Raw genomic sequence first — 72,089 nt, 5'->3', positions numbered from 1 at the left:
TTAAGGAGGAGTGAATGCTGCTTGTCAAGACTCAATACAATCGACTGGCTTTCCTTAGATAGGAAACTTTTTGACCAGTATGTCTGTATGATTTGATTGAATTTGACTTTGTAAAGTACCTTGAGATGACGTGTTGTGAATTGCCGCTATATAAATGAAATTGAATTGAACAGAAACACTTTACCTGCTATTTCCACAAGCTCAGTGAGCGCTCCATCGGCTCTTGGACAACTCTTTTCATTATTATTTTAGATTTTATGAATTATTCATAAAACCAGACTGTATCTCCGGACAAAATCTCTAGACTCCAATGGTGTTCACTGGAACATTCAGAAGTTTACAATGCAGCTGTAAGCATTGTAAGTGTTTTGCACTTTTTTAAAAGTCTATTTGCTTTTACCAATTGTATCATTCTGTTCATATTAAAACAGCAGGTATTAATTTGCATTCAGCAGCAGGAATGCTTTTTTATTTTAGCTGGCTTCATGGCTTTCTATGCCACATCCTTTTTCCATACATTTTCCTGTGTAAATATTTTTACCCATAACTTCATATGTTGCCTGATACGTTTAACTTTTTTAGGCGTGTACTACATCTGCTGTTAATTTTATGTCAATGGCCCGATTAGAAATTTTTTAACTAAAAATGCTCAATACTTTTTTTTTTTTACTCACTGTATATATTATTTATTTATTGCTGTGGATCAAATGCAATTGTTTAGAACATTTAATAATAAGCAATTTCGACTCAGATATTTGTTGCCTGCAAGATAAATAACTGGATTGAAACACACACCCACACAGAGCGAAATCAGTGGAGCCAAGACAGACATCTCACTCCTGCTGACATCACCACACAAGACTGAGGACGTCTCTGCACCGTTATCACGCTGTCAAGCTGTCAAGAAGAGACAGAGGAAGACAGACAGGCAAGAGAGGAGAGATCAAGGGTGCTCAACGGACTGGGAGAGAAAAGCTATGACTTCTTCCTGAGATAAAAATGGCAACAGCATGTGATCTTCAGAAGGCAGTCATATTATACTGGCTGTTTGATGTTTTTGACAATGAACAAGGATGCGCTGATCACCAACTGGCTTCACAGAGCCAACAAAAGCTTACCTAATTAACCAGTACTGCTGCTTCAGGACAAATATTTTTTTTTTTTTTGTATTTTTCAACTTTTTTCTATTTCTATCTGAATTAGCAACCTCCCCTGATCCACTTCCTCTCTACCGTTTTTCATTAGAGCCACCTGTCTAATAACTCAGTCTATTATGGTCCTCAAAAATCATGATCTTAGTCTGTGTTCCTCAGTGATTTTTGTCTATACTAATGAGGGTTTCTTTGGTGTCCATAGCATTATTGCTACAACCCAACAATAGGAGCACAGTGGTTAACATGCCAGATTTACTGTAAGGAAAAGTCAAGCTACACTCACAGCAGTATGCCAAGGATTTAAGCTTTCCAGAGGCTTAGGCTTTAAAATGATCAATATCAAGATTTCATGGCTCATGTTTCAGAACTTGTTAAGATTTTTGACATGTTCACAGTGATCTCTTCATCGTAGACATTTTAAAGCTTTACAAATACAGATCTATTTGATTAATCGGGATGTTGTTGAAAACACTGCATGCTATCTTTAAAGCAATAGAAGTTTTTTTTAATGAGATATTAAAGCTCACAGAGCGAGGTGGGGACGTTTTTATGATGAAAAATAACAACAACAGCGAGGAAAATATGAGTTAATCACAACCAATACTATATTTGCAAAATTCTACAATAATATTGCAGTTGCAAAATAGAAAGGAAACATTTTTTTATTTATTTTTTTATGGTACTACCTATTTATTACTGAATCCTTCTGGACACACCTCAAAAGAGCACTGTATGCATGACAGTTTCATTCAAAGTTTTTAAATGGTTAAAAAGGATAATGAAGAACCATAAAAATCTAATTATTATTGACAAACAGTCACGGGTACTCCTGAGGAATGTGTTAGACACACTTATACAAAAAAAAAAAAAAAACACGTCAGTCATATCTGAATTGAATATGATGTTCAGGGTTTACTCCGTCTCTTGACCATTGGCCACTGGTGATGGGCCCCAACATCCACTCGACTACACTGAAAAAAAAGACGGACGGATGGACTCAAATAAACGCTTCCTTTGAAGCTAATGAGAGCCAAATTTATATTCTCGGAGCCTTTACACCCAAAATGTGCAGTCAGTTATTCACAGCATTTTAGAGGTGAGGTTAAGGCCTCAAGCAGCGTCTCTGCAACCTGCAAGGACAATCTTAATGAATAGTGAGATAGATGATAAATGTGGCCATATGGTGGAGCCGGCTGGTCAAGACAGGGGTGCTAGCAAGCTCAGTCAAACACACGCACACACACACACACACACACACACACACACACACACACCATTGTTGTTTCACTCTTCTGCTGGGGACGAGCAGTCATCAAACTCTGCATAGCCAGAGACAGCAGCAGGTAGAGGTTAATGGCCCCCGGGTCATTTAGATGGAGCGTTATGGACAACTGTGAAATCACCGCTGCACTTCCTGTCAGAAAGTTTCCATGGAAATTTAAATGAGGGCTCAAACCGATTCGACGTCGGCCAGACTGTCACTTAACAGCAGCGACTTTTAATTTCAAGGCACTGCATATGCCTTGCTCATAAATGCAAAAAAGTCTTCCTAATTTATATTTGTCTCCCTGTTATCTCGCAGCAGATGAAGCCATATGTTGTCTGTCGTCTTCCTGCCTCCTCATCCTCTCCTGCGTGCGAGGCTCCTATCTATTATTGCTATTCAACACACACACACACACACACACTCCATATGCTGCGGCGACAGAAACACGCAGAGTATCACTAACTAGCCGGGGGGACACACCCACGCAAACTTTATGCGCATTTACACGCTGATAGCTGTGACTAAAACACACAGCGAGCGAGCCATTGTTCTCCTTTCGCAGCAGATGCTATCTCTCTCTAATTGGCTCTGGAAAAACAAAGGAAGGGCCTTGGATGCACCGCCGCAGCCGCGTTCTTTTGGTCTACAGGGATGCCCTCTGTTGTGGTGCTGAACATAAAGGGGTCCTTGGATATAGCTGACCTTTCTGCTGTATGAAGAAGGCCAGTCCTTGATTACATGGCACAGTTTCAGGGTCTGCAATGAATCAGTAAGCAGAAAGCGGACTTCAGTTCGGAGCAGTGCTCAAGCGCGATATGAAAAAAAAAAAAAAAAAAAGAAGAGAAGAGAGCGACCTGCAAACCTCTATGTGTAAATAATGTTTTCAGGCTAGTGCGATACAGTGTTTGGTTTAGCCGCGTATGAAACTCCTTGAAAATCAGCCTCGAACAGAAGCCTGTGACACCGCTCCTCCCTTTGCACCTTCACACTGCAGTTGGTGGGCAATAAGCCTTCGCAGCCTGCGATTCGCAGCTGTCAAACATCCCCGGTGCCTGGAAACCAAGAGTGAGAAATCCGAGTGTAGGTGTAATTTGTGCTGGCGCAGTTTAGTTCAGCAGTGTGAAACAACTCTGAGACAGCGGTGTGATATACGATCCTTCCACAGGCATCATTGATCTTAACTTTAACTGCAGTGGCGCGGTGGTACTTGATGGGGTGTTATATTGCGGAGAAAGGGACTGGAGAGGGTACGCGCTGACCTCGCCGTCCATACGTGTCCCAATGGTGATTAATAACAGGCGAATGCGTTCTGGACAGAATTGAGTTAGCTGTCAGCTTAGTGGGTCTCGTAATTTCATAATGTTCTAAAGTTTAAGAAGGCATGTGTCTTTGAGTCCAACTTTGAGTTATAATAGCTCTAAGCGATAATTCCGAAGTGCCCTGCAGTATCTAAATGTCATCCTTTGGCGTTTCCTCAACGCCTGCTTTGTGCCGTTTGAATGATTCAAACGACACAAAACAGCACCCTCTCCTGTCACAAAATGCTCAAAACAGCCTCCCTGTGATAACCCAATTTTGGTTCCACGAGTCTAAACTCACTGGCAAAGCAGACATTTACCGACAGCAAAAAAAAAAAAACACTCAGTGCTGGAAATAGGTGACTGCTGCATCCAAGCCCGCATCCCTCCCCGCCGGAAGTTTTCTAAGATGATAAGGGCCAACTCGCCGAATAGTGCTCGAGTTTTCCAGGTCCGCCAACATGTAATTACAGGGGCGCAAACATAAATAATTCATGCCACGCTTTTGCACAAAAACATGACAATCAACAGTCGATCTGCACCTTCAGTCATCTTTAATTCAGCACCCGCTGATTGCTTTACAACCACTCTTTCTGCCACTCAGGCTGATTGCACGATGCTTATTATGCACCTACTAAGAAGGTGTCTGACTCTGAACGCTACGTGTCCAAACAATTAATTTTTAAATCCTTTCCCCTTATTCTCGTAAAGAAGAAGCCAATTCATCTCCATGCCTTTGAATGCTGGCTAATTCCGATTCAGCCCGTTCCAGTGACTATAGCTTGCGGCTTAATGTAAAAACTAATTGGATTTTTTCAAGTGACCATTATTTCTGTAATATATTGTCACAGAGCTCACTCTTGAAAACATATCCCAAGTGCTCCTAACAAGCACTTAATTTGGGCTCTGGATAAGCACATGCATTAAAACAGATTTATTTGCATACATCATGTCAGTCTGTTTAGTATGTTAATGCTCAGTAAGTTCTGGCCTTAATTGTTCATCCAACGTTTTAATTGGGACTTTGTTAATTGGTTACACTGATGCTTTGACACTTGATTAGCCCTCTGGCAGTTCTCATTTGTTGCTGGCAGAACCAGTCTACGGGAATTCTTGACTGACGACAAGCGGAGAGGCAGTGTGGCAGAACTGATTCATTGACGTAAAATGGGCTGCGTGTTTTAACAGCAACAGAACTGTTTTATTCCCCGTCAACAAAATGATGCAATTCATGCATGAAGACGTTCAATGTGTGGTTGCAATAGCACTGCAATACTGTAAAACCCATGGTTCTCAATCTGTGGAACAAGTACAGATGGTGGTACTAGGGCAGGCTTTTTATGGAAGAAATTCTGCCAGCATTTATTTTTTTGTAAGGTAAATATGAACAAATGAATTGCAAAAAGCCAATGAGCAACAGCAATCATATTGTGATATATTGGACCTGTTTGGTTCTTGTGTTTTATTTTAGAGCACACTTGTGATTTGTGCTTGGTTATATTCTGTGTATAACTCTGTTTATCTCCTTCAGTAATTTCCTCTGTCCTTTAAAGTGATCACTTGTTTGTGTGTCATCTCTAGCTAGGTCATGCTCTGCCTCAGCTGAAAAACATTCTCTCATTTAGAGTCACCTGTTCCTTGTTCCACTAATCACGCCTCCCAGAACAGACACGTGAAATGATCAGGACATAACAACACGTATTTAGCTCCGTTATCAATAAATGTGCCGTATTGATCTTCTTTCACTGGAACAAAAAATGACTTCATTGCACTCAAATATTAATCTTGTTTTAAGAAATGATATAAACACAAAATAATGTGAGAATTTGCACAGGCAAAAAATAATGTGTTTTCTCGCTGAAACACATTTAGAACAACGCTTTGTGTAGCCGTCTACTATTCTCTCACATCAGTCTGAGGCACATTTGGGCCACTCCTCACTTTCAGCTGAGATGTTTTTAAGGCTATTTTAAGTCACCCCAGAGCCTAAATGTTAAACTAAATGGATGGCATTTGTATGCAAAATGTAAAGTTTTTCCACAGATTTTCAGTTGAATTTAGCTCTGGACTTTGACTGGGCCATTCTGACTCAGGAATGTGTGTCAAACTTATACCTTGGTAGGTCTTGCTAAATGTTTAAGGTTAACATCATGCAGCCAGAGGGTAGACCTATATATATATATATATCTGAAATGTCTGATGTTTCTCCAGGTAGCTGTTGGAGCCACTTCTCCAGAGTAGCTGGTTATTCATCATTTATATGCATATTTTCCAACTCCAAGCTGTATAAACTTGAATGCATATTGGATTTAAGCAAATCAGCTCATGTGTATTTGTGTAATGGGAGATGGTTGGGCCTAAGGAGATCAACACCCTATATCAAGGTGTGCATAATTATTAGGCAGCCTCTTTTGCTCGTGCAAAATGGGCCAGAAAAAAGATTTAATTGACTCTGAAAAGTCCAAAATTGTAAAAACACTTTCAGAGGGATGCAGCACTCTTCAAATTGCCAGGATATTGGGGCGTGATCACAGAAGCATCAAACGTTTTGCTGCTAATACTCAACAGGGTCATACGAAATGCGTTGAGGAAAAAAGACACAAGTTAACTGCCAAAGATTTGAGAAGAATCAAACGTGAAGCTACCAGGAACCCATTATCCTCCAGTGCTGTCAGATTCCAGAACTGCAACCTACCTGGAGTTCATTGCTCAGAGACATGGCCAAGGTAAGGAAGGCTGAAAGCCGACCACCACTGAACAAGACACATAAGTTGAAACGTCAAGACTGGGCCAGGAAATATCTGAAGACAGACTTTTCAAAAGTTTCATGGCCTGATGAGATGAGAGTGGCTCTTGACCGGCCAGATGGATGGGGCGTGGCTGGGTAGGTAATGGGCACAGAGCTCCACTTCGCATTAGATGCCAGCAAGGTGGAGGCGGCGTATTGGTATGGGCTGGTATCATTAAAGATGAGCTAGTTGTACCTTTTCGGGTTGAAGATGGACTCAAACTCAACTCCCAAGCCTACTGCCAGTTTTTAGAAGACACTTTCTTCAAGCAGCGGTACAGGAAAAAGTCTGCCTCTTTCAAGAAGAACATGCTATTTATGCAGGAAAATGCTCCATCACATGTATTGAAGTCATCCACTGTGTGGCTAGCCAGTAAAGGCCTTAAAGATGGATGAATGATAACGTAGACCCTTCCTGACCTGACCTTAAACCCTATTGAGAACTTGTGGTGAAGGGAAACAGTCCACCTCTCTGAACAGTGTCTGGGAGGCCTTGATCGTCAACAGATCAAGAAACTGACTCCATGAATGGAAGGCTACTGTTATTGAAAAGAGGGTCATTATTTTGGTCACTTTTTTTCTTTTCTTTTGAAAATGTCAGAAATGCTTATTTGTAAATTTGGAGTTGTTTATTATTCTCATTTTAACAGATGAAAATAAACAAGTGAGATGGGAAAATTGTTGCATAATAATTCTGCGCACTAATAGTTGCCAAATAATTGGGCACACATAGATATTCTCCTATAAAAAAGACAAAATTTCACTTTTTCCTTGTTAAATATTCTGGTTTGAGGTTCATTGATATTTTGGATTGACCAAGACCACTGTAGTTGATCAAAAATAAAGTTGATCCTTAAAACTGCAACTTGCCTAAAAATTGTGCACACAGTGTCTACGTATATAACTATATATAGCAATAAAAAGAATGGAGAATGGACATGAACAAACTAGGCCACTATTTTATGAATGTTTTTAATTCCTTCCACACAAAAAGGAGGTAAAATTGTTATTTATTTTTTTACTTTTTTTATCTGAACCATAAGAACTACTGGGGTAAAGTAACAGTAACTAACAGTAAATCCATCTCTGAAACAAGGGACTGAGAAAAGAAAAGCAAAAGATCACTGACCAAGATACTGTAGAACAAATTTAACATTTCATTTCAATGCAATAAGACTGTGGTTAAGAATTAAATACGTTTTAATTCCAGGTGTATTATGGTGTCAATGTCTCCTGGACTAGCAAACACACTAGGCTCTATAATAGTAGTGTGCTACATGAATGCAATTTCCAATCAAAATGAATGCAACGTCCGCTGTTCCGCTTAGTGATGAACAGTATTTGCCCCTTAGCAAACATTGCTAAGGGGCAAATACTGTTCATCACTAACATTATGTTAGGCGGTAAATACAAACTCACAGTGGTTTTTCCACAATGGTGTCACCAAACCAAAAAACACAAGTCTGAGTTGGATGATTTAAAGAATTAACGCAAAGACTAAATAATGAAATACCTAACTCTCAGATGACATAACCCATCCTGAATAAAGGAGGGTTAAACATATAACAATACAGAGCGAAATATAAATTCAAGTTCTGACTTACAAGCTCAAACATTTAGAATAAGACAAATTCAGCTCTACAATAAACAAGCAGGAAGTCTAATAGTATCTAAAAATCTCAAAAGCAGTTGAACCAATCCTGTAGCTGAAATCAGCCTTCACTCCTTAACCTTATGTTACATAGAGATATACATGGCAGTGGGTAACCTTATTTCTAGCCTCGTGTCCCTTTTTGCATCATCTGAGCCTGATGATCCTGTGGATCTAGTGTTTATTCATTTCAGCCTGTGAACTCAGCCTCTTCAGTTCCTCTTTGCTTGCTGCATCTTCAAACCTGAAGCCCTCTATGACCAAGGCGTCTCCGTCCTCCTGTATGTCCGCCGGACCCTCCTGCAGAAAGCATCAGAAAAACAACATGGGCACGGCTTGCTCATTGTGCCTCAGCACATAAAATAATGAGGTCATTTCTGTAGCCATCGCGCTGGTCTGCAAACCATCTGCAGTGTCGAACTATTTGCATACAGGTCTCTGAATGTCTGAGCGCCTGTACTGTATTAATTCAGGTCTTTGGATTAGTACCGGTATGATCAAAGTTTTGAGGCTTACAAAAAAATTTTCATGAACTTTATTGCTTTACTGTTCTGTGGTCACAGATGATTCTTTAGTACACTGAAGTTCAAAAATACTGAGGTTTCAAAGATTTTAACTGAGAGATGCATTAAGTTTAAGGAAAGCATTGATGGGTTCGCGTGATTAAGGTCTGCAGAGCTTTCGGGGGACTGATAACCTGACCCTAGCCAGATTGATATCGCTCTGCCTAGCTTCACTCACATCCATCTGGGACCTCTCCCATAGAGAGTGATTTCTCCAACCAATTTTATTGTCCAGCCAATCAGGACTCAGGGCTGGAGTTTCATAGATGTGACGTAGTGGAGAAGTGACCGTGAGACTGATTCAGACAACAATGGCGGCTCGCATCGAGGAAGCAAGCATTAACATTGATGCTGCTATTTCTTCCGTGTTGTCCAATCTACCTAATATTGTTTCATTAAAAGAACATCAGAGAACGCCTCTGAAGGCTTTTGTTGGTGGAAACGATGTTTTCGCCCTTCTCCCGACTGGATTTGGCAAGTCTTGTTTTCCGGGGCGCGCCCGTGGCAGCGCCCGTGGCGGAGTGATTAGGAGGCCTTTAGTCCTCAACGTGGTCGGCCCGGGATCGACTCCGACCCGCGGTGCTTTGCCGCCTGTCTTCCCCCCTCTTCCTGTCAGCTCACTGTCAATAAAACGCGTGCCACTAGAGCCGCAAACACATTTAAAAAAAAAAAAGTTTAGTTTTTTCCTGCGTCGCTCTCACAGCGTCACGGGTTAGCTTCGGTGTGAGTGGTTGAAATAGCACGTCGATAAAGATGACAGACAAGTGGCTTATCCAGTCATATGCAAGGATTTTTGATAAGGCCCAGCCTTCAAAAAAGGCAATTCCTATGGAGAGGTCCCAGATGTATGTGAGTGGAGCTAGGCGGAGCGAAATCCATCTGGCTAGGGTCAGGTTAGGGCACTGACCCATCATATGAAAAAGTTCCAATTCTGAGTGAAAGAAAAGCACAAACAGCATTCTTCGTCATCATACTGCTGCTGGACCGTTGGTCAAAGCGGATTTTTGATCCCCTTCTTTATTTATGGCCACGTTTTTAGGCAAACTCTGTGAGCGGGCCTACTATCTACTCCCTTGGACAAACAGGAGAAGCCCCTACATGCCACAACACCCATGATTCACCTAATCTCCTCTAGACATTCCCTTTCCAGACTGTCCCAGATAAGTTTGTGGGAGGCTTCCCGGCCCCAGGTACTTTCTGCAGTATTTCAGTCTGTGTCCAGTGTTGTTCTCGAAAAGAACAGAATTATTTGGATGCCTTGCTTTTACAGTAAAACGGCTAAGCTGCTCACGTGACAACCAAGTATTCTGTTGACGCAATTGAGTTTCAACGAACACGGTGTTCTCTAGCTAAAAGTGTAAGTGATCAGCGTTGCTTTGAAGTTATGAGAACTTGTCTAACCTGAATAGTCCTGGCCTCGCTAGAGGGTGAACTTAATAATCAAACATTGTGAAAGAAACATGGAATTCAGTAGCATGAACCTCTCTTTGTGACCCACAGTGTGAAAGCAGCTAGATGAGCAGATAAAAAAATGAATAGAAACACACAGAAAGATGACAACTTCAAGTTCACAGAAGATTGTATGATTGCGCAAAATGACTGGATCGGGATTGGACGCGTAATTATCTGCATCGCAGTCAAGTCCTTCTGCAAGGTTCGCCTCTGCATATGTGATCCCGGAATTGAGCGTACCACTGCACGGCATCTGGGCCTGGAGGGGCTGATGTCTGCCAACCCGTCAAGCGTCTCCTCTATGTCTTTGAGAAGCGACGTGGCCTCCGACAACACTGCAGTGACAATGAAGTAGAAACCTTACAGTAGTCCCTCTACAGCTCGCCCTTTTCAACGGTCCCACTTAAATCTTTCAGCGGTGTGAAAGGCGTGCATCCACTCAGCTGCAAAGCACGACACTCAGAACTTTCCAGGTTCTTTTGAAGATGTCAATAACATTAGCATATGGGAAGAAAAGCACTTTAAACTGTGATGTAATGCCTTTTGCGTTGTATAATGTATGATGAAAACATCCAGCATTAATCCACTTTTGAAATCAGTGCATAACAATGTACATAGCTACATGTCAGCTTCATTCCTTCCTCACCACTGATGTTAGAAAACAGGTTTGAATGCAGGGAACAGCGTCAGGGATCAAGAATGTCAATCACGGGGAAATGAGTAAAAACATCTGCCTTTGTGCCAAAGTTCAACTTACATTGTTGTGTCTTTAAGACGCACATCTCCAGTTCCTCTTCACCTGATGTGTCATGGATGTCCGCAGCTTCTTTCAGAGCAAAACAATATTGGATCTCTCTCAGTTTATTTAAGAAGCACATGTTCTAATGCTAGCAATCATGAGCCCCAACCTCTCAAACAAAGAGGTGCAGGGAAATCATGAAATCGTGAAAACAACCCAGCAATTCGTAGGCAACATATTATCATTTAAAATGTCGGTACATTGAGAGCGAAGTAGAACCGAAGTGTGTGCAAAAAAAAATGATGAGTAGATCTGATTCTTAAATAGATCAACAAACAATGAGTTGCAGAAGTATTCAAATCCCTCAGACATTTTACACATCATGTCACGTTGCAAGCCTATTTTAATGGGATTTTAACTAGCCCTAAATTGGAAGGAAAGTCATAAATCGTTTTCAACCAAACAAATCTGAAAAGTGTGCATGCATTTGCCTTCAGTCTACTTTACTGATACCTCTGCGAAACATTCAGCGCCACCAGTTTCTTTCAGACGTTACCTCTAGTTAACAGAATCCACCTGTGTGTCATTTATTCTCAGTATAAATTGGGGTTTATTTAAAATTGACTTTAAATAAATATCAAAAGTTATAATAATCATAATCTGCTGTTTTTAATGTTTCAGGTTCTAACATATTGAGGGCCAAATGTGGCACAGTTTAACACACAAGTGTATAAATAAATATTTGATTTCATGTGATAATGTACATAGAAATGTACACATGGATTATTTAAATTTACCAATAATAATGTTATTGTAATTTAAAAAAAATCAACTAAATACCTAGTAAATGCTGAATTAATCTAATAAAAATGTAATTGTAAATGAACTACATTTTTATAGCCCTTTTATAATCATACTGACTCAAAGCACTTTACACTATAGCCACATTCACCCAATCCCTCTCACATTCACTGATACACAGCAGGCAACTTGGGGTCGAGTGCCTTGCTCAGGTGCACATCGACATGTAATAGGGGGAGCTGGACATGAACTCGCAACCTCCCGACTGCAAGAAAACTACTCTATACACTGAGCCGATTAAAATGGAGACGTATATAAGCTAGGCTAAAGGCAGCGCCACACAAGTTCCTCGGACTCCATATTTCAGAAGGCCTGTCTGGAGTACAACCACCACCAACATCATCAAAAAGAACCAGGAGCACCTCTTCTTCCACAACATCGAGGAGGAACAAGCTTCCTTCCACTCTGTTGAAGAACGCTGCATCACTTGAGAGCGTCCTGACATACGGATGCATGCTGCAGCACGCCAGCCATGCCACAGCAGAAAGGAAAGAGCTGCAGTGGCTCATTAAGACGGCTCAGTGGATCACCAGCTGCCCACTTCAGCTCCTGGGTGTAATCTACTCATATCGGCGTCTTCGATGGGCCAAAAACATCCGGAGTGACCCCAGTCATCCAGGACACTCTCTATGCACAACCCTCCCCTCTGGTAGATGGAGAGTAATACCAGCCTGCACCAACAGACTTAAACACCTTCATCCCCAGAGCTGTGAAGAGATTGCTGCAGGAAACACAATCTAGTCTCCCCGATCCTTCCTTATCCTTCCCCACACACATACCCATCTACATGAATGACACACAAAATCAAACCGAGCACACAAGAAACACACACAAAAAAAACACAGACACACTACCGTTTTCTATCTCCAGTCACTTCTGCGCAGTACTAAGGTCTAATAGTCGAATAATGGCACGTCTGCACTGAAGTAGATATATAGTTTTAATATGCAGTATGTTTAATTGGTTATTTATCTGTCCATATTTCGGGAGGATACAAGACATGTACTGATCTACGGTCGAAAGAATAATAGATAATTTTGTTGCTGTTGTTACCCGTTGGCTATGCCGCTGCAAGCCTGTGATCAGCTCTAATATCCGTGTTGTAAATGTTATATGCAGTAGTGGAAAATTGAAAATATAACAACCAGCTAGGCTAACCACAAAAATCATTCAGTCATATAGAAGTGTTAAAAGTTAAAAGAATTAGTTATAAATACCAACACTGGCAATACCGGTTCTGTATGTAACTGGAATTGGTATTGATAGCCAAATTTGTAGTAACACCCAGACCTATTTGGTGTGTGGGTGGATGGATGAATGGACAGACGGACAGATGGATGTCAAACCCCTTTGCAGCAGCACATTGTGATTTTACATATAAATCAGCCTCATCAAGATAAATGGGTAGAGCTAACATTGCGAGATAAGGTGATTGGTACTCTACACTTAGCTGTTGTGCAGGATAACCAATCAGATGTTGGGGGTCTTTTGTCAAAATCCATGGTGATAGTTGAAATTATTTAATGATGGGCTACAGCGTAGAAAGTACAAAATAATTAAATAAAAATTTTAATTATGATTCATTGTTTTACCACGAAACATAATAAAAATTTAAATTCATGATTTTTTTTTACCTTTAGTTATTTGTGTGTACAAAACTCAGTGATACTTAAATATGTATGCTTTTTCAATGTTATACTTTTTCTATGTATTTAATTACAATTTAATCTAGACCAACAGGTGTATAAATATGAATTTGACACATCTATTTAGACCGGATTGTATCACTATTGGCTTTCCATTCTCACGCGCTGATAACGCACTACTCTCATACAAAATTCGGCTTTTATCAGAGCATCTCCAATGTCAATGCTACAAACAATAATTCCCTAAATAATAAACGACACACTTTAAAACTAAATGCTTTATGGTTCATGCTAGCAGCTAGCCGCTTTAATGTGGCTTTTAAGCTGTTTAGAAACCGGAAACATATATTAATATATTAACACAGCTTAATTTGTGTGCGTCGTTTGTGTGTGAATTTAAATTCAACTCACCGTCAGTCATACTGAACTGCTGGCATTAGACGTCACTGCAACGTAGCGGCCAAAACAAAGTCCCCAGCCTCGGACGCCGACGTTAATTTCGCGCTTTTATTTTGAAAGGACCCGATCAGGCAAAGTGACTCCCGGAAGTTTATGTTCCTTCACCTGTCAGTTCGGACCAGGCACTTGCGAGTGTCTAACCAGCCTCGTCTCTTTGTTTTTGTTTTTTTTTTTCCTCTCCCAAACCCAGGCTCTCCTGCTTTTGAGCGTAAATAGTAGCTCTATGTGGCCAGCTGGTATTAAACTGAGGACAGCTTCAAAACACGGTTAGTGCGAGTCGGCAGTGCGAAGAAAAGAAAAAAAATATTGGGCTCGTTTTTCAATCACCTAGCCAAAAGACTTTAGCAGAGCTTAGCTAGCCGTTATCATCACAACAGATTGGTGACGCTTATTAGTGAGAAATGTAACGTGTTATTGAGCCTCGTCGTCCAGTGACTGCGTGCTATTGTTCCGCATCATGTTGTGGAGCTGTCCATTTTAATTTTTTTTTATTTATGTTATTTACTCAGGGCTGAGTGTTGAACCAAAGCTAACATTGCAACGTTAGCAAACAGCCTTTGTAAAAACGAGTTTCACGGATCGTCCACGTCAAGATCGAGGCTGATTTTCGTCACCTTTGTTGCGAAGACGTGCTTAATTCTTTTTGTGAACAAAGTCTTTCCCGTTAGCCGTTCTGTTTCATTAAAGGAAGTCCGATTTAAAAAGAAAAAAAAAAGAAAGAAAAAAAATGACGCCTCGCTTCTCTTCACGGATCACAAACATTTACTTTCGTTTTCTCTGCTTGTTGGGTTAGCTTGGTGTTCGTCACCTCGGATGTTAGAAGTAAGCGGCTCCCCTTTTCGTGTCTTGTTCTGCACTTCGTCTTAGCTGAGACGTCCTGTTCATTTGTCATGCTGAAGAGCGCATTTCCACGTCAACAGTTTCTCTTCATTTGAGCAAACTTGGAGCGTTTGTGTTTGCTGTATCATTGCGTGGTGACATCATCAACTGACATTAGCGGCAGGCTGCTGAACCGTCTGAGGAAGATGACCGCTATAGATCTGGGTTCTGCCCCTTCCGAAACATTTAGACAGAGCCTTTAGGTAGATATTCCCCCTTTTTCTTTTTATTGTTGAACAACACTCGGTGATCACACAGCCTCTGCTCTGCATCAGAACCTTAATTACTGTGTTGTTACAAAAAAAAAAAAAAGAGAGATTTCTAGAGATCAACAATGGCCAATTAGTTTTTTGTTGTATTTTTTCCTGTTCAGCTCTTATTATTGATCAGTAGGTCAAATAATGAAAAATCCAAAAAGATATATTTTTTTTATTATTATTATTATTTCAGTAAATGCATTAAGGCAAATAACTCTCACCTTGTTTGGTCTATAAATACATCTACTCACAGCATGTAGTTTGATTTAGTGTTTTGTGTTGAAATCAGATAAGAATCATATAAACAAACTGATACATAGAATGGCATGGCTCTGTTTTAGTTCCCACTTATAGACAATAAAAATATAGAAAATCACTTTAAAGTGAGGTCTGTTAAACAAAACATCCAGAGGAAGCCCCGTTTCATACCTGAAAAGGTCAGGTACGAAACACTGTAAAGGTACTGAACTCTGATCTTCTAATAATGTCATTTTCTGTTAGATTTGAATCTAATACTTCTATCAAAGAACCTGCTGCACTTTTTTTTCTCCCTTTAGTGTGTTGTAGGTATTAGAGAAAACGTCTAAATCAGCAGGGCAGTGCTCAGAGAAAACCGAAAATCTGTATCAGCCGGGAAAACTGCCTGACCAGTGCACCTCTCCGCAATGTAAATAAGCTGAAACTCTGCCTGCCATCTTTTCTTAGGTCTTCCCCTCTAAGGATTAGACCTCTGTCAAGACATGGAGCCCTTGACAGTAGACGATGACATCTGCATCCTTAAACACGAGACGGCCTACACACCCGCCGGAGAGAGCCCCGTGTCGGTGTGTGCCGGCGACGAGTCTGTGGCCTCTCACTTCGCCTTGGTCACGGCCTACGAGGACATAAAGAAGAGGCTCAGAGACACGGAGCGGGAGAACACTTTGCTCAAGAAAAGGGTGAAGCAGTTAGAGGAAAAGGTAAGGATGGGAAGAGTGAGACCGGGGATTGTGGGAGACGTGGGTGTCGGAAAAAACATGGTCCAAGGTGACGGTTAACAAGAAATCCGTCGACAAACTCAAAACCGCTCGACCTATGGTGATATGTTGGAGTGTAAACAGCATCGATATGAAGTCATTGAACATGCATTTTCAAGTGTAGCCCAGAATGAAGTGCAGACCTCTGCAGCTCCTCCACATGTCTTAGTGTCTGTGCCATACTCTCTCCATCCTTAAACAATTGGTTGGACAGAGCCGGGCGGGATGCCTTTGAAGCACCTTGACATTTGTATCTGCGACTCACCTTCCCCCAAACTTAGCATAAAGTCATGCTACAGAGAAGGCATTACAAAGTAAGTAAGCAGGGTTTATTTATAAAACGCCTTTAACAGACACAAAGTCCCCAATAATTGGACAGGAAAATAACAGTCAACTAAAAAAAAGTATATGTAAAAAGCACAAAATCAGGAGATTAAAGCTTTTCAGTCAGGTTTTAAAAAATCTGTACAAGGTTAAATAGGTGAAATGCTTATTGGGTACAATTTTGCACGAGCCGAGGGAGGGCAACAGCAGTCAATGTCATCTCAAAGGCGACAGGGATTAGTAAAGATTAAAACTAAGAAGCACATAGGACCAAACACAGGCAGCAGAAACACTAACACACTAAGTTTCACTCCAGCACAGATTTGTCCTCGATGACTTTTGCCCCATCTGTAGCCGAGTACAGCTACAGGACGCGAATCAGCAGCAACGAAGCCCAGTCAGAAGAGTGTCCCACAGACACCACACCAGTATAAGTCTGTAGATATTCATTGGCAGAGCTCCGGCTGTGGGAAGTATGCAGAGCCAGCCTTGCTTGCTGTTATGCTGATGCATTCTGCAGGTATGCTATGCCGGTTCCCATGCATCGACATGACTGAATGCATCGACTATATTCTGTGTTTCAGAGCCAGCCTGGTTGCAAGTCACAAAACTCAGATAGCTGTGAAGTGCAGGTGAGGAAAATCTAGATGTGTGAGAATAAACTGAGGTTTGCTTAGTACTAGCGTATTTTAGTTGGGGGGGCAAATGAAATACATAGAGCTTTGGGGTTTGCTGCATCTTCTGACATCAGCATCAGAGTAAAGAAAAAGAAAAAAAAAAAAACTCAAAACAAAGGCCTGTCACAGACATTTCATTAAAACCTCGGGAAATTCGATCAGCTTTGAAACAGGCTAATGTCTTTCCTTTTGTCAAGAATGCGTTTTGTTTTTGTTCGCTGCAGTTCTTCAGGCCAGAGGCTCCTCCATCAGAGGGTCCCCATTATGTGAACAAGGCCTTCAGCGCCTACAGAGGAATCTACATCGAGAAGGAGGACCTGCAGATGGAGCTTAATAAACTGGTCTGGTTCCTTTTTCATATAAAATCTTCACACACTGACTTTACCTTTCATTTTTACATAAAGAAACTTACCAGACATTACTTACTATAAGGTTTATGCAGTTTATTATACATTTTTTGTACTCTTGGCTTATGTCTGAGATGATATTGTGTCAAAAGAGAGCTCTGCATTGTGCGTTGGACGGAGAGAGGGAAGTTGATGTATCGGTATTGACGGTGACTCCCCACACCTCACTGCCCGTTTTCCATTCTGTATCAGAAAAAGGAGAAGAGCGAGAGTGAGAGGCTGCTGACGGAGCAGCTGCAAGCCAAAGAGTTAGAGCTGCTTCAACTGAGGACAGAGATGGAGACCTCCCAAGGTACAGGTACAGCACACGGGCCGCCTCTCTGCTCCGCACGCACACACAGCCGAAGAGCAGCGCGTGAAAAACGCGACGTGAACTTTTTAGGCCGCTATGCTTAAATGAGGCACACAAAGGTGTCACTAAAGGATGAAATAATGCATTTCTGCCCATAATGTTCCCTTTGGGTTGATGAGGGACCATCAGAACCACTTTTTTTTTCTTACAGAACTGGTCTCTCTGTCCTGGTGGAAACCATGTTAAACTTCCACAGTGTGTTTTTATAAGTGCTCGTTTTGGCACCCTTGGAGGTTGCTTGTTTTCTTCCAATCAGATTAAAAAATGTTTTATGTGAATTAGATTTAAAAATGTAACTTTAATTTTACAAAATGACTTAATTTCTGATTCAAAACAACTTTTGAATCTAAAATTGCACTTAAATTTTATTTTATTGTTGTTTTTTTTGTTTAATTAGTTGAAATTCAACTAAAGCCGAACACCTACCATAACATTTTAAACTGTACACATTCTCCTTTTTACAATAATAATGAAATACATAAATGTCCTGAAATGTTTTACTTTATTAAGAAGCCGTCTTAAAAGGTTTATTTTAGTTACGTCTTGTGTGTCGTGCTTATCTCAAGTGATGAAGAGCCTGAACAGCCCCCAGGACTGCTGGCAGATGGAGAGAGTCGACACGGAGCTGCAGATCCGCAAACTGCAGGAGGAGCTCGGGAGGGTGACGCTGGAGAACAGCCGGCTGCTGGAGAGAAGCACGGTGAGTGAGCAGGAAAGGGTGGTGGAGACAAGAGGAGTCAGACAAAGAAAGCTAGTGACAAAGTAGACAAAACCCCTCTGAAGGGTGAGTTACAGTGGAAGACAGTGTAGATGTTACAGTAAAGACAGGATGGGTGTGATGAAACAAAAAAATATCACTGCTGGAAAAAAGACTGAAATCCCAGATGACATAGGGTGGTGCATGGCTTTATACATATATATATATATATATATATATATATATATATATATATATATATATATATATAGTGGGAGGGACGAGGCTGTTAGCTAAGCTTTCTTCCAATGTGGACTAAACCTCCCACTCACTGCTCCAGACAGTGAGGGCTCTGAGCCGCTCCTTCAGTGGCTGATTGATCCATCCTTAGTGTAGAAAGCATTGCTTATGCTGCACAGCTCAACAGTTTAGGTCTTCTTTGGGGGTTTTTGTACATAGGGACTGTACAAAACGTGACGTTTTATTTTTTATATATATATTCTATAGCTTATTGTGTGTTTTATTTCCCCCTCTGATTTCAGGAAGCTGCTTTAACAATTGAATTTCCCTTCTGCGGGATCGGTAAAGTCTCTTTATCTCATCTTCTGTAACTTATTTCTGTTTCAGGAGGAATCACAAGGCCTTAATGGACCAGACTTGAACCAGACAGGTGATGGAAAGCATAACACAAGGTAGCGTGTGTTTTTTTTTATACATATATATATATAAAGAATGACTGCTAATCCAATGTTAAACAATTATTTACATGACTACAAACTATAAATGAACAATTTCATAAAAAAAAGTATTTACAATGCCTTTAAAAGGTTTTGTTACCCCTTGAAAGTTTTCATGTTTTGTTACATTATACTAATGTATGCATTATTTATGTGTTTGTGGGAATTTGTTGTGATAAACCAGCACAAGGTAAGGCAAAATAGTGAAGTGTAGGTAAAATTTCACATGGCCTTCATATCTTGTGCATTTGTATTCAGCCCATCTAAGTTAGTACTTTATAGAATCACCTTTTGTTAATGTCTATTTTTACACTTTTAGCTTCTCGGGAAGGGCTTGTGTGGACATCCATGCAAATTGACAGTTCTGTGACTCAAAGATTCAAATCTTTACAAATGAGAGTTTGCACCCTTTAACTTCTCCAGAATACATGCGTCATACATTCATGCAGTTGCACAGTACGTTTTACATCATCCTGTAATCCCACTGCTACCTGTCTTTTGGAACTTAAGCATCGATTAACTTCAGCATTAACATTTTTTGCTAATGACTGTTTGCAGACTTTTCAACCTCTCAGGGAGTATTTTGTCTGATACCTTCATGCAATTGCACAGTAATTTATATTGTTTTGTAAATGATAAAGTACTGTCTTGTTTTTTTTTTTTTTTTACTCGAACATTTACATTTTTTCAGATGCTAACGACTATTTACACACTTTTAGCTTCTCAGGAAGTGCTGTCGGTGCATTCAACTTGAACATTATGTCTGGCTTTTTGTCTGTGTTTTAGGTGTGAATCTGTGTGAATTCTTGAGAGATTCTTGATTCTTTTGCCACAGTTACAACTCCGGGTTTTTTCAGCAGCTTTTCAACATCTGGAGACAGACTTTTCGGCCTATTCTCCTTTGCAAAATAGCTCAAGCTCAGTCAGAGTGGATAGAGAGGGTCTGTGAACTGCAACTTTCAAGTCCTGCCACAGAATGGTATTTGGATTTAGGTCTGCCATGAAACAGTTCCCCACAGCATGATGCTGCTACCACCATGTGAATAAAGTGTTCAGGGTGACATGCAGTCCTAGTTTTTCCCCAAACCTTGTGTTTTGACTGGAAGCCAAAAGGTTCAGTAATCCTGCTTCACACCTATGTGCCAATTTGTGTTGGTTTTGTACATAAAAGTAGTGAAATACACTAAACGTTGGGCTTGTAACATTCTAAAATGTCATATGGAAGAAGGGGTATGAAGACTTTTATGTACTTTAAGTACCTTAACATCAAGCTCTTTCTGACACCAGTTAGCAATAATACCTGCAGAAAAAAAAAAGGTTATCCTTTTTTCTCTTTGGGGAGGAAATTTTCAGTTTCCGTCACAAACTGGCACTCTTTCTGTTTCAAGCTACTGCTGGATAAGATGCACGTCAGCTCTGATCCCACGCCCCATGTATCCATGGAAACAAGTGGCCAGTGGTCAGTTTTGCTGTCAGTTTAGGTTCTGAGTTCAGCTAGTCATGCAGACAATATAAACTACGGTAGCAGCAACATTTAAGGAAAATTCAGGTACAAATATTCATTTCTAAACTTTTTTTTTTTTTAACCTAAGTAGATATTGGTAAAGAAAGTCAAGTCAATGATTGTGGCACTCATAAAACCTCACCTGCTCATATCTTAGATACCGTGCAAACTTTGTCCTTTGTCGCTTAGCTCTGACATTATATTTTAAACGACATTACTACTGTTGCTGTGTAGAATACGGTTAACTCATTAAACCAGCAACTTAGCTACACCCTAAAGCATATCCCTTAAAATGTATATAGAACATTTAAAAAAAGGAATCAACATAAATCATTAACGCAGTATGCCCTGTAAGCTCTCTCCTACTGTGCTTTTACAACAGAGTGTACTTTCCCTGTTTGGCCACTAGAGGAGGATGCAGCGTAATTCTATATCTCATCACATTCTCCAGAGCAATATGTGTTATGCACAGAAGCACTGAAGAGGCTGAGTGTTTAATTAGATCACATGGAGCTTATTATCAAATGTTGAGCTTTTAATGTATTTCTTAGCTTTTAACGACAAATTAACTTACCTTCATGTGATTGGTTCCCTGCTTCTTTTTTCCCCCTCGCACTGAATGCAGAAAAAAACATTTTCTTATGCGTTAACTTGATGTTGAAATTTGGCTCCCAAAAGGAATGTTTACGGCTAAAAAATTTTAAATCTACGCAAAAATGGGGCATCTCTATGTAAAACTAATTCAATAACACAAAATCCCCCCAAAAAAACACCTAAAGGAAATTTGTTTTAGTTTTTTTTTTTTCCAGATTTAGTATCAAAGCATTAAAATATTGCAGGAATATTTGAGGTTACTCTAAATTTGTTGATATTTGTTATGTATCTTAGTCAGAAACCCGCCATACTATTTTTAAGTATTATTCAAATCTGCTCAGTATGTGGTGTCACGTTTCAACCACAATGGACAAAAAAAAAAAAAAATTCGGAGTCATGTTTGATAAACAAATATCAAGTTGTTCAACCGTCAAAAATTGTCTCTGTCAGACGTTCATGTTAAAATCCCCTTTAACTCTTACATTTTATGTCAATTTCAATTGGGACTTGTGGAAGCGTGAATAAATCAAACAATATCCTCCTTAACTGGAGAAAACAGCTAACCCATGTTTGTCCCAAATTTAGCTATCATGTGGTATGACCTTAAAAAGTTTTTGTTTCAGTTTCAGGGTTCAGTTTTGACTTATTGGGTGGTTTGAGGCCAATAAGTCGTCATTGGAATAATTAGGCTTTACACTACCAGTCAGAAGTTTAGACTCACCTTAGTCAATCAATGGTGTTTCCTTATTTTTATTACTTTCTACATTGCAGATACATAGTGAAGTCATAAAACAATTGTCAAAAGTATATAGAATTATGTATCAAATAAAAAATAGGGAAATAACTCCAAACATCTTTTACATTTTAGCTTTTTTCTAATTAAATAAATACTTTTAAATAAATATAAATAAGGCATACAAGTGCTTTATCTGAATGTCTAAAGCATTTAGATGACTTGAATATATATTTGGTTTAAGCGGGTCAGAAAATGGATGGATGGATGGATGGATGTTTTAAGAGTTGATCCTCTCCAGTCAATGTTGGTTTTTCATTGTTTAGTGTTGATGGCTTTCATCAGTCCACTCTCAAATCATGTCTTGTTTAAAACTCGCACATGGTGTATTCATAGTACTTCTTATTGACATGTAGGAGAAGAGCTGCACCCTGTGTTTATTAAGACTGTTGCTTTCTTTTTAGAAAGCACTGTTTAATGCACTCGGCAGCATCGACGTCAAGAGCTCCATTCTCTTCGAGTGCATCTTACTTATCTTTTACAAATAAAAAAATGCTACTGCCGTCATCTGTGAACTCCTGTGAACTCGTTTTATCTTTAGAGCTGGAACCAACATGCATTCAGTCAAATTTAAAAAAAGCATTCATATTATTTAATTGGTTGATTCCTAAAATGTTGTATTTTTTTGTTATTGCAAAAAGCATTGAAAAGAGCATAATAGTTAAGAACAGAAGAAGAGAATTTAGCTAAGAGTGAAGTAATAAGACAGCATTCTTAAAACAAACTGAAGTATTACAAAGTATGTATTAATTATAATTCAATTTCCATTTAAATTTTATTTTATTTATTTGGCGCCACTTCACAATGCATGTCATCTCAAGGTACTTTACAAAGTCAAATTCAATCAAATCATACAGACAGATAGATAATTTCCTATCTAAGGAAAGCCAGCAGATTGCATTGAGTCTTGACAACCAACATTCACTCGTCATGAAAGAGCCTAGAGCCACAGGGACAGTCGTCTGCATTGTCGATGGCATTGCAGCAATCCCTCATACTGAGCATGCATGAAGCGACAGTGGAGAGAAAAACTCCCCTTTAACAGGAAAGAAACACCTCCAGCAGAACTGCCTCGACCGACTGGTGGTTAGATAAGACAGAGCAGGGACACAAAAAAAGCACAGAAGCACACATTAATTCAGGAATACTTTCTGTGTTAGAGGGTAACACAGAAAGGAGATTGCGTATGTGGTCGTAAAAATTGAGCTCTGCACGTACCTGTATGCGTGGAGTCCGCGCATCTATAGCAGCATCTATAGCAGCATAACTACAGCAATAGCTCAGGGTAACCTAAGCCACTCTAACTATAAGCTTTATCAAAAAGAAAAGTTTTAAGCCTAGTTTTAAAAGTAGACAGGGTGTCTGCCTCACAGACCTAAACTGGGAGTTGGTTCCACAGGAGAGGAGCCTGATAACTAAAATATCTGCCTCCCATTCTACTTTTAGACTCCAGAAACCACCAATAGACCCGCTGAGAGCAAAGTGCTCTTTTAGGAACACATGGGGTAATCAGAGCTCTGATGTATGATGGAGCTTGAATATTAAGGGCTTTTTACGTGTGAGAAGGAAAATTTCTAATTTCATGTTTGATTTGACAGGAAGCCAATGAGGGGAAGCTAAAATAGGAGAAATATGATCCCTTTAATTTTCATCAGAACTCTTGCTGCAGCATTGTGGATCACCTGAAGGCTTTGAACTCCATTTTGTGGACTTCCTGATAGTAAAGAATTACAAAAGTTCAGCCTTGAAGTAACAAATACATGGACTAGTTTTTTGGTGTCTCTCCTGGACAGAATATCTAAAATTTTGGCAACATTCCTTAGGTGAAAAAAGTAACTCTGGTAACCTGTTTTAATATGGGTTTTAAATGCCATATCTTGGTCAAAAATAACACTAAGGTTTTATACTTTATTACCAGGAGCCAATTTAATGCCACCAGGACTAAGTGATTGACTAAAGTTTTTTAAGGACTCTGGTCCAAAGATGACAATGTCTGTCTTGTCAGAATTTAAATACAGGAAATTTAAAGTCATCCAGTCTTTGATGTCATCAAGACATGACTGTAGTTGAAGTAATTGATTGGATTCATCAGGATTTGTGGATAAATATAGCTCAGTGTCATCAGCATAACAGTGGAAATTAATCCCAGGCTGTCTCATAATTTTACCAGTAAGAATCATATATATATATATATTAAAGAGAATTGGCCCAAAGACCAAACCCTGTAGTACTACACAAGTGACACTGGAGTTATTATGAGCTTAATAAAAACAGAAATTTATCAAGAAAATTTATTTTGTTCAAAAATAATCTGTTGTTTGTTTGTTGAAAGTCAATTCAGTAGGTTAACATCCCCAGATACTAACTGCTCAAAGGTTCATACATGCCTTTATAAATAAGCAACATTCTTAATGTTTTACGAATTGAAAATGCTCAGATAATTTCTGTTCTAAAATCTGGTTGTGTGGAAATCCGTACTGGTCTTCATTAGTTTTAAACAGCACAGAGTATAGGTTTTCATTTCAGGTACGTTTGTAAGTGTGCTCCTGTTTGAGGAAGATGAGAAGCTGTACTGCTGATGAGTTTTGCTTGAGCTCTGCGGTACCTCAAAGGCACCATAATTATATTAGTTATTTTATTAGTTGGGGGTTTTTTTTTGTTTGTTTGTTTTTTACTCGTGTAATGTGGCTGAATAAATTAGCATTAAGTCCATCCGTACACGTCGACCATGACATCACTGCTGTTTGATCTCAGAGTTTCTGCTATGGAAATGTTTCTTATTAATGTGAACTTCTGCTGTGAGGCGATAATCCTCAGTGCCAGCACCGCCCGGGTTGGTGTTAAACGTGTCAGCAAAGAGGCAAGTCATTCAGCAAAGACACGGTTATCGCAAAGAGGGCACTCCAGCAGCAGGCCATTGAAGGAATAATTAAATGACGCTTTCTTTACAGTATTTTCTCCTAACAATGTTCCTCCTTTAGGAGCCAGGTTAAATCGTGTGATAGCCTTTTTTATTTTTTTTTCCTAAACTCAAACCTGTCATTACCAAACGACCCACACGATGCTTCCTGTCATCTGGACGTTTCTAAACACCGACAGGCGGTTTAAACTAAATGTCCCGTCCGATTCGCAGGGAGAAGAACATCCAGCAGACGTACACAGCTCTGTGCTTCGAGGTCACCCGTCTCCATTCAGAGCTGAGGCACCAGACGAGCCTGATCAGGAAGCTCCGACAAGGTGAGCAGCGCGCACCCAGAAGCATAAGGTGGATTTTATCCAGACCGTTTCATGTGTTTGTGTTTTTTTTCTGGTTATCGTGTGTGATGCCCTACATCCCAGCTCCCCTCATTCATTTTCACCCCACCTGCAGTGTTGGAAGGTCAACTGCTGACAAGACAGTTAAACTTTTTAATACCACGGGCCAGGAGAGAATGAACTGATCTGTTAAATATTTGCCCGACTTAACATTTAGCTTGTTGTTCTATTTCATCACCACCCAAAGATGTCACGGCTTCAGCTCTTAACAAGACGTTTTACACACATACGCACACAGAAATGTAAGAGCAGTAATAGAAAATACTAATTTAGGTTAATTATTCTTTTTTTTTTCAATGTTAGAAATGAGATTATCTGATATTTTAAAGTGAGTTTCTCAGAGATTTTTTTTTTTTGTATTCAAGCAGTCACGCTTCAAATCTTGCTTCTCAACACAGAAAGCAAAAATAAAAAATAAAATCAAAGAAAGCGGGTCGCTGCTGCATCTGTCTGATGTTCCAAAAGGTTCTGCTCGCTAAAAAGCGGGCGGTTTCAGTTTCGGAGGAGGTGTCGCAAGACATGAGATGCCCCTCAAACTACTGAAACACTTTAACAAAAAAAAAAAAAAAACACATTTTGAAAGGTTTTTTGTTTTGTTTTTTTTTCCTCTGCCCCCGCTCCCCTCCTTCCACGGCTGTGCACGCCGCCGGCTGTCATTACCTCTGTTTTCTCGAGAGTCAGAAGAGGAGAGGAGGCCATGAGGTGAAAATTAGAACCAAATACAGCAGGAAAATAAACCTTGTTCTATTTATTCCACTGAATAACGGAGTAATCCTGTGGCTCAGATGAGGCAGATGGGAGCGAAAGAAGCGAAAAAGACAGAAGGGGGGGGGGGAGGAGGAGAGTGTGCTATGTTATTTATTCACTCATTCTGTGCATCTGTATTCTTCTAATGTTCATCCTTTGGAATCACTTTTATTCAAATCCTAGACTCAGGAGACCATCTCATGGAAGCATAGCAGGGCAGAGAAGGATGGATATATGATGTGTGGATGGAGAGGTATGGTAAATAAAATTAATAACAAAGAAAAACAGTAGCACAGTCTCATTTAAACTTCAATATTTGTCCACGGTGGTGATCCGAAATCAAAGCAGTGGTCTGTGTTTCAGATTAGGGTCCCATTTGTGTATGGTGATGCTTTCTGTATAAACAACGCATTTGGTTTTGTGTAACAAATAAAATTATTATTAGATTTCACAGCAAATTATGCAGTATTGGGCATTATGTTGCAATTATTTACCCTCCCTTATAGATTTACGTTTACCCAATAATAGCATAAATTTTCTTTTAGAAGCTTTTCTTAAGTTACTCTAAAGAAAAATATTTTAAATCAAAGACATGAAACTTGCTTTTCATGATTTATACTTAATCTTTTTAACTTTTATTGTTGTTTTTTCCTCTCAAACAAATAACTTAAGCTTAAACAACCTCTCCAAGGTATTGCTATGACACAGAGTGCTGATCCCTAGTTAAAATGTTAAAATGTTTGCATTCACATCATTGGCACAAATCTCTTCAATGTTTGGATGCAGAGCATTTGGATCCATTATTTTTCCAGGTTAGAAACACCATATGGCAAAACGGCTTTACTGACATTTTACAGCAAGGATTGGGTGCGAGTGTTTGGGTTTGTCGTAGATTTTCTCAAATCCACACATGATCACAGATACGCATACGGGCTTACAGTATCTATAGACATGCACCCACTGCAAAAACTGACCTAAAAATAAGTAAAAAAAATTTATAATGCGTATATCTGTCCTTGATTTGAGCGGGTAAATAAGATTATCTGCCAATGGAATAAGATGTTTGCACTTAAAATGGGAACAATCCATATCCATCATCTTACTTCAAGTGCAGGATGTCTAATTATCTTATTTTAGGGGTCAAAATACTCATTCTATTGGCAGATAATCTTATTTACCTGCTCAAATCAAGGACAAAAACACACATTTTAAGAACATTTTACTTATTTTTAGGTCCGTTTTTGCAGTGCCCACACTGATATTTAAAAACAATTTTGGCATGTTTTAGTGAAACTACACGGTTTTGGCGGCCATCAATATTTAATTTCGGATGGTGGTTTGACAACTAATTTAAGTTGCGGGTCCCCTAACACGGACCCTGTTGGTCCCCAAGTCTTCAATAGTGTCGAGGTCAGGGCCGTTCCAGAAGTCTGTTAATCTGCTTCACTCCTAAGCCGGTTCGGATGTGTGCGCATTGGGATCGTTAACCATCCAGTTGTTGATTTGAAGTCAAGTTAAGGAATCTAGAGGAGGTCCCCCTTCATCATTATTCCATCCACTTTTTGCAACAATACTCTTTAATCACTGGCAGCACAGCAGATCTTCAGCATGATGCAACCATCTCCATGTTTGACAAGTTGTATGTTTGTATCTGACCCTCTCTATAGATTGCTGATGCTGTGGGGATACAGAAACGGTAAACGGACTCAGTTTACGTATATAGTGCCTTTCTAGCCATAATGACTTGTCAAAGTGCTTAACACTAGTTCAACGCTAACTCTAGTTCATGTAGAGACATGGGGATTGAATGGACACTTGGGGTTAAGTGCCTTGCCAAGGGTGCACCTCAACATGTGGGAGGAAAGAAAATCTACAGTAAATCCTGATTGTTCACCCAGTTCTTGTTCTTAAAGGTTCTTGTTGTGCATTCTACGATCATTCCACCATGCAAAATAAAACATGCAAATCATTTTTAAAAATGACACTAATGGCCATAATGTGTGTGTGTAAACTCCTGACAGGGACATGTTTACCCCTACAGAGGGTCAAACTGCAGGTCTTAATGTAATACACTAAAACAATCCCACAGCGATGTACTTTTGGGATAGTTCTGATGGTACAGTAGCGCCGTATTGTCTGTAAAATCTTTATGTAGTTGTATCTCTATGTACATATTAGAACTAAATTGGTGACGTGAATGTCCTAAACACTTCAATGAACGAAGTGTTTTAAAAAAAAAGAGCCCCGGAAACATCCTTGCAGCAGATTCCTTTGTTTCCATTACTGTTGTCGCCACCATCATAGTCTTGCATATGTTTTATCAGTTCTCTGTGATAAGTCTTTTACTTTTCTTTTTTTTGTTGTTGATCCCAGAACACATTTCCCTCACACTCTTATCTCTCTGCCTTTAGCTGCGTCAACAGTCCCGGTCCAGTGTTTGGACGACGTGGAAAAGAACAACAACCTCCCAGTCATTCGGGCCCCAGTGCCCCGCCCCCCCAGTGCCCCGCCGGTCCCCTCGTGCTCCGGCCGTCCCTGTCCCGCCGTGGTCGGCTCGGCGGGCGCCCCTCTGCCAGACAGCCTGAGGGAGGACTGCTGGTACAACGGGCCCTGGCCCTCTCAGAGCTGTCTGGTGGAGGCGCTGGTCGGCAGCGAGGCCTGCGCCGTCGTGCTGCCCCCGCCCCCCCTGAATCAGGCCTCCTTGGATGACAGTTCGCGCTCCTTCCCCAGTCCCCCCAAGCCCACCGACGCCATGTTCTGGGAGGGACACTCCAATGCGTCCACTTCGTCATCCTCGCTGGGAAACTTCACTCCAATGAGCCCACCCAACGCCGAGTGGGCCAAGCCGTATTGATTAGACTGACGAGTAATTGCTGGGCGGAAATCCAAGAAATAAAGAAGCGGATAAAGTCTCCAGCTCGGCCACATAGCTACCACCTAACTTGCCTTAAGCGTATTTAGCCACTCATTTGGTGGTGAACTTGATTGGGCCTCCTTGTCGTGGGAACTAAATATGGCCAGAGGAGGTCTTTTTGAGGTAAAAAACTGTTATCTCTGCACGCCGCATCGGCGAACATATCCAACTTTACAGAGAGAAAAGCTGACCCTCAAAAAAAAAAAAGAAAAAAAGAAAAAAAAAATCCAACTCATATCTCCATTTGTATGTGTCCTTGTATGCACATGCATTAGTGTGTGCAGGCATGCGTACGGGCAGTTTGTCCTGAGTGTCTGTGACTGGAGATGCACATAAAACAGTGTGCCTGTGAATGCAGAGACGGTGAGTGGGCATCTTCCACCTGCCTTTATCTGGATCTCACCGGAATAAACCCAACAGGGCTCAGAGGGGCCTATTTCTCCGTATCACCAGAGCCACAGCACTCCAGTAGAGTTCGTATAAGTGTACCTCCGCAATGCAAATTTTAGTTTCTTTTTTTTTTTTTACATTGGATCGATGTACAGAGTAAATTGTACCAAGGTGTGTAGCCCCTGTTCGTCTCATCGTGTTATGAAGCAGATGTGTAGGAATGAAAGCTTTTGTACAGCGATGGGGATGGATCTACAGGAGCAAATGTAGATTTTATTTTTGTTTTTTGTTTCAGATTTCAGCAGTTACCAAATTAAAATTGACCTGTTTGCCTCCAAAAAAAAAAAAAAAATCATTTCTCGTTGAAAGCCTTATAGACGCGTTTCGAAGTACTACTCGTGCACATTGCATCGCTCCCGAGATTTCAAGTTTCAAGACAGAAACGTTCTTAAAATGTTTCGCCCTCGAAACCAACCTGCCTCTTTAAATCCGCCTGTAATTATCTTATTTGGGGGGGAATTTGTTGGGGCGGAGCTCTCAGCCGCACCGTGAATGTACAGCCCTGTTTGGTTGCCCGCTACACTCCTCCTCAGCTTTAAAGGGCAAATATCATCATTTTTGCAACTTTTTCTTCGCTGTTGTGTTTAAGTTTTTATCTTGATAGGGTGTGATGGAGGAACAACAGTGACAAGCGTAAGGGATCCAAGAAGGATGACGCCTTGGTTGGACACGCATTGTCCAACCAAGACTAAAGAAATGATAGCGAAGGCCCCAGCCCATATTTTAGGTACAACAAATAAAAATTGGATTTGAGGATTTATCCAGTGAGGAGGAGGAACTCTGAGATCAATAGCTTGACGACCTGTTTAAACCAGCACCCTCCCCTGGAATTTAACAGCAGGCCTGTAATTCCCCACAGTGGCAGATGACCACAAAAGAAGAAACCGTAATCAAAACACTAAAATTACGTCAGCATTTAGATTAATTTGTTAACCAGGATGTTGTAATCTTTGCTCTGTTTTGGACCAAACTTGCTATTCTGATATACATAGGAAGCGTCATCATGTCACAATAACCTTCTTTGTGGGAGCGAACCATGCAGTGGTTGTGCAGGCCTCACCTTTTTTCCCCCTATAGTCCGTCCGCTTTCCTGGTGAGGGCATAGCTGCACTGAGGGTAGCAGCCAAAACACTGTTCCACGGACACAGTTCCAACTTGAGCTAATTATCGTGGCCAAACATGCTGAGGGGATACCTTTGGACGAGGTGGTCGTTGATTTCAAGCGATTTGCTCAAATCAAAGCACGTCGTACTCACAGAGAGCACAAAATATAATCTAAGAAAGCATTTCCAGACTTTCTGATCAACATTATGCTCAGAAATAACAGCTGGGGTCGCTTTGGTGGTGACACTTTTTATTCCCTTCTCTTCTATCAGGTTAGGGTTTGTTCCTTTGCCCCGAATCCAAGGCTCCCAGTAGTTTCCTAATCCGGTGTCAACAAGGGGTGGATGAGGAGAGATCCGTTCCTTTCTCCTGTGCTCTTCCACTGATGCCTAGATGATCTCTGGAGCAGTGGCGCTCACTCTGTTCTGTTTTCTGTGTTGCCAATAAGAGGTCCCGCACCCATTCCACATATCTCATTGTGAAAAGTATTTTCGAATCAAGAAAACCCCGTTTCCAGCGATCAACAATGGTCCGTCAGACACGGCGGACCCAGATGACTTATCATGCATGGGTGCTTCTCGTTTCCTGTTCAATGAGAAAGGCGAGGGCTGCAAAGGCTCTTTTTTTTTTTTTTTTTTTTCAAAAAGTGCTTTTAAAATGATCCAGGATGTGGTTTATTTTTCTTACTTTCAGTGTTTCTTAGTTTTTACGACCCTTAAATATGATGATATTTGCCCTTTAACGTCGGGTGAGAGCTGAGCTAAGCTGTTGTGAATATTTTTGGAGAAATAGAAAGTGTATCTAATCTTTGCACTGTGCTCATGTTAATGTTGCTGTTAAATGAAGGGAGAAGTGGAGGCGATGTCTATGGGACAGGTGAGTCTGGACAAGGTGTACAAAGGCAGACGTGTGCATATAAGAAACAGAGTGTGCATATCTGTATAAATGTAAATGGTGGGCTTCAGTACTTTGCCAAATGTGATTCTGCACTTCATTGTTTTTGTATTGTTTTTTCCTTCCTGGACACCAAGACCTCTGATTTGACGGTAGAAAGACAATAATTTAATGACCTTAAGAAGTGTGAGCCGGGTCTTGGAAAATAAGGTGCACAAAAGCCCGTGGTTGTAAAAATTGTTGCTTTTATTTTATTTTTGGCAATTTACTTTGATCGGTTTCAAAACAAACCCCCCCCCCCCCCTAATTTTTAATGAAAGGTTATTTTACAGCTGTACTTTCATACTTCTGGAAACGATTTGCAAACCAAAATGCAATGTATAGTAGATATGGATTATATTTTAGACTTACCGCACTTCAGACTGTTTGTAAATACGATTAAATAAATAAATGAAACAAAGCGACCCACTGTGTGCTGCTCTGACTCTTAGTTCTTAGCTGCAGGCGTTATGGAGTTAAGCTGCTCACGACGCTGAAGACATTTTCAACACACAGAGGATCTAAAGAATTTCACTTCCTCTATAATGCGACTGCATGGAAGCTTATCGGCACACGTTACGTCCCATTGTCTAAACTCACATGGAGCCACTAGCATTTCTCTGGCCAGATACAACCCACAGGGGCATTTCAAGGATTTACACCTATAGGGGGTTTTCAGGTGACGTCACGCTCACGTGACTACTCAGCGCGTCCGCCATATTGGGTGGCAGTCGTTTCGCACCGTTGACCTGCATTGTATGACGCCTTAGGCAGTATTGGAAGTGAACAATGGGGAAAACGTGTTTAATGGTTGGTTGCACGGCCCGTGGAGGTGGAGATCAACGCTCTTTCTATCGCCTACCAGCCGTAATAGTGAATCAGTGTGAAAAAAAAAAAACAGCTCTCTGAACAACGCCGTCACCTATGGCTGACACGGATATCCAGGTCCGATTTGGACGGTGTTAAGCTGGAATACGCCAGAGTCTGCGGTGCTCACTTTGTCACAGGTAATTAACTGTTAAGTATTTAAAACATGTAAGAAGAATATATTAATAATAGGGCTTGGGCGTTATGACATTACTTTCCGCGGCTGCCATGTTGACTGCCTCCGCCGCCTCTACTGCCTATTACTACCGCGTACTGTACTCCCTCTCTCAGCCGTGTTTTAATTTGATTCATTTCACCTTAACTTGATTTCAACCATGGTAAACCGTTGCTGTATTGTGGGCTGTAACAGCGCAACACATGATCGCCATGGGAAAAACATAGAAACAGATTAATTTTCCACCGCTTTCCTGCCTGGAGGCGCAACCACGGAGAACAACTGTTAGTGATAACAAAGAGTCGTCGGCTCGCTTGGATCGCGGCTGTAAGTCGACCGAACATAACTTTCCACAGTATCCCGATGTCAATGAGAGTGTGTTCTAAACGTTTGAAACACATAGCAGCTAGTTAAAAGTACATTACATGCGTGAGTGGTTGTTAGCACTGACGGTTAGCATGTGCCAGAGCCCGTCTGAACGCAGCTTACCTTTGAACGAGTTGCTGTGTTCCCACTGTTTGCTGGCTTTATGATCTGCAGCTCCTACCGGCGCCAATACGGTAAATACAACTTAATTTTGCGCTGGTCATTGTTCTGCTTAAATAATTAAAGCCGCGAGCGGCGTCGATCGGCCCTGCAGCCAAGCGCCTTCGCGCACCGCCGGCCGCCAGCCACCACAGAAGCATGCGACGCATTTGCGTCGGATTGTTTACATTTTTACCATCTTATTAAAACTCACCCGTCCACGTATGATGGCGATTTCCTTGATGTACATAACCAGATGTGAACTGGTTGTGAGCCTCTAGATCCTTGTAAGCTCTCATTTCCTCAAGAGTGTGCAGAGGGTTTTCACCGAACACCAGGTAATGCACTATGTCGCCGTGCTCTACATTTGGCCAATCATCTGGATTACGGCTAAACAAGGCACCGTGGAGGGCATACGGGTCCATATTGTCGATCACGGAACATTTCCTCAGATATACGTCCTTATCTGGTCGCTCTAGCGTGCTGGCGTACTTATCCATTCGCGATACGATAATACGTGTACGACAACTAGAGATAAGGAAGTGTGCCACCCAATATGGCGGACCGGAAGTTGGCCAGTGACGTCAGTGAAAACCCCCTATTGACTATTACTGCTGTTGTCTGCTCTCAAACTACTTCCTTTGTGCTTTTGAGAAGGAGGTATGCACCTGAAAAAGGTCGCAATGTATCAATACCCATTGAAGTAAACATGTTGCATCCTTTATTTATTGGGATTTTAAGAGACGGGCCAACAGAAAGTAGAACAGAATTGATGTAGAACAGGCATATCCAACTCCAGTACTCGAGGTCCGGTCTCCAACATGCTTTAGATCTGTCCCGGTTGCAACACATCTGATTCCCATGAATGACTTACCTTAACCCATCGGTCAACCAGGTTTCACTAGGTTCGGCTGTGTTGAACCAGGACAACACCTAAAACACGGCGGTCACTTTGGACTCCGCTGTTGTAGAAGGAAACTTATGCGTAGTCTCAAAACTCTTTCTACAAATTAAAGTCTGAAAAGTGTAGCGTACATTTGTGCCCTACCCCTTCCGGAGCCACTAGGACGACTCTGGAGTCAGAGCCGCACGTTTTTAGAGGAATCATCGGCTCGTTTCACAGAGAGGCTGAAACTTTGCCCGTTCATCTTTGCACAATTGCTCAAGCTCAGCAATAAAGCCAAGTAAACAGCTTGGCTTCTAAAACCATTCTATCGTAACTCTGTCTTAATAAGAACAAGTCTTCTGGAACCTCTCACAGGTTTTCTTCCTAGATTACCTCGCGCCTAGCTTTATCCATTCCTATCAGCTGTGAGCGGTATCCAGGTCCGCGCTGAACATCTTCCCCGGAGCATGATGCTGCCACATGCAGATGGTGTGTTCAGGACGACGTGCAGTGTTAGGTTCTGTTATGGCTTTCCTTCAACAATGACCTGCTTCTTGACACTCCTCCACGTAGCCCACTAGAGTTCACAACTAGCAGCCGTCATGGGGACAGAATATCCTCCCACCTGACCTTTGAATCTCAACACGTTTATCCAGTTACCAGAAACCCCCTCGCTGCCGCTCTGATTCACATTGTCCGGCATACAGTCGGGCGTTTAACTCTTTGTAGGTTAGTAATTGTCATCCTCCTCCCATTTTTGGATGCTGGATTGAACAGAGCTCGTGGAAATGTTCAATTTGAACATATTGCTACACAACCACAGCTCCGTCTCCACTTGTGTGCCGTGGTCTTCAGATGCTGTTTGTTCACCAGTGTTGTGTAGTAAACCGCTGAGGCCTTCACAGAACAGCTGGTAGAAAAATTTAAACAAGATATTTAGCATACACTTTACAGATATGCGCTAATTTGTTTTGGCCCGTCTCACAAAATACCTCCAAAATTCAATGTTCTTTAGTTGTAAGGGACGAAAATAAAAAGTTGAAGTTCTCTAATCTTTCCCAGGTTTTTTTTTTTTTATTATTTAATAAATGAAGACGAGTAAACATAAGTAGAAGAAGAGTGATGCATGGAGCTGGAAGGAAATAGAATATATAGAGAGGCTGTTTTGGAGAGCAGAACCAAGTAATGACATTCCTGTGACTGATACAACACAAACCTACAGCGTAACACTGCATGTTACAGCGATAAGTTGTTCAGTCCATTAAGATCTTGACTCTTCCAGTCATATCATGGGCACGATTCAGCCGACGGGTTTAGTCATATCTACTTGTTTTTTTCCTAACACTTTTGATTCCGTTTTCCAACTTTGCTTCAGTCCAGCTGTAAGTAATCTTTGGACACAAGAGGAGCCTCAGAGTGTAATTTACTAATGTTCGGTAAGTAAAGTTTGAAGTTCATCTGGGGATACTTTTTAACCCATCCAGCCTCTCATTCTAGGTTAGCAGTAGTCCACTTTAACCAATGATTCATTTTATTTATTAATACAGAGTGCCGTCTTAAAAACTGTAATCTGCTTGTCCAAGCACTGTGGTAAACAAAAAGTGAATGCCTTGGTGTCTTCACCGCCAAATCCTTATCTTCTCTGGGTTCCTTCTTCATGCCCAATCTGGTCATAGACTGTTTTAGAACACCATCTGGACATTTTGTTTAAACTAAAATCATTGTTTAACTAGTCGTACTTCCAAAGTCAGTTTTTATGGATATAGCACACAACAATTAAATAAATCTTAATGATTTGGTTGCAAAGTAATAGCAGATAATAGATTTAACTTTTATTCCTCCAAGCAAGTTGCTCAGAATGCAAAACCTTAAAAAAAAAAAATCAGAAAGCAAAAGTAACACTTATGAAAATGAAAAAAAAAAAACACTCAAGTTACTTTTCATTTAAAGACAGTTATTTGTCTTTAGAGTGAAGAAAATCCAAACATTTCTACGGTGGTTTAGTTTAGACTGATTCTTAAGCAGGAAGTCATTGATTTCTTTTAAAAAAATTACAATCACAACAAATCTGCAAACACTTCTCTTTGAAGCACTATGAGTAGCCATATTATAATTTTACTTATTCTAATTCCTGGCAAATTCCAAGGGGTTGTTTCAAGCTTTTCTTTTTGTAAAATTCTAGTATTTTTCTGACTCTATAAAAGTGACACAGATTCTTGTACTGATAACAAGGCAAAAACAACCATCCAGTGGCTTCGATACCATTGATGTAGGTAAATCAACACAAGTTCCTCAAATTAACAGTGTAACATCGAAGCCAAAATCCTGCAGTGCTTGAAATTCTTCTGGAGTGATGTTGTGTGCTCATTCTCCTCATGACTTCACCGTGCAACACTTATGGCCCATTGTACACACGGACTGGATATTAGCCACTCTTGCAAAACAAAGAATTGCCATTTTCACATAACACAGTCTTTTAGGTTTCTGAATAATAAACCTGGCCAAACTCTCTCAGTATTTTATGGAGTCTGAGTTTGGGCGCCCAAAAGAAAGACATCTTGTTATCATTTTAGTTATTACATGCTGGTTGGAAGTTTCTGGGTCCTGTTCTTGGCAGGGATCCCCGTCCTCTCAAATTCCAGTTTCTCTTGAATATACAGTCGCTTGCACTCTTCAAAAAATGCAGGATCCTGGTAGCTGGTGAAAGACACAGGGTACAGTATCACCAGGGTGACAAGCAATCGGACGAGTCGAGGAATGCTAAGATTTGACGGGGGGGAGCAGTGGTTGTAGGGGAAAGTTGCAAAGCCTGAATCATAGCGTTTGGGGTTGCACGTGCTGCTATGACACCTTGATGTGTGAGAGCTGAGTGTTGCAGAGAGCTGTGCAGAATACTCACTGTTGTGTCAGGCATTCCTTCAGGGCTGAGTTTTCCTCTTGACACTTAAACACCATTAAGAAGCCAGACTCTTTGCAGCAGCTGTTGAAGGCTAGATGGAGAAGAAAGAGTTGACCAAAATTAGAGAAGTAGCGATCGACAGGCCTATTTTTCTCTCTCTGATCACTGATTTAGGGGTGTATACTTTAATGTTTAAATGAGGGGGGGAATCTATTCGCTTAAAGTAATTCAAAACAGCTATCTCAGTCAAAGAACTAGCAGCATATTTTTTCTCTTTCATGTGTTACACTCGTTGAAAAAACACACACACACACACACACAAAATCAACAGCTCTGACTTTAAAGAAACCCGTAAATTGGTCTTAGCCATGATTGGTGCATCTCTGAATAACATGCACAAATGCGAGCTGATTTTATTAAAAAAAAATAAAATAAATATATATATATATTTTTTTTTTTTTTTTTTAGTATTTAGATGGGATCTGCTAGATCTCCACGTTTAATGCCCAAAAAAGTTGAGAAGTAGTCACCCCAACTTCACCTGTTTGCAACTCTATTAAAATTTGTAGTGAGGTTACACCTTTTCACGCACAATTAAACCACATTATGTTTTACTTCCTTGTGAGGCGTCTTTAGCAGGAGAACCTGCGTTGAACTGTGCCCCACAAATGTTAATTTCAAGTGAATACCCTATCAAGAATATAACAGTCAACAAATTGGCAATCCTTGTTAAAATTATTTAACCACAATTTACTTCCCCTAAGGAAACAACATGTTGAGGAATTTGTCAATATGTAGATTTTCTTTAACAAACTGTTTTAGAAGCTTTAAGATTTTCAAAATGAAAGAAAGCAGCAAGAAGGACCCCCCCCCCCCCCCCCCCCCCTCCCCCGGGTGCTGCAGCTGAGGCTTAGCGCACCCTCAGACTCCAGACCTGAGCGCCGATAAAACAATCGCTGAAAAACTATGAAGAACAACGTTCATTAAGCAGGAAAAACACCTTCATCTAAGTTTTAGTCCACAATTATATTCAACCCCTGGAAAATGTGTCATGAGCTAAATTATCACGTTGAATACTAGCTTACTAGCCAACACTAGCTTACAGGAAGTAAGCTAGCGTTAGCTTCCAAAGATCGTTGGTGGAAGACAGATGCGTATTTACTGAAGACTGCATCTACTGAGGCATGAAATAAATGCTTAGGCTACATGTGTTTTTAGTGAAGTCTAAGAAAATTACAGTAACTTTCTGAAACCCAGTTAACGTTGGGTTGGAGCAGGGATATTCTGCACTAAACTGCTGTGGGAACAAAACACCAGGCGCTAACGTTTAGAAAAAGAGTGAGAATAGGAAAGACAGGACCGAATGTTACCGCGTTGCGTCAGGGCTCTTGATGAGTTCAAAGAACACACAACCACACTTTGTGGACATCACAAACCCGATGAGATGTAACGGGAACCTGGGTCACGAGGCTTTATGTGCTCATGAACATGCTGTATTTACCATTTGCTGATATGAGAACTTCAACCTCGAGGTCAGACACTGATGTTGGACAAGATGGCCTGGCCAGCAGTGTCCACTCTAATTCATCCCTAAAGAAGTAGTTTTTCTTCCCTTCAGGTCGAGCTCATGATTCTGGTAGACCAATTAAGCTTCCTCCCTACACCACACTCGCTCACTCATGTTCTTAGACCTAAATGGGGCAGTAAAAAAAATTACATATTGTGGTGATGACATTCTTCACAACCAACCGAAAACCTGTCGATATGTAGCATCTTGGTCACTACGGTTTACATCAGAAGTGGGTGTGATGGAGAGAGAACGGCCAAATGTAACGATTAGCAAAGACTGAATGCAAGCAACCTGAAAAATAATTGGCAAACAAATATTCCGTCCAAGCAGTCCTTTTACGACGGGGATGTGGTGCACATTAAAACCGTGATGATTATGATTCAAAATATTGATAATCAAGCAGCCCAAGACACTTAAGCGAGTCCTTAAGGGAAGCACCAGCGGCTATGTCACCAGACTCTTTACACGTAAAGCTGATTGGAAGGTGTGGAAGACAGAGTCTTCACCTTGTTAGCAAGTTCTCTCTCAGAGGTTTAATTGAAAGGACTGCCCTCACATCTTCTCACTGGCATCAGTATGGTTGTCACAGACACTTTCATCAGGATGCAAATGTAAAGAAAAAGAAAAAAACGAACAACTGAAAAACCAATTTAGAGAAGCAGAAGAGCGCGACTAATCTAATCAAGCGACGCCTCATCCCTGTCCCATGGTACCGATGGCGACTGCAGAGGGTTGCCTCTGACCACGCAGCAGCTACTCTACCATCGCAAAGCTATGCGCCCAGTTTATTGTCAGAGGAAACTGATCTGAACAAATGTGTGATGACATCTTCACGTCAGGCAGCTGGGTTCACATTTGTATAGATAAAAATAGTAGTGTGGCAGTTAGGGTAAAGATGAAGCAAAAGACATTTAGGAGCTAAAAAAAAAAAAAAACAGATTAAGCCGAGCCTAAAAAAAGGTAAACTTTATTTGAGTACATTAATTCAGTGGGGAAGCAAGGAAGAGGGTTTGTGATGCTGTGAAGCCGTTTCTCTTCCAAAGGCCCTGGGACTCCTGGTAAGAGTGCTTGGCATCGTGAGCCCAAAGATGTCCCGTTTTCAGAGCATTTGAAGGAGCATATGCTGTCATGCACTCTAACAAGACTTCCAACAATTTTTGGACGACAATACAGGCCCACAGCATCACACATTCTCTACCATCATCTGCCTCACTGTATAATTTACTTAAACTGAAGGTAGATTTTTCCTAAAATCGCTAGTTTAAAAATAATTGTCAGTAGCTATGTTTACATGCACAAAATTTCACGGTCGGATTAAAATGTATACGGATTAAATAATCCGATTGTACCCTTTAATTGGACACACAATCAATTAATCCGATCATAATGTGCATGTATATGCATCTGGCTTTATTCAGAATATAACCACTGTGACATGCATTTATCAAATTCCCCTAAAAAAAATGACAAACGCAGAAGAAGAAGTGCTTCCGTCTTTGCTAAAAAACAAAAAATAGCAAACAAAGGATTATTATAAGAGTACGTTTGTCTTTGAGCACCCAGGCTAGACTTGCACAATGTTATAATTACGATTGAAATGTTACTGAGTAAGCAACAATTTTGAGTTGTTTTATTTTTTTCACATAGAAGGATTGTATCAGGAGCCCCGACAGTTTTGCTTCCCGACATTTTTCCGCCACTCGCCAACGCGGAAATGTGTCACAATTACGTCAGGCGCACATGCGCACTCGGGTCAGTTTGCCACATTCAGAATATCTTGATGCTGACAAGCGTTTATAGGCACATTGATCCGCATAAATCACCCCTCTCATTCAGAATACAATTTCATTCCAACTGAGCTTAATCCGATCATCATATTCCGATTGGCTTGTTTGCATGACGCTTTTTTATTCCGATCGGCCCTTTATTCTGATTACTTTTGTCCATGAAAACATAGCTAATGAAAGATGAATTTTCTTCATCACGGGTGCAAAAATGTGCTATAAAGGTTCAGATTAACCAATAAAAGGATTATTAAGGCGGATTTACTCACCTGAACCAACATTAATTGCAGAAAACAGATTATTTTTTACCATCTTTTTTTTGTTACTCTAATTTTACTATTTGATGCAAAAATGCAAGCAAGATCCATTGGGTTTAGAAGGATCATCATAACAGTTATTTTAACCTTGAAAGAAGCTATAAGTGTGTTGTATAGATGTTTTTTGACATAAGAAAGAACTGACATGAATCATCAACAGTGGGAAAACTCATGTCACGTTAAACTAGAAAGAATCTGTCGAGGTCAGTGGGACTTGTCTGAAGTGCAAGCTGCAGAGGCCGACATGCAGAGACAGATAACACAGGAAAACATACTTGTCACTCGTCTTTTTTCACTTTTTCTTTGTATATCTCAAAACAAATTCGGAGGCTCAGAGCAGACGAAAAAAAAAAAAAAAAAAAACACAAGAGGGCGGAGGATGAAGGTGTGAAACATGAGTGAGAAGAGAAGCCTGTAACGTAATGGGGGTTTCCACTACACACACAGCCACTGTCTGTCCCATCACCTCCGCCTGTGCATGTGCACGGACTCCCTCTGAGAGCAGCACCACGCCGACTCATGCAGGCTGTCGTCGGATTTCTGCAAACCACAATAGCTATACGGCTGATGTGTTGCTGCGGGCGAGAGGACACGCAAGAGCAGGGCTGCGGCCACTGCGTCTACGCAGACGAAGTGTTAACAAGTCGACTGAGGAGGCTCTCTGCAGAGAGCGCTGAAGATGACCCGGGATGCAGGTGCAGACAACCTCAGGAAAGAGAAAAAGAGTCAAAAGCTCAACGAACAGGAAAAAGATGAGACTAAGGCCATTTTACTGGAGGAAGGGGGGGTTATAAAGTGTTAAATTCTCCTGGGTGACAAGTAGCAATAGTTGATTGTATTTTTTGTTTAAAGAACAGTAAATAAATAAAGTCAAACGGGCCAAAGCTCAATACTGAAAAATACAGATTAATAGGCTTTGGTGCAAAATGTGTGGATCAACCCCAGAACGAAAGCAAAAGACCATTTGATGTCAGTGGTTTGACTTTGATCAATGTTAAATTAAACAGATACATTAGCATAAACCAACACACTAGAAAAGCCATTTTATATAAGCTAAATTAAATTTTTATACATAAATCTACAAATAAAGGCTTGCTCATCTTGTTCATTTATTGAACAGAAAAGGTTCACATCAATCCAATGAGCTAGCAAGGACAACCAACACTAGATTAATATTTTCTTGTTTCTAGTTTACATTTTCCTAATTTGTTTGAATCTTCCTACATTTTCTTCCAACTGTTATTTTTCATTTGCTTTTATTTTCCAATATTTTAATCATGTAAAGCACTTTCCATTCTCCTTGTACTCAAATGTGCTATACAAATAAATCTGCCTTGCCTAGATGGCACACTATCCGGCAGAATGTAAACGTAACGTGCAATTCAAGTAATTTGATTGGACGAGCCAAGCTTGGGGCCGTAATATTTGTGCCCCACAGCTGTCCACTAAGAGCGTGTTGAGCATGCACCCTGCGATTTCAGAAACAAGTCCTTTACCAACAAGGGCAGAAAGGTCAATCAGGAAGAAACCATTACAAGTGATAGAAAATACCCGATTACAGTTTGCAAATACACTTAACAACAAAGGGGTTAATTAAACTTAAACGCGTTTGGAAATAAGCATTAGCACAAATGGGTCTTCAAAATAGACGATTAGTCCGTGCATGCCTCCAAAACAGTTACAAAGTGGCTTAAGTACAACAAAGTCAATGTTTTGGAGATGCCATCGCAACGTCCTGATCTCAGTCCCATGAAGAATTTGAAAGGTGTGTTTAAGCAAAGCGACCGGCCAACCAGCTCCTTCAGCAGGAATGGGTCCAAATCCCAGCGAAACTATGGAAGACACTTTTAGATGAAGACCCACAAGGTTTGACTCAACTTTAAAAGGCTAATCTACCAGATAATAAGGAAATGTGAGTGACACTCACACGCAAACTGAAACAATGTACCGCATTTGACCGGTTCAGATTCGGAAAGAGGTTTTAAAAAAAAAAAATCGTCCACTCCCGCTTTTCTGAAACAAACAACGCAGAGCTGCAGTAATCGTCAGCGAGAGCTGCGCTGGCTGTCTATTAATCTGCAGCAGCGCTCCATGCCATGAGCAGCTATGCACCAGGACGCTCGTAAAATAAAATGACTCAGATTTTGATGCATACAGGTTATTACGGAAACTACGTCCAAAAAAAAAAAAAGTTTGTTTTTTATTTGTACACGGAGTGGAGTGCGATGTGAAGCGACACTGTAGTAGCGAGTTGCACTAGCTGCGCACACAGCTGAAAAAGCCTCCTGTCCATCGGCTGACTCATTTTTTACTCAGACAGACAAGCTACAGCAGCCAAATTAACTTCAACAATTTTTAACTCTATGCAAAAGTTTAATACATTTTTTCTAACTAATGTCTTCATCTTTAAAAGCTTGTGAAGATTCTTTCTGATAAACTTAGACAATTTTATTTGCACTTTTTTTAAAGTTTAACATCCGAGCAGGTGTTACACCAAGCCGTATGTGATGGGGAAATGCAGCTCAATGTAAAAAAAAAAAAAGGGGGGGGGGAGGGAGGCGGGGACACTATTCTCTCCAATTACAGGGCTAAAATGTAACAGTTTTTATTAACTTCCAAAAACTAAAATAATGCCTTTTTATACACTCGTGAGTTGTGATAAATAATTGCTTGAACCTGCTTGATGCAGCAAATAAAAGTAAGTTAACCAGGTGATGTTATGGATGTGGAAAGTGAAGGACATGCTGCATGGGGCTGTCCAGGATGACGCCAAGGCTCTGAAGCTGAAAGGTGGGAGAGATACAGGAAGTGTCAATGGATATTTTAAAACTGTCAGATTTGGTCAAAGTTGACTTTGCACAATAAGCAAGTGTGGTAACTAATGTGGCATGGCCCCGGGAATATATGGGCTGACTAGAAAAAATGTCCAGTCAAACTGATTCTTTTTGCTTTAACCCTTGTAATATGTTTAAAGTGGGTTTGCCTCCACATGGAGGGGGAGAGAATTGCAGCAGTGAGATAATCTAATTTTAATATTTGTTTTAGAGTTTATATACAATTATGCTTTTTACCAGAAACTTTCAGGAATCTCACTATAGCATTAAGTACCAGTCAAACTGTTTAATACATAGACCTGTTTGTTGGTTGCACTTCATGTTCAACAAGGACTGATGTCCAACTCATAAAGCTATTCTCTTGAATGATAATATTCTGATTAAAAAATATATATATATAAAATGTCTTGTTTTAAATATTCCTTGTTTACAAACATCTTTATCTACAGCGGGATTTTGTTGCTTGTGGTTAATGCAGAGAAAAGTCACAAATAAATCGTAAATATGGTTGAGATATATCACAATTTAGATTTTTGGCAAAATCGTACAGCCAAAATAATAATAATAATAATTATTATTATTATTATTTAGGCTAACTAAGACAGAAACTATTCTACTTTAAAGTCAGTGACAAAAATAGATTTTATGCAGTAAATATCCGATTTCACCTGCATATATTACGACACATATGATATATTTGATATGATATCAGGTTATATCATGATACCATATATGGTATATGATGGCTAAAAAAGTGGGAAGCTATACACAAATAAATGTTTATTTTAATTGTACAATATGGTTTAACATTGTTTTAGGTTTTAAGCTAAAGATGATGTCCTTGGTGGTAATAATTATAACTTGTTCTTCAGGTTTCTAATTGTATATTTGTGCCTTAAACTGATTATACATAATACACTTTATCCACTGGTAGTAACTAAATCTTTCTGTATAAATTATAATTTATATATGTATAAATTACACTTAACATCTTCTAGTTCAATTCACCAGCCTTTACGTTAACTAGGAGTGCCAATGGCTCAGAAGTAAAAGTACTTTTTGCCAATTAAGAAGTTTGAGTCTCAATCACATGTCAAAGCTTCCTTAAAGGAGACGCTGAACCTCACATTTGCCTCAAATCTAAAAAAAATGTGTCTGAGCGCATTTGTGTCTGGGCACGTGTGCTTTGAGTTTATGATAAAACTAGAAAATTATTTTCCATGTCATCATTAACGGCAGCTCCATGTCAGTTCCCTCTTTCACCATTTTGTGAACAATTTCATCCATTCCTACCTCGACAATTGTACCTGTCAATAATTTCCTAAACATGCATTTAGCAAATCCAGATAAAGCATGTCAATTTAACGTCAAGCAATACAACAACAATAGAAAAACAAAAAAACGACAATGCATTTCCTTAGAATTACAAAATGTATGTTTTTCTTTTTTCTGGATTAATATGAATCTGATTCTTTTCAAGACTGTTATGGGTGCCAGTATAATCTATGTGTACAAGTTTATGACCCCATCAGACATAGAAAGACCTACTCATCAAAAGGTAAAACTGATCCAGACAAAACAAAACAGACAAACGGGAAGGCTAAAACTGACCATAAATACAGTTGGTCCTGCACATATCCAGACTCGAGGAAAATGTACGTTTAACGGATACGAGTTATTCCAAATTAAATAAATCTTATCCAACATGCCTTTCTGTGTTAACAAGCTCAATAGGAAAAGACAGTTTTCTTTCAAGATGATACCACGCACACACATCTTTCCATTTAGGAGGAAGCTAGTGTTATTATTTCAAATCAGCCACAAACTTCTTGGATAAAAGAAAAAATTATTTCAGATCCAAGTCTGCCAGGGGTGTGAATAACTCAGAGCACAGCTGAATGTAGTTCAGGAAACAATACATGCCTGTAGTTGTTTCCTGACTTGCTCCAATGAGTTCTTTCTGGTTTAAAATACTCGATTTAATACCCTTTTTTTTAAGGATTAACGAGTGCAGCAGTGTTCAAACGACACTAGACTTTGACATGAAGACGACTAGTGGGTTTGACTTTAGTGCCCAATGATGAACGTCACCTCTCACCCACGACCAACCCACCTTCAACCCGGTCTGCACAGCGCTCCTTGGCTTTCTCCCTCATCATTTTGGGGATCAGGACATCCTTCTCCACATGTCTCAGGGGGATTTCCTCTGGTGGTCGAGAACAAAAACAAGCGCACATGTCACCTTAAGTAGCAGCGGTCATCAGTGAGTGTTTCTGCTCAGTAAACGTCAAACTACACAACCGGTCTCGTTGGAGGAATCGGCGATGTTCGGACTAAATTCAAGATACAGCCGCTTAAAACTACGCATGTAACCAGGCAATGTAGCGGACACCGAGCCGTAAGGCACACGACTTAACCAGTGATCAAGCTTAGCACTAGGCTAACGCTGCTGTTTGTACGTGCTGGTTGACGTATCGGTTGTTTTGTTTCTCAAAGGGACATCTAACGTCAGGGCTTAGCAAACATTATCATTATGCTCTCAGAGCTAACATATTACCTGCGTTTGTTGACGCCATCGTTGAAAAAGTTGCTCAAAACATTACAAAACAAGCTCCAATGTCACCTAGCCGCTGCTCGCGTACGTTCACACACTTCCGCTGACGTCGATTTGAGGTTTCAGGAACTACAAATCCCAGAGACACGCGAGGGCAGGGACGCGAAGGTCACGGAGTTGTTGCAGTCAAATAAATGGATAATGGGGGAAAAGCAAATGCGAAATTAATTTTAGAATTTAGTCATTTGGTCTTGTTTATTACTTAATTTAGCTTCCTGAATCACTGAGGCTACTGTCATTTTAATAAATACGAATCAATAAAAAATACGGATTTATTTAATCAGTTAGTTTATTTTTATTCGTTATGTTATGTTAGTTTAACCAGCTGTAATTAAAATAAATATGTGAATAAAATAATACGATGTGGTCAAACAAATCTATGGAAAAAAACAAGCTTTGGTTTAAAGCTATAGTTCGTAATCCTATTCAGAAACACCTTTTGTTATACTAGGTAAATATGGAAGGAATTTTTTTCCATTATTGTTGCTAGCAAAGAAAACGTTGTGTAAATGGAAATTTGAAGAAGAAAAAAACGCATTCAATTCAATTACATTTTCAATTCAATTTATTTATATAGCGCCAAGTCATGAAACATGTCATCTCAAGGCACTTTACAAAATCAAGTTCAATCATATTATACAGATTGGGTCAGATTATACAGATTGGTCAAAAATGTCCTATATAAGGAAACCAGTTGATTGCATCAAAGTCCCGACAAGCAGCATTCACTCCTGGGGAACCGTAGAGCCACAGGGAGAGTCGTCTGCATTGTACATGGCTTTGCTGCAATCCCTCATACTGAGCAAGCATGAAGCGACAGTGGGAAGAAAAACTCCCCATTAACGGGAAGGAAAACCTCCGGCAGAACCGGGCTCAGTATCAACGGTCATCTGCCTCGACCGACTGGGGTTACAGAAGACAGAGCAGAGACACAACAAGACAGACAAAAAGGCACAGAAGCACACATTGATCTAGTAATCTGTTCTACATTAGATGGTAGTAGCGAGTGAGCCGTCTTCTCTGGATGATGTCACAGTTAACAGAACGCCAGACCAGGTGTACCTACTATGAAGAAAAAGAGAGAGAGCAAAAAGTTAAAAGCTGAAATGACGACAGTCATTTCAATGTAATACAATGCAAAACTGGAGAACAGTAGACTGAAGAACAGTAGAAATCAGTAGAGTGAGAAAATTAGACCCTGATGTCCTCCAGCAGCCTAGGCCTATCACAGCACAACTATAGAGATAGCTCAGGGTATGAGCCACTCTAACTATAAGCTTTGTCAAAAAGGAAAGTTTTAACATTAGTCTTAAAAATAGATAGGGTGTCTGCCTCACGGACCAAAACTGGGAGTTGGTTCCACAGGAGAGGAGCCTGATAGCTAAAGGATCTGCCTCCCATTCTACTTTTAGAGACTCTAGGAACCACCAGCAGACCTGCAGTCTGAGAGCGAAGTGCTCTGTTAGGAACATACAGGGTAATCAGAGCTCTGATATATGATGGAGCTTGATTATTAAGGGCTTTATACGTTAGAAGGAGAATTTTAAATTCTATTCTTGATTTAACAGGAAGCCAATGAAGGGAAGCTAAAATTGGAGAAATATGATCCCTCTTGTTGATTTTCATCAGAACTCTTGCCGCAGCATTTTGAATCAGCTGAAGACTTCGAACTGCATTTTGTGGACTTCCTGATAGTAAAGAATTACAATAGTCCAGCCTTGAAGTAACAAATGCATGGACTAGTTTTTCAGCATCACTCCTGGACAGAATGTTTCTAATTTTGGCGATATTCCGGAGGTGAAAAAAGGAAACTCTGGAAACCTGTTTAATATGGGATTTAAATGACATGTCTTGGTCGAAAACAACACCAAGATTTTTAACTTTATTACCAGAGGCCAAGTTAATGCCATCCAGATTAAGGGATTGATTAAGAACTTTATTTTTTGAAGACTCTGGCCCAAAGATTACAACTTCTGTCTTGTCAGAATTTAAATGCAGGAAATTTAAAGTCATCCAGCTTTTGATGTCATCAAGACATGACTGCAGTCGAAGTAACTGATTGGATTCATCAGGATTTATGGATAAATATAGCTGAGTGTCATCAGCATAACAGTGGAAATTAATCCCATGCTGTCTGATAATTTTGCCAATCGGAAGCATATATATAGTAAATAGAATTGGTCCAAGGACTGAACCCTGTGGTACTCCACAAGTGACCCTAGAGTTTGAGGAAGATTTATTATTAACATGAACAAACTGGAACCTGTCCGACAGATAAGATTTAAACCAGCCTAATGCTTTTCCCTTAATCCCTACAGTATGCTCAAGTCTTTGTAGGAGAATATTGTGATCAACTGTATCAAATGCAGCACTGAGATCTAACAGGACAAGTATAGACACAAGTCCATTATCTGAGGCCATGAGAATATCATTGGTGACCTTCACCAGAGCTGTTTCAGTGCTATGATGAGCTCTGAAGCCTGACTGAAACTCCTCAAGTAGGTCATTACTTTGTAAATGTTCACATAGTTGATTAGCAACTACTTTCTCAAGAATTTTAGATAAGAAAAGAAGATTAGATATAGGTTTGTAATTTACTAACTCATCTTGATCAAGAGATGGTTTCTTAAGTAAAGGTTTAATAACAGCTACTTTAAAAGCCTGTGGTACATATCCATTTACCAAGGATAGATTAATCATGTCTAAAATAGGACCACTGATCAGAGGGAATACCTCCTTAAACAACTTGGTTGGGATTGGGTCTAACATACAGGTAGAAGGTTTAGATGAAGCTAAAATTTTAGATAGCTCAGAAAGCTCTACTGCTTTTAAACAGTTCAGACACTGCGCAGGTTCTAAGGATTCCTCCAATGCTGCCTCACTTACTGAGGACGAGGTAATCATGTTTGGGAGGATGCCAATTATTTTATTTTTAATGGAATCAATTTTATTTATGAAGAATCCCATAAAATCATTACTGCTAAGAGCTAAGGGAATGGATGGATCAACAGAGCTGTGGCTCTGGGTATGTTTGGCAACTGTACTGAAGAGAAATCTAGGATTCCAGAAATGAAACTTTGAAAATCTTCTTAATCATAAAATGTTTTGAGAGTAACTTTGCTATTTTGTCAGATTTAATTTTTTCCAAATTTTTTATTATTACATTTTATTTTATGTCTCTTTTTTAGATTGAGTTTTACAAATTGCATTCTGTACAAATTGTGTTTTACAGATCACATTCGGATTTGTCACCCCCCACATAGGATGTGTGTAGTGATGTCAGTTTGAACATTTGTGTCCAAAATTCTGCAGCACAAATTTTAACTAGTGTAGATAAATGTGAGCTCATTTCCCCTGTTTTATCTTCATTCCACTTGCTGCCTGTACATTGTAGGATCCATTTTAAAGTTCTTTTATTTGCTTTTCAGTCTTTGAAAGGCCTGGCCCTATAGCCTACCTTTATGAGCTGCTGCATCCCTACAAATCTACCCACTCTCTCTGACCAGCTGGTCTTGAGTGTCTCCAAAACACAGTTTTGGCAATCATAGCAATCAGCAAAAGTGCAAGTACACACGTTTCATGTCATGGTATTTGTCTGAGACAAAAAACATAGTTTCTACATGGACCTCAACATCTACTCGATTTACTGCATACAATCCAGAGGAGATACAAAAATGTGATCTCTATTGGTTTTTTGTCTAGTAAAAAAAAAGTAGTGTATTCATCATTTGACTTATTTGGTTTTTGAACATTACTTTTTCCAAATTAGCTAGAAGGTTTTGTCTCTCATTTTAAAAAGGTCACATCAGCAGAGCAGAAACAGGGTAACTTTACGGTTATCACTTAAGCAAACTCTTCCACATAAAGATCCATCCCGGATTTGCTGGTAGCTGAAGCAGTGATCTATGGGTATTTGCCAGATATTGGTACTTTTGAGAGTGTGGGTAGATGTCTTTCCTGCTGGAAAGTGAAATCAGCATCTCAAAAATCCATCCATCCATCCTTTTGTCTGAAAACTGGTCTCTAAATCTCCTAGCAACAGTCCAGTCCTTCTTTTGTTTCATCCATTAAAGGGGACATATGCTTTTTAGTTCTTCCTTTTCACATCGTTTGGTTGTGGTCTATATAAAGTGGAACTGCAATGCTTTGGTCTCAATTCCTCGTTATTGTTTCCCCACGGCCCCTCTTTTGTCCTTGTTCTAGGGGTCGTCCGAAAACAATTTGTTTTGGTGCGGCCTCTTTAGATGCAAAGGAGGCACTTCACATCTCGACCCCCTTTCAAATCACACCCAGGTCCACTCCACCCTGTTAGGCCATTTTTGTAGTATGCTGGGGACGGTGCAATAAATTGTGTGGCTCAATGCAGAACATTTTTCACTTATCCACTTGTAGCTTCAGCATCCTTCAGCTTGAACTCCTAAATTGCAGTGAAAAACTAAAAATGGAGGATTGTGAAATTGGTAAGCCGGAAGTCCATGACCTTGTTTAGTAGTTCCATAGCAAATACTGTGGTGTAATTGTTCAAGAAACATAACAGAAAATAGAGAGAACTCAGTAGCTTGAAAAAGTATGACCCAAACAGAATATAAAGGTATATGCACAGCTCCTGGACTACATTCAAGTTTCCTGCACTCCTAGAGATTCAAAGTACACAACAAAATGTCTTTAAGGGCTAATATGGTGGATTTTGCATGATATGTCCCCTTTAAGACAAAAACTAGGACAGTTGTTGTTCATGTCTTGAATAAGTCTTTGTGTAGTAATCACTGACTCCAGCCATCAACTACTCCTTGTGAATTTCCCCAAGCTCTTGCATAGAGTTTTGTTCACAATCTTCTGAAGGCTGCATCTCTCCCTGTTGCTTGTGCCCCTTTTTCGTACCACACTTTTTCCTTCCACCCAACCTTCCATTGATGTAACCCAATAGAGCACAATGTAAACAGCCAGCTGTTTAACAATGACCGTTTAGTGGTTTACCTCACATGTGGAGATTGTTAATGACCATCTACTGTAAAACTGTCAAGCCAGTGGCCTTCGAAAAAACCTGTAGGTCATAATATTGCATTAAAAAAATTTAATTTTATTTGTCTGACCATTTTATACCATCCATCCATCCATCCATTTTCTGTCACACTTGTCCCTTGTGGAGTTGCGAGGGGTGCTGGTGCCTATCTCCAGCATTCATTGGGCGAGGGGCGAGGTACACCCTGGACAGGTCGCCAGTCTGTCGCCACCATGTTATACAACATGTACAGTACAACATTCTAGTTTTCAGAGGAATTAAATTTGTTTTGTTTTTTTTTAATCCTTTGAAAAAGATGGTTACAAGGTATTAAGTAACGGCAAAGTACATTTTGCTCATCACCTCCTGGCAGGTAAACACAAAACCGGTGACTCCATGCCACCAGCAGATACGGCTTTAAAAGGCTCCATAATTTAACCATTTATGGATTCAGAAAAGTTTCAGAAACAAATGGTGCCTAATGTAAATCAGTCTTTATGCAACCTTCCTAAAATGATAGCAAATGCAGCAAGCAAGTCAACTTCCACCCACAAAGCGTCGGAGCTTGAACCACAGACTACAAGATAAGCATAATAAGCCCGACCACAGTCAGCTGTATGGCGGACATGCTGTCTGGATAGGACCCACCTGTTCAATCAAAGGGACAGGTACCCAGTTACAGACAAACAAACACACACCTTGCAGCAAAAGACGGTCTTCACACATTATTCTTTGGAGATTGTAGACAACATTGAGAAACAGGTGTAAACTCTGCATCCAAACCGCACACTTACGGTGTGCGCCTTCACAACTCACACTCACCCACACACACACAAGCAGAGGCATCGCAGTGAATCTATTACTTGTCCGCCTCAGGTTCTCACGGATTGCTATCTTATAAGGCTGAAACCGTCGTTCTCTTCTGTAGAGGAGGAAGGTTCTCTCATCTGCAACTCAAAAGGCAGAAAGAGCAAAAACGAAGCTTTCTACAAGGAAAAAAAAAATCAAAGACTTCTTTAACAAAGAGAGACCACAAGCCATCACCTTTTTTGCACTTCATGCGCCGCATGCACATTTGTTTTTCACAGGACACACACAGACACGCAGACATACGAACAGAAGTTTCCCCTGGTCCAGAAAGCGCGCTGTTCTGACGACACCATGCAGCCATCTGCAGGTTTTGAAACCCACAGATCTCTCCAAGAAATGCAGGACTTGCCAAAGTTTCCCGACATGGCCAGCAAATGGAGCTCACAGGAAGGATTGTACATGCACTGAGCCGCACACGGTTAAAACAATGCTCTATTGCCGACAATTGTTTTCATTGGAATAAGATTTTTCCTTGATTCTGAATAATTGTAGGTAAACAAATGCAACACATTCAACACATTTCTGGAAATCTGAAAACAAAATGTTGCGAAATTTTAAAGGACAAAAGGTCTACAGCAACCCCTTGTGAAGAGGATGTTTGTTTCAAAAGACCTACATTTAGGCACTGTGTACCTTTTGATCGCAGAACAAGATCTAATGCTTTGACGGTGCAGAGTTTTTGTGCTGTGAACCAGGTTTTCATTCTTTCAGCTAAATTAAACACTTTGATTTTTCCGGATCTTTGGAGTGTGTTTCTTAAATTGAGACTGCAGCATGAAAGCAAAAAAAATAAAAAAATCACAGGTCACGATGATGTATTTGAACCCCATTTTCATATTTTTAAAATAAAATCTGAATGCTATGGCTCTGTAATCAGTCTCCTTTGCTCTGATACCCCTCAATAAAATCTTAGGGCAGGTACCTGGAGTCACCTTGTCAGTAAACCGTGCTCACCCGTGAGTAATTTAACCTCAGCTTGTCTGTGTTGGTCTCAGAGGTTTGTCAAAAAACATTAGTGATATAACAGCATTATGAGGGCCAAGGGACACAACAGGCAGGACAGGGCATGGCTAAAGTTTACAGCAGGTTCATGCTGTAAGACATTAAAGAGTACTGTCCTTCTGTCAAATTAAAATGGAAAGAGTGTGGCACATCTGCAAACTTAACCTAGATTTATCCGTCCAACTAAACTGACAGGTCATGCAAGGAGAACATTAATGAGAGAAGCAGCCAAGAGGCCCATGAAACTCTGGAGGGGCTGCAGAGATCCACAGCAAAAAGCCCTGTGGGGGGACAGAGTTCTGGTCAGATGAGATGAAAGGCCAACTTTCCGCATATCTGCAAAACGCTTTGAAAACTAACACTACACATAACCCTGAACTCACCAACTTAGCCCAGTTGCATGATGGCGTCAACATCATGCTGTGCGTAAGCTTTTCTTCAGTAAGGACAGAGAAGCTGGCCAGAGTTAACGGTAACATGGACAGACCGAATGCAGCACAGACCCAGAGGCTTTTCCTTTCAGACCTAATCCTGACACATTGCCATCTGACCCAGGATCACTGTACCTGTCATGTTTTCTATTCTCCACGTGAGCTAAAAGATATAAAAATAGACATATTCACTATTATCTATCCTCATTTCAGTTTGCTTCCCTTTAACGTTTACACATATTTTATAGCCTGTTAATCCACAAAATCACTCCCTCCAAACACAGAAAATTTTTATTTTAAACTGATCAATACAGAACAGTATAAAAAGTTGTTGTTTTTTTGTAACGGGAGGGACTTAATGGCAATATGGAGGTACAAAATGATTATGCAAATTGGTGGAGGAGAGAATTGACCAAAAGCCCATTCCTATACATCAACTAATAACCTTGTCAGTTTTACTTTTTACATAGTCACAAAACATACATTTCATCCATGGGTTATCTTTATAATATTGTCATCACAAGAACAGTCACTGTGGCTCATGTTGGATATTTCAAGAATATGTAGGTCGAGATGGGATCTAAACACTGACCAAGTCCAGTTGGCTCCTCTTTGCAATGAAATCTCTACCCCAGGTAGCATTCTGGCTAAGATGGCATGGGCACTGACTCCCAACATTGATCCAATACTGCCCCAACAGCAGGATCCCATGAACCTGGCAAAAGGAGGTTAGCAAAGTTAAACCCTTTTAATACATGCCTCACTGCTCTGGGCCGACCACCAGCTCCTCCAACTGTCTACTGATGGCCACACAGTGCAAGGTACCAGTCACAGAAAGGGAGAAGCTCAACGAAAGTCAAACCTGTTCTCCAAAAATTCAAATTATATTATTTATGTCACTTTAGAGTACATTATATTACTTTACATTGCATTACAGATATACAAAAAACGTTTTGCAAAAGAGAGATTTTTTAAAATTAAATTTTGAAACTAGAATACAAAATTCAGTAAAAATGTTGAAAGGGTTAATATTTGTCATTTATTAAAATAAATTATATATATATATATATATATATATATATATATATATATATATATATATATATATATATATATATATATATAAAATGACATTTTTGCATGAAATTTTTGTCCTCCTACACAATATCCTCCTATATTGTGACTTATTGATTGCTTCCCTTCCCCTTAGCACTGTCTTTGTGCCTTCAGAGGCTTTGCTCTGCCGACTAATGCAAGTGGAGCTTTTAGCTAGAGTTTAAGACTGAACCATGGGGAACCTTTTCAGGGTCGCTGGAGAACTGATAATCCAAAGGCTTGGGTGAGGGGATTACAAACCCACAAGCAGACCACCGCTGTTGAGTCTTGCTGTGGGTCACCTTCTGCAAGTCTCCTCTGACATTTGGCTGAGTTGATTCATACCGGTATTGGTAAACCCTTAATATCAGAACAAGTCACAACTTTATGGCTTTTTGATTACTGTTGTTTGGGGCTCATTTTGTTCTTTTCCTTTCACTTTTTTGTCCAAATAAAGCGTTTGGGGAATTGCCCAGGATGGCATCTGAAAGGACAGCAAACAAGCTCCAACTAAAACTGTTTCACTTACCTGTCACTTAAGCTCGAAAAAGTTGCATGTGGCAGGAATTTGGGCTTGCTTAGGAGGCAAGAACCACCACTGTTCCAGCCAATGCACTGGGTTCCAGTAGCCAACTATGGTGGCTATAGTGCAAGCCTCAACTGTTTTCTTGGCATTGTGTCACTTTGCCATTGTGTGCAGCAGCCAGTGGTGGTCCTCTTGTAAATGACACCCAGGGCAAGCCCTCCGTTCTGCCACTAACCAGCCAATTACAAGGAGAAAAAGAAATTCGGGGGGGGGGGGGGGGGGGGGGGGGGCATTCATGCACCAAGCATTTAAGCTAGTCGTACTATTCTCAGCATTAATAGGGGATTCCTACACAAATCACAGGGGTACCGATACACCATTGTCTGCACATGCAAAAAAGCAATAGAAAACTTGTTGAGGGTGCAACTGACAGATAAGTTATATTCTCTTATCTGGTGCACTTCCATTGCTATTGCTGTAACTGCTCACAGAGCTCTCAAGCCTCACACAATGAGCCCGAGAAACACAACTTCCCGACTTCACACACACTCATGCCACACATGACATTTCTCACGCTGAAAACATAACAACAAACCCAATATGCTATGAGTGATCGGTTTGCTGCACTATCCATTAAGAGCTCAGTCTATGTCCTCTAAGACTCTGAACTGTTTTTCACAACTTGGTAGGCAAAGTGAATGCTGGGATTACAGGATCCTCCTCATTTTCATTCACCAACGAGCAAAGAAATCCACCAGGAGAACAGAGTGAGGTAGAAGGCCACGCTGGTGTTAGCGTCACAAATCTCACTCCATATCAGAAACCGCCACCGCCTAAAGTCTCCCCACAAAGAAGACCTCCACACTTTTCTTTTTCTTATCTCTGTTTACCTAATGCAAAAAAAAAATGTTCACTTGTGGCTAGCGTGTCGAAATTCATGAGGTTAGTTTTTAACTGCTCTTCTAAAGGCTTCAAAGGAGTCCTCACCAAAGAACCAGCCTTCATTTTAGCTTTGTTGCCCAATGCCACTATCACAGGAGATAGCTACAAGTTTGACTCCTCCCGGCCAGCAAGTGCCACACTTGTGCTCGCCCACTGTCGTTCCAACCTCCAGTTGTACTGTTTGCCAGCTGGTTGCCAGGTCCTTTGGTTAGCATTAGCAAACGTTTAACTTACCTGTCCAGAAGTAAAGCGGCAACCAACGCTTGGCTTTTTAGCTCCCTTTCTTCATTAGGTTGGCACCAACGCTCAAAAGCTAGATCTGTGTTCACCTTCGTTTCGCTTCTTTTTTGGTCCGCTTGACTCTGAGAAATGTAATGCTGAGTAGAAGCCTTTTCTCAGTGCTACCACAGAGCTACTAGGATCTGGCAACACTGGAACTCCATCTCACGTAACGTCAACTTAGTTTTCCGATTGATGCAGAATATTTTCGTGTCGCCGCTGGTATCATTACCAGAAGTAAATATTTATATATTTTGGACCCGTCAAAATTCATAAAACAATTATTTAAATAATATGTATTTATTCCAGACATTCGGTGGCTATATTATTATTGAAAAATTAATTGTTTTGATGAAAAAGTTGCAGCTATAACCTTTAATGATAGAAGCAACATTCAGCCAATTTCCTCTACTTTTAAAATTCTAGAAAATGATTCAGGTCTTCCACTGTCTGTGTATAACGCTGCACCATTGCATCAACATGGCTCTAATAGTTGTTGTTTTGTTTTTTCTGTTGTTTTTTTTTTACTTCCCCTGGCTCTTCTTTTGTTGGCATTACCCAGAACATGTCAGGATGCATTTTTACTGAAGCAAGTGAAGGGGTCTGCCACTGTGCCACAATCTGCACCCGCTTCTCAGGCAGGCTAAACCCTTTGACACCACAGTTTTTAATTAAAATTACATTAAGAGTAATCAACCAGAAGAGTTGGGGATGGAGGTCAGAGGCACCGGGGGGGGAGGGGCAGGTTAACAGGGGAAGGGTTTAAATAGATGATTGGTGTCAAACCAGAAGAAAAGATGAGCTTGTTTTATAAATTATTCAAATTTTCTTATCTTTTTTGGGATATATTACACGTCTCTGAACCGAGGCATCACAATAAAAACCATTTAGAGATATTTTCCAGCCTTTTTTTCTTTTTTCATTTCTTTCCCCACTGTTCAATGGTAAGTATACTAAATGGATTTGAACGCTCTGTGTAGATGCATCAGGCTTCGGTCCCGTGTGATGGCGATTCAAATAATAGGTTTTTAAAATGAAGTTGCTAAAAGTTTCCTTTAAGGAGAGACTCATCTGGCGTTCTCGCTGCATTTGTAAAAGGCAGACCCGATGTTAATATGACTACCTTTTTCCCAGGGAAAAAAAAAAAAAATGGAAAAGAAAAACTGAAGAGAGGAGGGTACAAAGACCCTATTCGTTCTCGCATGAGGGGCTCTCGCCAAGATAATTATAAGCTTTATGAAAGTACGCAGCAAAAAGTAGAAGGAACCCGCCAAAAGAATGGACAGACAGGAGCAGAAAATTACTTTTCCCCTCTGCTTTCGCTTCATGCCCCCTTTAACAAGGGACGAGACGGCAGAGGATGGAGGAGGCCTTCTTCAGGAGGCATCCTGTGGCTTTTTCTGCGCCGAAGCGATGAAGGGAAAAGGGACGGTCCTTCTTGTGTTTCTTTCTCTCATTAGAACAGAACACCTTTGACCAGCGCGCAATGACCAAAGTCTCCACTCATTACACGGGGCCATCTCGGTGAAAAGTTGAAGAGGACAGAGATGAGGCTGGGAAAGGGGGGGGGGGGGGGCAAGAAAGATGAGCAGGCCATTTGAATAGGGTGTTTGGTGTAGAATCCACTAACGCTAAACAACACCAAAAAGAACATCTTGTCTTTTGATCAAGTTCTTTCTCCATTTCTCCTCCCTTTTTTTTTTTTCTACTCCAATATGATCCTCTCTGGGCTCCTGCACCCGTATTGCCTACAGCGCGCCGGAGCGTCTGAATGCAGTTGATTATCTAAAAGGAAAAGTTTGTACCTGTTGAAAAGCTATCCTTGGTTTCTTGGCTTGTTAATGCCAACAAAAAGCCGCCATAGCAGATGGTCAGAGGACACCACATGCTGCGGAGAGCCTTTCAGACATGTCCCTAATAAGAATGCGGCGGTGAGAGCTCCTCTGAATGCATGTAGGGGGAGAGGGAAGGTAGATAGGACAGAGAGAAGAAAAGAAAAGGGTAAAAAACATCTTTTACCTCTCCATCTATAATTACTCCAAATGAAGAATGGGCTGGAGAAAAAAAGAAATAGCCAGGGAGACTTTCCATTATGACAGGAGAAAGAAAGAAAAAAGCCTGTTAGGGAGAGAAGGCAAAGCGCAAGATCGATAGTTTTTTTTAATGGATGAGAAGAAAGAAGTTTTTATAATATCTTGCAAGTAACAACATATTTCCTCCAGCGCCTGAGTGTGTATGTTTGTCTAAAACCACAGTTGTGGGCTCTAAATGCACAAAAAAAGTACTCCATACGTGCATCTGTATAGATTGCTCCATCTGTCCTCTGGTTATGATGCTTCATTACGCTCCTAATCTTTGTTTCCTCCCTTCTCCGCTTGTTTTTAAGGCATACAGACGCTGTTTTCGCGACAGCTATTTTCTTCTCTCATTAATCTGACTGAAACGGATCCATAACGGCCGCACCGATCTCTCGCCACCGTGTGCATTAGAGAGGCAGCGATGTGGCTTCTCTGTGGGGTGACATCCCTACGAGACTGCGTGTGTGCCACCCCGACCTGGGGAGGAAGTGTCGTCTCGAGCTGTGAAGGGTTTCTAAATGTTTTTTCACACTTTCACGGGGGGAGGGTAGCGCGTGCACAAACCGTTGGATGAGGTCAAATTTGGCCCACGGTGTTCATCCTGTCGTCGGGCTTTTCACACTTTGAAATAATGAAAATGTTTTGCACGGCAGTGATACTGGGGGAGGGGGGGGGGGGCGACACAGAGGTTACAGCAGCCAGACATGGGAACTTGGAAGGGGAGTAAGGGTCGCTACGGGACTCTGTTTTGGATTGTTCAACCACTTGGATCGAGTTTAAAAGCTTTTACTCAAGATTGGGCTCGTAATCAAATGAGAGACACGGTGCCGAGCAGAAGCATCCATGGCCCCCAGAACACATTTTCACCTTTTGGTCAGATTACAAACTACGGTGCATTTTATTGGGATTTTATATCATAGTTTAACACAAAGCAGTGCGTACTGTAAACATGAATAGGGAGGAAAAATAAACACGTTTTCCCACGTTTTTTGTTTTACTAATAAAAATCTGAAAAGAGTTGCCCTCTTTAACCTGATACATAAAAAAAAAAAAAGATCTGTATTGGCAGATGCCTTCAGAAGTCGCTTGATTAGTAAATGAAGTCCACTATTCTTCAATATAAGCATTAATTTAGCTTTTCTGTGAAGGCGACAAAGGTTTGTTGGTGAACAAACAACCCAGAGACAGGCAGTGATCAGCAACTTAGCTGGTGATGATTCTCAGTCATCCAGGTTATGGTCATTCCCAAAAAAAGTAAAAAACAAAGCAACTGGACTTGTTGGGAGTCCAGTCCCATGGCACAAGCATGGTTGTGCCATGGGATTTCCAGTGTCACCAATTGTAGCCAATCTTTACATGGAAGAAATGGAAAAGAGAGCTTTGGGAACCTTCAGAGGAACACCACCAATCCACTGGTTTAGATATGTGGATGACACCTTTGTCAAAATCCAGTTTAAAAAAGTGGAAGCTTTCACAAGACACATCAACTCAGTGGACAACAACATCAAGTTTACCAGAGACGATGCCAACGACAACAAGCTACCTTTTCTCGACTGTTTGGTGAACATGGAAGGAGATGGAAAGCTCAACATTGAAGTGTATAGGAAACCCACACACACAGACCAATATCTTCTTTTTGACTCATACCACCCACTGGAGCACAAACTTTTGGTCTTCAGAACCTTACAACACCGTGCCCAGCATGTCCCAACTAAAACAGAAGGGAAGCACAAGGAACAGAAACACATCAAAAATGCCCTCCAAACCTGTGGGTACCCTAACTGGGCTTTTGTCAAATCAGCAAGAAGATCCAAAAGACCCGCTGCAGAACATAATGGTGAGAAGAATGAACGAAAAAAACATCGTCATCCCATATGTTGCTGGAGTTTCCGAAAAATACAAGAGGATTTTCTCCAAACACAAAATCCCAGTACATTTCACACCAAACAGGACCCTCAGACAGAGGCTGGTGCATCCCAAGGACAAAACCCCCAAGCCTAAGATGAGCGGAGTGGTGTATGCAGTTCAGTGCAGTAAGGAATGTTCTGATCTTTATATTGGAGAAACCAAACAACCTCTCCACAGACGCATGGCTCAACACAGGAGAGCTACCTCCTCAGGACAAGACTCTGCTGTCCACTTACACCTTAAGGACAAAGGACACTCCTTTGAGGACCAAAATGTTCACATTTTGGACAAAGAAGACAGATGTTCTGAAAGGGGTGTGAAGGAAGCCATCTGCGTTAAGAGAGAAAGACCAACCTTAAAAAGAGGAGGGGGCCTTAGGTTCCAACTCTCAAAAACTTATAATACAGCTATAGGATTAATTCCGGCCAATCATCACCTCAGTTCTCATCCTCATATGGGTGATCATAACATCGTTCCTTTAAGCCAGGCCAATAACAACCCTAACGACTCCTCGTTACAGAGGAGTGGACCAGTTTCGGTCCATTCTGCTGGCTTAGTGTCTTCAACGACCGCCCATTACTAAGGAGTGGACCTGTTTTGGTTGAATTTGCATGTTATCTAAGCCATTACAAGGCCTTTGTTTGCCAATGGTATAAAGCTTGTTACTCCACATTACTCCAGACTTTTTGAATAGGGGGTTTTCACTGACGTCACTGGCCAACTTCCGGTCCGCCATATTGGGTGGCACACTTCCTTATCTCTAGTTGTCGTACACGTATTATCGTATCGCGAATGGATAAGTACGCCAGCACGCTAGAGCGACCAGATAAGGACGTATACCTGAGGAAATGTTCCGTGATCGACCATATGGAGCCGTATGCCCTCCACGGTGCCTTGTTTAGCCGTAATCCAGATGATTGGCCAAATGTAGAGCATGGCGACATAGTGCATTACCTGGTGTTCGGTGAAAACCCTCTGCACACTCTTGAGGAAATGAGAGCTTACAAGGGTCTAGAGGCTCACAACCAGTTCACATCTGGTTATGTACATCAAGGAAATCGCCATCATACGTGGACGGGTGAGTTTTAATAAGATGGTAAAAATGTAAACAATCCGATGCAAATGTGCAGTGGCTGACGGCCGGCGGTGCGCGAAGGCGCTTGGCTGCAAGGCCGATCGACGCCGCTCGCGGCTTTAATTATTTAAGCAGAACAATGACCAGTGAAAAATTAAGTTGTATTTACCATATTGGCGCCGGTGGGAGCTGCAGATCATAAAGCCAGCAAACAGTGGGAACACAGCAACTCGTTCAAAGGTAAGCTGCGCTCAGACGGGCTCTGGCACATGCTAACCGTCAGTGCTAACAACCACTCGCGCATGTAATGTAATTTTAACTAGCTGCTGTGTGTTTCGATGGTTTAGAACACACTCTCATTGACATCGGGATACTGTGGAAAGTTATGTTCGGTCGACTTACAGCCGCGATCCAAGCGAGCTGACGACTCTTTTTATCTCTGACAGTTGGTCTCCGTGGTTGCGCCTCCAGGCAGGAAAGCGGTGGAAAATTAATCTGTTTCTATGTTTTTCCCATGGCGATCATGTGTTGCGCTGTTACAGCCCACAATACAGCAACGGTTTACCATGGTTGAAATTAAGTTAAGGTGAAATTAATCAAATTAAAACACGGCTGAGAGCGTCATACAACGCAGGTCAACGGTGCGAAACGACTGCCACCCAAAATGGCGGACGCGCTGAGTAGTCACGTGAGCGTGACGTCAGCTGAAAACCCCCTATTGAGAAAGCTTCCTGGAGCGGAAATGAAACGTCTTCAACTATGAAAAACAAGTCCAGTTGCTTAGTTTTATACTTTTTTTTGGAATCAGCAACTTAGGTTGAAGACACCATTGACAGTCATGCAGTCCACAAATATGGCCTTCATGGATGAGCGTCCACTAGCTTTGTAAGGATTTGTTTAACCTTCTGATAAAGATGCAAAATGCTCTGGATACCAAGAGGCAGCATTGAACATCCCCCTGGAGCCAGTGTGTGAAACATGGGGGTGGCAGCATCATGCTGTGGTGATGCTTCCCTTCAGCAGGGCCAGGGAAGCTGGGTTAGAGTCGGTGAAAACATGAATGGGAATAAAATACATGACCATTCTTAAAGAAAACGTCAAAGAGCTTCAAAAGACTCATGATGCAAAGGTTCACCTTCCAGCAGGACAATGACCCAAAACATACAACCAGAGCTACAAATGAATGGCATAGATCAAGGCATCTTCATGTGTTAGAACGGACCAGGTAAAATGGAGACTTAAATCCCAGTGAGAGTCTCTGGCAAGACTTGGAAAATGCTGTCCACACACTCTTCATCCAGTTTTATTATTATATGATTTTATGGTTATTGGTAGAGACATTCTGAGCATGCCCTTGTCGTTTTTATGCCCTTTATATGTTAAATATAGTGATCAACTGGACACACATGTTGTTCTGTTTAGACTGTTAAATTTTATCAGCTTATATGTCCATTTAAATAAACTAATAATGATAAAAAAATGTTTCTCTAAAGTATTTAGTCTGAGATGCAGAGCACAATGCATGCCACGCTGTTTTAGATTTTCAATCATAACAGATTTTAAAAGGTTTCTTCTAAATACGTCTATTCTTCCCACTTTTATATCGTTTAATATTATATTTTGTCAATCTAGCATCAATCATAGTAAAATAGTTGAATTTTGGGGTTTTAATGTCATTTAATCAATCAAGCAATCAATGTTATTTATACCGGTAGGGTACGTTTTATTACGGTGAACCAGCACAGTTGTTCGCTTTATGGTCACATTTTATTTAAAGTTAACACATAAAAAAAAAAAGTCTTCATCGGTCTAAAAGCCAATGACATGGGGGCTTTTGTATGTCGTGATACCTGTATGGACATAGTGTCTGTGCTAATAACAATTTTACTAACAGAGGGGATTTCTGTGTTTTCAAAACGTGCAAGAACACAGCAAGCTGTAAGATGTACAGGAACATAAGTTTAAGTTTCTTAAATACCAACAAAAATCAGACGTGTGAGTGTGGCTCAGGAGCTAGGAGTTCATGCTGTAACAGGTGAGTTGCCAGTTCCAATTCATTCTCCGTCCTTCTCAGTCATCTCTTTGCACAAGGCGCTTCACCTGCTTTACGTGCTGCTGGTGGTCAGAGGGCTTGGTTGAGCCGATTGTATGGCAGCCCGTCTTGTGTCAGTCAGCCCCAGGGCACACAGTAGCTCACCACCATCAGCGTGTGAATGACTGACTGTAGTGTGAAGCACTTTGGAGTCCTCAGACTTAATAATGTGCTCCACAAGAGCAGGACATTTACCATTTTGCTAAAACTTTTGGGTAAACGGACATGACATTAGAACTAAATATGCTCATTAAAAACAGACTCATCTCTCCCACTTCATTTTTTTTTTTTTTTTGCTTCTAAACAGACAACAGGGCTGTGTGTGAGCGCCGCAGGGATGAAGAATGCTCAGCAGGATGTAAGATAGGAGCCTTTGTTAAATCGTCTTTTGAAGATTATTCAAGACTTGGTATATTTCAGCATATGTGAATTAGGATCCGTTCGAGCCAGTCTGTCGTTCTCACGCGCTTTCAGAGTGGTAAAATGTGTTCTCAAGACGCAGCGCTCCGACGAAACTCAACACATGTCGACAGAAGCTGTCAAAAAGAAAGCCACAGAAGATTTCCAGGCGGATCTTCAAGTTCAGCTTCAAGTTTGTCTCTGTTGCACATTTAAAGACAACTGCAACGTTGGCCAGAGTGCTGTACATAAAGTATAAAAAAAGCAATAAAGTACAAATAAGCAATCTATGTATATATAGGGAAAATAAGAGACAATAAAAACAATATACATTTTACTTTTATCCTGCATTAAAAGACAATGAGTGCAGATGGGCTTTTGGAGAAGATTCAGAAACCTTTACAGGACAGTTGGAGTCTGTCAGATCAGATGAGCTCCATAGTTTAGGGGCGGCAACTCTAAATGCAAATTATTATTTGATCTAGAGGATCTAGAGGGGGCATAAACCCACAGGAAGAGAGACAGGCGTCCTAGAATGCCGAATTAAGATTTTTAAGTTTTATGTCAACCATAAAACTAAAATATCAGTTTCTAACGTCAGTGAGAAGATTCAAGTACAAAGTAAAAATGTTTCTGCTTTTTATTTTGTGTCAGTAGATGAGCTAAAGCATTCTGGACGATTTGCCATTGTGCAAAGCAGGCCAGACTAACACCTAATAATGAGGTATACAGAGCTTACGAGCTGTCTATACAAGACAAAAATGATTTGAGTTTGGATTCAAGCCTCAGTTTATTTTTGCTATATTACTAGATTAATCTGTTTTCTAAAGTAAAAATTTTAATTAAACTTTTACATACATACTTAACAAAGCGCTTCTGTCTACCCAGATGTGAACGAGAAGCTCCACAATTACCACTGGGTCCAAAAAATCATTCCTTCTGTCTCGCTCTCATTGGAGCTGAGGCAGTTTAAAGCCATTCAAGCTTTGACCTCAGTGACACACTAACGTAATGGCAGAGAGGGGAATAACCGTTACATTTACTCAGTTACATTTACTTGAGTAACTTTATGAACAAAATGTACTTGTGGGAGTAGTTTTACTGCACCGTACTTGAGTAAATATTATAAAGTAGTATCGCTACTCTTACTTGAGTAAAATGTCTGGTTACTCTATTCACTGAATAAAAACAGAACCTGCACCAGAGACACACATCTACAGTTTATATTAAGGTGAGACTTCTTGTTTGTACAGAAGTTTTGTTGTTTTAATCTTATTTTCTGTCTGCTGAGCTCATCGAGCCATTTGCAGGTCAAGTAACCACAGTAGATATTGTTATTGGAAGTATGTTGCACTGTCCTAACTAACTGTATATACATTAACTGCTTAGTTTTATGTTGAAAAACAAGTGCTTCTTCTGCCTGACTTTGTAATTTATATTGTTTACCAATGCTTTATTTTAGTTGTTAAAATACCAGAATTTGTCCAAAATGTAATATTTTTGCCTGACCAATTACATAATGTTTTAAATATTAAATCAGTTGTTATAAATGTTTACTCAATACTTGAATAGCCTTCTTACCAAATACTTTTTTTTTTTACTCTTACTTGAGTAATTTCTTGGTTGGGTACTTTTAATTTTGACTTGAATAAAAATATGTTGAAGTATTGCTACTCTTACTTGAGTAAAATGTCTGGCTACTCTACCCACCTCTGCATAATGGATGTGATGAAACAAAATGGTTGTGCTTCAGTTTAAAGTATATCGGTGTGACAGTATATGAATGAAAATAAATTGGATGTGATATAAAAATGAAACCTAAAGGTGGCATTGAACTGGCGACTGAAGGGAGCCCAGAGGAACCCCACAGGGGCGGAGGGCTGGGAAGAAAACGATTCTCCAAGGCTTACAGAGAAGCTTCTATAAGGACCTAAACCCCTCTAGTGCAGTACCTGGGAGTTGAGACTGGGACGGAGGTTCATCCTCCAGGAGGACAATGATCCAAAGCTTACTGCTAAAGAAACACCGGAGTGGTTTCAGGGGGAACATTTAAATGTGTTGAAATGGTCTAGTCCAGGGGTCACCAACCTTTTTGAACCGGGGAGCTACTTCATTGGTGTTGTGTCAAACAAAGGGCTACCAGTAACTAGAAGAGTCAGAGTTCACCTTAAGTTTATGTTAAATATCTGCTTTGTTACAGATATTGTAATTTTTAAATCTATTTAAATGCAAGTGTGATTAAAGAAGAAGAGTAACAGGTTAAAATAAAGTTTTAGATGCTTTTTTTTTTTATAACAGGCTCATGAGCACTACATGTGGTCCTCGCGGGTTGCTTGGTTATTTTAAATGCTTGACACCATGTTGGTGACTCCTGGTCTAGTCAAAGTCCAGACCTCAATTCAATTGAGAATCTTTGGCTAGACTTGAAGATCGCTGTTCTGAAAATATAACCATCCAACATGATGGAGCTGGAGCAGTGTGGCCTTAAGCAATGAGCAAAACTCCCAGAGGCAAGATGTGGCGAGCTCATAGAGACTGACCCCCAGTCGGTCGAGGCAGATGACCGTTCATACTGATCCCGGCTCTGCTGGAGGTTTTCCTTCCCGTTAAAGTGGAGGTTTTTTCTTCCTGTTGTCGCTTTAATGCATGCTCAGTATGAGGGAATGCTGCAAAGCCATGGACAATGCAGACGACTCTCCCGGTGGCTCTACGCTTTTCCAGGAGTGAATGCTGCTTGTCAAGACTTGATGCAATCTGCTGGGTTCCCTTAGATAGGATTTTTTTTTACCAATATGTTAAATCTGACTGAATTTGACTTTGTAAAGTGCCTTGAAATGACATGTTTCATGAATTGGCGCTATATCAATAAAACTGAATTGAATTGAATTGAATTGAATTGAATTGAATTGAATTGAATTGATCCAAGGAGACTTGCAGCTGAAATCGCTGCGCAAGGTGGCTCGACAAAAGACTGACTGTCGGGGTGGGCAGTTACGCTCGCTGAAGTTTTCTGTTGTTTTAGCCTATTTGTTGTGTTCTTCACAAAAATGAGGATACTTTTGCAGGCCACGGTAGAAGTCAGACTATCCCTAAGGTACACAAGATGCAAGGAGAACTCTGACTTCCACACATGGGTGGTTTGAATAGAAAACCTGTTTGCTGGTGGAGATTCTCAGTCATCCAGGTCATGGTCATTCCAAAAAAAGTAAAAAACAAAACAACTGGACTTGTTTTCCGTAGTTAATGGCTTAGATAACATGTTATCTAAGCCATTACAAGGCCTTTGTTGGCAGTAGTATAAAGCTTGGTACTCCACATTACTCCAGACTTTTTGAATTGAGAAAGCTTCCTGGAGAGGAAGCGAAACATCTTCAACTACGGAAAACAAGTCCAGTTGTTTTGTTTTTTACTTTTTTTGGAGAGAAAACCTGTTTCTCTTCAAACCCGCCATTTATTTTAAATGCTTAAAAGCACTTCTTAGACATTTATTTACTGTCCAAAATATCAATTCTGCTAAATGGTTTTTAATTATTTTATTTTTAATAAATTTAGTTGTTCAATCCCTGCCCACGGAGCCAACGTTCACAGCACCCACTGAAACCAACAGATAAAAAGTGATTGTAAACTGATTTAACTGCAGCCTGAGCAGACGCACGTTTTACCGTACATTAAACACAGCACCTTGTTCTTTGTTTACGGATTTGCTTGGTGCTCTGTCATCAGCAAGATATCAATCGACCTTATTAAATGTCTCGTTTAGCGTGATGCTACCTGAGCAGTTGCAGTCTTGACACCAGTTGGCAGCACTTTTGCAGGATACGAGTGTGTGTGCGGGGCGTGTGTGTGTGTAAATCTGTAACAAATTACACTAAGACTGCTGAAATAGAAAACTTGCAAAACGTGATGCATGAGGATGATCAGCGCCCGAAAATAAAGGCAATGTGTTTATCAGAAGAGCCCATGTGAGTAAACTCTGAGCGTGTGTGGGTATAGAGGGAAGTGAGTGGGGGTACGGGGAGAACGCGGAGGGCAGGCGCTAAAATATACAGCGAGAAAAACTCAGTGAGACTGTGAGAGCTGAACAGCAGTGAAGAATAGGCCGCGTATGGAGGAGCTGTTTGCTGTATGGTAACCAGCAGCATACACATTAGCTTTATTAGACCATTAAGCATGTGGACTGTATAATGATTCCCCTGCTGATTAATGTTTCAACTATCAGGGTGTTTTTTATATTATATATATTTATATAACATTTTGGCACATTAACTCAACTAAGTTTGATTGCAACCTTTAAAAAAAATGTGTGAAATTGAAACCTAGAAACCTAGAGCCTAAATTGTAAGATGCGTAAAGCTGAAGTCTTCTATCATTGCTTTTCCAAGATTTCCTCCTTCCCTCAGCAGATTTATTGAACACCAGACAGCTAGCTAAGGACATCCTGACGCACACAAACGCAGCACAGGGAGCATCGAAGCAGCATCTCAGTCATGACCCGCTCGTCCGATGCCTCCCGTTTCCCGTGCAATGACTGGATTAACACACTGATTAGGATGCACTTAACCCACGAACCGGGGACCCCATTCGCATCCCAGCGGTGAGCCAATTAAAGCAAAACCGAACCTCAGTCACTGACTGGGAAAAGGCAAAACAAGGTCAGGGTGGATCTTAAAGGGAGCAGGAGAGCACTGTGTTATTATGATATCAGAATATCGGGGTTAAATATTTAACTTTACAAGTTCAAGTTTTAGGAGACATGGCCAAAATCCTTTCTTCTCTAATTATTTTTTTTATTTTTGCGCTCAAAATGACTTGTTAAGATAAACATTAAAGGCACAACACAGTTTAAGAATTTAGCTTTTTTTTCTAATAACTGATTATTGTTATTACTAGAAGAGCGTACATTCAGATTATCATTTTATTTTTGATTAGAATTACAAATTATTTGCATGCAGATTTTTTTTTATATATAGTGAGGATTAGATTGATTTCTGAAGTTATCTCTGGTGTAAGCCTATGCTTTTTAGTTTTACGTTTTTCTTCCTGCACTCCAAGGAGCGAAACATGACGACGAAAGTTAACAAGAGTTAGAATTTGTCAAAAGAAATCCAGATACCACCCAGACATAATTACATCTGTTTACCTGCTTAGTTTTGATCTTCGGGGGAATGGGAGTCACAGAGGCTGTTGCCTTCTTAGCCGTCACCAATTCAGAGGGGGCAGTTTTATTCCAAAGCTCCTAAAACAAAGCTGATTAATTAACTCTCTGGCTTATACCTCTGAACCATAAAGAGCCAGCAAATTACCTTTGGGGGGGGGAAATGATTACAACCATGGAAAACAATAAATCAATCAATGAATCAAATGAAGCTTGTTTTCTGTCCCCGGCGTTTCGCTCCTCCACTCAGGCGTCCGTGGAATAACAATGTGAAAGAAGGGGATCATAGTTAAAGTGTTAATCAAAAGGTGATACCGGCGTCAGCAGATTCGCCATATGAGGAACGGATGATCAGGGTCCTGCCGTTCTCCTACTGAGGGGGGACCTAATGCAGAAAATATTCTTTCCACCCCACTGGAGAAAGGGACACAATTCTAGACGATGTTAGGAGATTCCTATTTTTTTTCTTCTTCTTCTTGTTATTGCATCTGTAAATACATAGGATCTCCAGCTCTGAAAAGAAAATCAAACTTCTCTGGGCTCATCATAAAGTATGAACATGTAATGTGCTGAGAAGGGTCTATTCCACGTGTTATTAGAAAGAAACCGATGTGCCCTGGACCGGAGCTAAAAATTTACCCTTAATGAATATTAGAAGACTAAAGGCTTTTCTCTGAGTTGGATCAGTATTTATGCTGAACACCCTTTACAGCTTTTTTTCTTGATGTGTTTTAGGGGCAACCTAGCAAGCTGTCAGATGACATCAATCTAGTTCCATAATTTAGAAGCTATCGGAAGAACCAGATTCATTTAAACGGCCTGGCTCGGAAAGCAGACGGCACTGCTACTGAACTGTCCTCTCTGCAGATGTGATCCCTAACAAAATGTGCACTGAGATCTGTGAAAAGAAAAATTCAACAATGATTTCATGTTTTTTGCACAGCTTCAGAGGTGTTTGCCAGGGGATACTAACCCATGGAAAAAAGGGATGTTTTCCATGTTAATAATAAAAAATTACGATTAAATGTGTAGCAGTTGGTAAGCATGTTAACCTACACCTATGCAAAGTGTCGCTATAAACCGAATGTTTGCTTGCAGTTTTCTTCGGACTTTTATCACCCAGAGAACATTTCTAGGATTAAAGGACTAATGTCTCAGCAGGATTTGGAAAAACTAATCCATGCATTTATCTTTAGTTGAATTGATTACTGTAACGGTATTTTCACAGGTCTTCCTAAAAAGTGGATCAGACAGCTGCAGCTGATCCAGAACGCTGCTGCCCGCGTCCTCACTAAGACTAAGAAAGTAGAGCACATCACCCCAGTTCTAAAGTCCTTACACTGGCTCCCTGTATCTCAGAGAATAGACTTTAAAATCCTTCTGTTAGTTTATAAATCCCTAAATGGCTTAGCACCTAACTACATCACAGACTTGTTATCAGTGTATCAATCATCCAGACCACTAAGGTCTTCTGGCTCCAGCCTGCTCTGCATACCTAGAACCAGAACCAAACACGGAGAAGCAGCATTTATTTCCTATGCTCCGCTTATCTGGAACAAACTTCCAGAAAACTGTAAAAGTGCTGAAAGCCTGAGTTCCTTTAAGTGGAGATTAAAAACACATTTATTTAGGATTGCCTTTGACTGTTCAAGTTAAATTGTTTTACTGAAACATCATTAGTTTGTTTGTAGTCCAAATGTTTTTAAAATCATAAATATTTGCTTTTAGTTTCCATTTTCCCATGTTTTATTATGTATAAATTTTTCCACATTGTGTTCCAACTTGCTTTTATTCTGCTTTTATGTATTTATTTTAATCATGTAAGGCACTTTGTGTTGTCCTCGTACTGAAATGTGCTGTACAAATAAACATTGCCTTGCCTTCAGGTTTTTGTGTTTTGTCACACTTAAATGTTTCAGTTTATTAAACAAATTATGAAGTCAAATAAAACTTTAGCAAACTGAAAATGCCGAGGGTGAATGAGAGAAGGACCAAAACTCTGACCAATCCCTGCCCTTCAGACCAAACGGAAATGATTAGTCAAAGTTTTTACAGGCCTGCAGTCTCACATATTTTAATCTCCTTTTTCTGAATACATAATGTATTAACTACTGTCAGAATGGAACAGGACTACCAACTAGAGCTTTAAGGTCAGTATTCATGATTCAAGAATGAGACGGAGAAGGAGCAACAATTGCATTCATTAAAGAGTTTGATGGTAAAAACCATTGGTGGACACGAACACAAAGCTCACAAAAACACTCCTCCAAAGCAATGTAAGGCTCATTGTCAGTTATCACAAATGCTTGACGACCGTTGTTTGACCAAGGTTGGCACAAGCAGTTATGAGCTTCAGGATGCAATGATATATTCACAAGTCAAAACCCAGGCTGGTTTGCATAGCTTTCCTCCCCTTTATAAATTAAATTATCATTTGAAAAGGGCATTTTAGTTTTTACATGAGTTGTCCTTCTCTGACATTTAGAGATGTTTGAGGATGTGAAATATTTAAGAGGGACAAACAAGCAGTAGCAGGAGAACTCATCACGTTATTAAAGACACAAGTAGGTCCATGTAAAAAACAAAAAATGAATCAAAAAACAAGTAAATAAATAAAGAATACAAAATACAATAAGTAATTAGTCACAAATTTCCAAAAAAGATAAAGCGCCAGTGGTTTCACCTTTCTAGACTTAAAAATGACTCAACATCATGACATGTAAGGGTGCAAATTATTAACACCACAATATATCATTAATATCTAATAATCTTAACAACGGGACCATGAAAGTTATTTTGGGTCTATGGAATGTGTGCAATGTATTGCAAATGTATTCTTTTCACATTATCAGAGCGCACAATATCAATAACGCAAAGAACGTCTTAAACCACAACGTATATTAGCTCATTATTTTAGTCCCATGCATTCAGGCTTTTTGTGTTGGCAATACAGTTGATGACACATGTTGTTCAATGCAGCATAAAAATATCATAGAAGGTCATGATGATGGTGAGGGAGTAAAGTCATGAAGAAACACGTGTTACATTGTTATCACAATATTCACAAACATTCAATCATGCAGCCCTATTTGGAATGTCTTCTTTCATTGTTCTCAAATGCTGTACGAGTACTATCAAGTTATGGATCTAAAAGTCAGACCAGACCCAAATGATCCAAGGTTTCAT

At 40.4% G+C, this 72,089-nt stretch overlaps 2 protein-coding genes across 5 annotated transcripts; one reads left to right on the top strand and one right to left on the bottom strand.

Moving 5' to 3' along the window:
- Positions 1-14,020: 14,020 nt before the first annotated feature.
- On the top strand, positions 14,021-29,318 carry azi2 (5-azacytidine induced 2). Of its 4 annotated transcripts, none has more exons than XM_012864636.3 (9): positions 14,021-14,144; positions 15,720-15,973; positions 16,939-16,986; positions 17,256-17,372; positions 17,631-17,730; positions 18,357-18,490; positions 19,115-19,179; positions 25,249-25,352; positions 28,589-29,318. In XM_012864636.3, the coding sequence occupies exons 2-9, from the start codon at positions 15,755-15,757 to the stop codon at positions 29,029-29,031; spliced, it is 1,230 nt and encodes a 409-aa protein (XP_012720090.2). In that variant the 5' UTR covers positions 14,021-14,144; positions 15,720-15,754; the 3' UTR covers positions 29,032-29,318. The 4 variants fall into 4 exon arrangements, with proteins under 4 accessions (XP_012720090.2, XP_021173226.2, XP_012720092.2 ...); XM_021317551.2 differs by having other exon boundaries at positions 17,631-17,736; XM_012864638.3 differs by lacking the exon at positions 16,939-16,986.
- A 6,520-nt stretch (positions 29,319-35,838) lies between these two features.
- cmc1 (C-x(9)-C motif containing 1) lies at positions 35,839-46,129 on the bottom strand. The gene is made up of 4 exons (XM_012864668.3): positions 45,993-46,129; positions 45,549-45,641; positions 36,931-37,021; positions 35,839-36,728 (listed from the first exon to the last, which is right to left on the bottom strand). Exons 1-4 carry the CDS (start codon positions 46,009-46,011, stop codon positions 36,608-36,610), a joined length of 324 nt encoding a protein of 107 aa, XP_012720122.1. The 5' UTR covers positions 46,012-46,129; the 3' UTR covers positions 35,839-36,607.
- Positions 46,130-72,089: the final 25,960 nt, after the last annotated feature.

This window comes from Fundulus heteroclitus, chromosome 3 (genome assembly GCF_011125445.2).
Source record: "Fundulus heteroclitus isolate FHET01 chromosome 3, MU-UCD_Fhet_4.1, whole genome shotgun sequence".
Lineage (NCBI taxonomy): Eukaryota > Metazoa > Chordata > Actinopteri > Cyprinodontiformes > Fundulidae > Fundulus > Fundulus heteroclitus.
This window is presented reverse-complemented; position numbering and strand designations above follow the sequence as displayed.

Excerpts from the sequence above, each read along its gene's own strand:
- azi2 (XM_021317551.2), top strand. The coding sequence starts at position 15,755 with ATGGAGCCCTTGACAGTAGACGATGACATCTGCATCCTTAAACACGAG. Across the intron at positions 15,974-16,938 it reads TGAAGCAGTTAGAGGAAAAG|AGCCAGCCTGGTTGCAAGTC; the intron begins GTAAGGATGGGA and ends TCTGTGTTTCAG. Across the intron at positions 16,987-17,255 it reads CAGATAGCTGTGAAGTGCAG|TTCTTCAGGCCAGAGGCTCC; the intron begins GTGAGGAAAATC and ends TGTTCGCTGCAG.
- cmc1 (XM_012864668.3), bottom strand. Across the intron at positions 37,022-45,548 it reads CTGTGCAGACCGGGTTGAAG|CCTTCAACAGCTGCTGCAAA; the intron begins GTGGGTTGGTCG and ends TTCTCCATCTAG. Across the intron at positions 36,729-36,930 it reads AAGGAATGCCTGACACAACA|CTACCAGGATCCTGCATTTT; the intron begins GTGAGTATTCTG and ends GTCTTTCACCAG.